Source organism: Cryptomeria japonica, chromosome 10 (assembly GCF_030272615.1).
Source record: "Cryptomeria japonica chromosome 10, Sugi_1.0, whole genome shotgun sequence".
Lineage (NCBI taxonomy): Eukaryota > Viridiplantae > Streptophyta > Pinopsida > Cupressales > Cupressaceae > Cryptomeria > Cryptomeria japonica.
Genome location: NC_081414.1, coordinates 295513313 through 295585401, shown reverse-complemented (window position 1 = coordinate 295585401; position 72089 = coordinate 295513313). Strand labels below are relative to the sequence as shown.

The window sequence follows — 72089 nt, the reverse complement described above, 5'->3', positions numbered from 1 at the left end:
TATATAGTGTTGGCTACAAAGCTCATGCTCAAGATTTTGGTGTATCTTTCATCCCTCCCAAATCCAAAATCCATTCTTATAAATCAAAATCACACCATCCCCCATCTTCCATGCCCATTTTGGCTCCTTATGTTCCAAAATCAAACCCTTCATCCCTTTCATCCATCTTGCATCCTTACATCCCTCCATCCATCACTCCATTACCTCAAATGATCCCTAAGTAAGATCAACAAAAACACACATCCTTGAATTCTTCCAACAATCTCCCTACATCTTATCATCCATAAAATATCTATGTCATTCATCCTCGTACACCCGTACTATTGATATTGGAAGCAATTTGGATGCCAAATCTAAAATGCATAAAGCTAAAAATCGACAAAAATCCAAGGATCAACATGTCTCATAAAAAATACATGCTCAAGAAACAAAAAATATGATCCAAAAGGAAGAAAAATCCAAAAGGCCACAAGGCCCCAAAAGAAAAAATTATTAAACTATGTCAATTCTAAAACTACTCATAGAAGCAATGCATCTCAAAGTAAAATCCAAATTGACATCCAAACTTGTTAATCCAAAAGCTCCCTCCACTCATAATTCCTCCAATTCCCCATCTAACAATCTTCCTTTTTAAAAACCCAGTTTGGGCCCTTACATGTCAAAATCCACTATCTTAAGTCCATCGTCCCCTTCATCTATTTTGGGTCCTCATGTCCTAAAGTCCACTTTTGTCACTCTATCCAATTCAAAATCCTCTCCTCCACAACTCCACCACCCTTCAAGGTTTTTGCCAATGTTGATCTTCCCAACATCCCCATCCATTTATCCACTAGCCTTTCATAACCCCCTCTCATTATCCAACATCCATTTTCCATAATCCCATCCCTTTAATTCAAGCTTTTGCATAAATCCTTACCCCCCTCCATCTTCCCTCCATTCCATCTCCTCATCTATTTCTACCAACATCTATGAACATAACTCCAATTCTCATGGTTCATTATAGCACATCTTTAAGGGGTACCATCAATGGACTAGATGCTTGAGTCCTTCCTCTATCCTAACGCACATACACTATCTTCCACATCCACTTATCCTTATCCTTATCCATCCAAACTATTCCAAAAAAATTTCAAAGAAAAAAAAAATTAAAGAGAAAAAATCCATCCAATGGTGAAAACCACTTCTAGTGGCGCCTTGGGTAAGTACCATGATGAAAAATTGGTAAACAAGCATCATGTGTAATCCCCTCATCCTCTTGCACTCTACACTTGGGGGAAAGCTTCATCCATGCCATCCTAACATCCACATCTTCCATATCCCTTATCCTCTATCCTCATCCTATCTATGTCCGTCCTCCTTTCCTATATTTGATCTTGACTATCCTATCCATATCCTCCATCTCCTATCCCTCATCCTATCAAAATCCATCCTCCATTCATACCTTTGATCTTGATTAAGATAGAGGCAAAATAATATCCATGCATGCTTTGGAAAATACAAGCCTTAATTCTCCCTCCATCCATATCCATTACACATTATCCTTCCATCTCATACATCTTTATCTACCAACCTTTCATTCTTAATTCCACTACATATAGTGTGGGGCATTTCACTCCTTTGCAATACATCTCTTGGATCTCCATTCTCTTATCCTCCATTCTTTAGTCCTCCATATCCTATCACTATCCATCTCCTAAATCCCTCCATCTCATATCCGGGCAATATCTCCATCTATTCCATCTTTTTACCAAGCTTTGGTTCTCCCTTGTCTTTGGTTCTCATTCATTCTCCTATCCTATCATCCTCCAATCCTATCTGATCCATTTATCCTCCTCCCATACTTTTACAAAGCCTTGGTTCTCCCTTGTCAATGGTCCCCATTCATTCTCCTATCCTATCATGTCAAATCCATTTATCCTCCTCACATCCTTTTACAAAGCCTTGGTTCTCCCTTGTCAATGGTCCCACTCCCTTTATGCTATATCCACAATCCAAAACTATCATATCCAATCATTTGTCCTCCTCTGATCCTATCCAATCCATTTAAGACCCCCCATCACACTGAGATTTTCCCATCTATATGTGCTTATATTGACTTATGCATAATCCAAACACTTATCCACGACATGTTAACTAAATCCAAGCGTAAATCCTCTCATCTGCATACCCCACACAACCAGCTTGTCCTTTGTCATCTATCAATCTATCCATATCCTTCCTATCGAGATGTATCCTTCCCATGTCTAGAAGTTTATCCAAATCCATCACTTGCCTATCGAGATGTATCCTTCCCATGTCTGGCAGTCTATCCCGATCCATGTCCTACTCTTGGCAAGAGACATCAGTTGGCTATATGCATGTTTTTTGCATGATTGAGCTTTTCGCTTTGATTTTTCTCTTGTGTCCCAAGACTATACCTACTCAAGGTTGCCATGATCATTTTATATCCTAGCATGTCTTGGTTGGTGTTTAATGGGGCATAGTTTTTGTGGTATGGTGTGGTTGATGGTTTCTCTTCTACGATTCAATAGTCTCGCATCTACACCATCATCAGTGTTTGTGAACCTGTATGCATTGAGATACATATTATCTCAGAGTCTAGTCCATGCATCAGATATTCACAACATCCTGACTTCTATAGTTAGTGGTGTAGATAGTTCGTTGCAAAATCAAAACTAGGTTTTCTCTCCACATCTACACAACAAGAAATCCTATCCACTTACTTCATTTTTTTCATTCATCTTTTTCATCCATTTATCTTGGAGACTCCAATTCATCCATTCCCCCTTCATCATCCTTATCCCTTTTACATCCTTTCATACTCAATCCTCTAGTCCTCTAATCCATTTTGAGAGTACGCTCGTGTTCTTGGAACTCGCATGTCCTCTTGAGGGGGCAAACCACTACCTCCTCATCATCCTTCATCATATCGCCTATGATTGGGACATCATTCTACTAGTCCTTATCCTTTCCATCACTATGTTTTATTCTTCTTTGATATAACATCACTCCATGATGTTATATCAAAGAGGAGAAAAATGTAGGCGTCTAAAAATAATTAAATTAATATTTAATTAATTTAACTCTTCCCACATAATTAATTAATTTAATTATGTTGATCTCCTTCCTCTTGAGGTTAATTAAATTGAATTTAATTAATCTTATAAATATAGTCCTATAATTAATTTATCAAAATTAAGTATTCCCCATTCTTGTAAAGTCACCTTCATTATTCCCCATTCTTGTAAAGTCACTTTCATCATTTTATTTCTTCTAAACCTCCATTGTTTAATTAATTTTAATTACTTAACCCAACTATTTGATTCCTACAAATCACTTTCTCTAATCTTCATCTATCCTAATTAATTATTCCTTAATCATGCTTATCATTATTCTCCAATTTTATATTCCTCCATTCATTCTCTCTACTCATGTCACATCCAGCTAACTTTCCCACTTGCATTATAATCCCTCATTAAGCCACCTAATCAATACTCTTAATCATTTGCACATTCCTAATAACCTTGATTAGGGATGAGTCAACTCTTTTCCATAAATTGCTTTCTCGTCACATCCTCCAACCTTAAATGCTACCCACTTTGGTCCTTTCAAGGAAATTCAATTTATGTGAATCTCCTGATACCCCCTCTTCCCAAGGAATTTTTAATTCCTTTTCTCATTTAGTCTTCTCGCACAATCTTCTATTTTGGAATTTTTAATTCCTCTTCCCTTCCCCCAAGGAATTTTATATTCCTTTTCTCTTCTCAATGTACTTGGGGAACTCTTCCCCATGTACCTTGAGAGGTGTGGAGACAAGAAATGCCTTTATGACAAATCTCTTGAATCTCCCACCTTTCAATCCTAGCCCTTCATTTGGACCTCCGTCGATCTATAAATTGGAGTCTCCTCCCCTAATTTCCATATTCATTACTCAAGCAAGTTTATGCTACCCATTTGAGGTCTAGAAGTCATCCAGAGCATCCTTATCATGCCCAAATTATCCCACACTTAGTCAAATCCAAATAATCTTATGAATCCACCCATCTCACACCCTTTTGTTGTGTAGTGAAGAGCAATCTACAAATCATCCTTGAAAAGCAAATCAAATAAAGTGGAGTTAGGGTGCATTCTCTAGTTCATCCCGCTCAATCGGAGGAAGAGTGAAGAACTAAGGTATAATGGTCGATTTATGCATTTGAATTGTTTTATTTATGATTTTTTTTTAATTTGTGCACTAACCATTAGGCCTTTAGATTTTCCCCTCTTCAGTAATTACCCTTTTTGGCATATTTTTGTAATATTCTTAATTTGTCATTAATGGTAATTTTGCATGCTTATCTATATGGCTACAAAAGTTACTAATTTATTAAAAGATAACTAAAGTGATACTAATTATCAAGTTACTAAATTAATTACATGAAGGTGTTCAAAATGAAATGGAAAAAATAAATTTGGAAAATCCTCCAAAATCACTAAAAGTCTATTTTGAAGCCTCAAATGAAGGATTTGGCCCCCAAAAAATATTGAGATATGTTCCAATTGAATAATTTTTATTGGCATCAAGTTCAACTCTTTAAAATTCTTCTCCACATAAAATTTTAGCTCAATCAAGCTCCCAAGAAAAAAATTATGATCTTCAAAAGTCCCTTCTTCACAAACAATGGATTACTCAAGTCAATTTCAACATAAAGATGAGCATAAGTTGTTAAATTTCTTTCTCATGTATGGTGAGAAGATCCCAAGGGTTTTCCAAGAAAAATTGCTATGGATTGTAGGTTATCCATTCTCTGAAACTCCATGGGAAGTCAAAGGAGGTGAACCCATACTATAATTTTAGTAAGGAACTTTTCCACTAGATCAAATCTCACATGGTAGGGTCTCATAAATAAACCTGTTTGATTGTGGAAATATGAAACCCCCTTAAATATTTTATTACAATTCACCACTCTTGTGAAGACAACAACAATCATTTATTTTAAATTTTAAATTTATCACCAAGATTGGTTGACCCACAATTTTCTCCAAGCATCCATTTGTTTTCGGCTAATTTTACAACTTTTGGTTTGATTAGGTATCATTGGTTGTATGCATCAAGAGATGAATTCCATTACAATGCCTAGAAGAGTAGGGACCATCAACATTAATGACTGTCTTTGAAGGACAAAGGAGGGGGATCTCTTAGACCCCCAATTGATTTCATGTAGTTGACAACCCCAACAAGACAAAACAAAAAACAAAAAACAAAAAGAAGAGAAAAGGAGTGTTGGCCTTGAACAATGAATAGATAACTGGGCATGACACCTCAACTCAGAGACATGATATATTTACTGAGTAACCACAATATTCCATCATTAAAGCTCATTTATCTTATCAAACCCAAGGATGTATGACTTGAAATGGGACAACACTATTTGTGCACTAAGAGCTTTTAGGAATTATGATATCCTAACTTTTAAATAACTGAAGTGTTGAAATGAACATTATAAGGAAAGTAAGTTCCTAATGTACTTTGACTACATTCTATTACAAAAGAACTCAACTAAGGCTTATTTTGAAATAACAATCCTTCTAACTAATAAAGACGACTACTTTTCTATGCTTTGGCTATAGGAATAGTCACAAAGCTATAGTTTTGTGATTGTAGGAACAATCAACTACTAAAACTACCAACAACAAAATGAAAGTAACTGGAAAGTAAATGTGCGAAAAGAAAATACACAAAATCCTCACCAATTGGGCTCCCGTGGATGGTTCTTCACAACTGTTAACTATAATCTCAAATGCTAAACAAACACATAATCATATCACCCTTCATGTTGATAATAAATAGAGCTAAACTTTATCTTTATTCAAATGCTTGAATAGTAAGTAGAAAAATTACACGCTTTCTCCAACCAACTCTTTAAGAAAGACTGAGAGAATTTATAGAAGACAAAGACTCAACTACCTAGCCACTACAGTTGCTCCACTCCTAACATTTAGGGGGAGGGCTTTTATTGAAAACATAGAATCTAGGAACAAGAATATTGAAACAAGGTAGGACTCTATTCCTACATTATTTCATCTACATCTTTCTCCTATATCTTCTCTACCAACATACATGGAAAATTAATGAAAGAATAACTATCTTCTAACTTATATGAGGAGTCTCCAAATAGTGACAACAGCTAGTTGGCTACACATAACAATTTTGACTTCTTTATTCGTTGTCCATGACCCCTTCAAAGTTCTACCACATCTTGGTGTCTGCATTTACTCCATCTCAGCAACTTAGACTTCTTCTATCACTTGCATCCACTGAGGTTATCATACAAAGAGAATAATATATTCATAATTACTTAAAATACAACATTTAACACCATTTATAAATTTAAAAATATTTATATTGCATTCATATGACATCTATAACATCATCACAAAGAACTAGGGTCATAACAAGGTTCTTCAACATTATGAATTTAAAAAGGATATTAATACAAGGTTCATGTCTTCAAAATATAAGATAAAGTCCCAAAACAACTTAAAACATTTGAAATAAAAGATCATAAAATGGGGTTCATCAAGGAGGGGGAATTATTACACCTACTCCAAAATAAATTGGATCACATAGTCAAAGCCCCTTGGATAAAAAATTGAGTTGTGGCCTCATGCAAGCCTCACAATTTTTCCATCGTAATACAATTACTCTTTTCATGTCATTGTTCTTAGGTGTTCATAATTTGCTTATATTTCAGTTAGAAAACACATGAATACTATGAAAATATGGGCCAATTTTTGGAATTGATTTTATTAGTTTAAGTTATATTTCAACTATTTCATTTCTAGATTTTTTTTATATTGACAATTGTAACTAGGAAATTCAGCATAAGCATCATAACATATAAGTTAGCTAACCACAAAAACTAGCAAGTTATGAAAATGAGTCCTAATACAATCAATAAAGGAAATGAAGATAAAATACTAAAATTAAAATGCAAACCAAAGCATGTATTCCCTTCATTGTTTCTCCATTGGCTTTATTTCTCCTCCAAATTGGGCTTGTGTGGATATCACCTACAAGTGCAAAAGCATAAAGCAAGATTGATTTTGACAACGTGAAAAATACTTGAAAATGTGGTTGATTCTGATGAGAAATGCATCCAATTTATAGAGAAAATTGGACAAAGGACAAAAATTAGAATGAAATTGATATTGAATGCAACTAGATTCAAAAATGGGAAAAATCAGATTGGAGAGAGGACAACAGTTAGCAAGAAATCAATATTAGATGCAATTGGATTCAAAAATGGGAAAAATCAGATTTAGAAAGAAATGTCATTGCACACTTTCCATGCAAAAGGATAAGACTAGCCATCAAATCTAATGTTAGCATAAGATGCCATATCTAAACTCATGATGAATAAGGAAACATGCTTCCAAATTAAAGCACAAAAATAGGAGCCACTTGAGAGAGATAATGAGTTGGAAATTAGGATTTAGCAATTAGGAAATTAGGTGGAAATGATTAATTAGAAATTAGAAAATAAGAAAGTGATGAAATTGGAAATTAGGAAATTAGTAAATTAGGTGAATTAATTAATAAGTTTTCATTCATTAATTAATTCACAAAAGAGGGGGAATTAATTAGCCAATTAAATAAATATTTAATTGTGACAAGAAGACTTAGGATAAATGAATAAATTATTTAACCTAGAGGAAAAATGACAAATAGGATTAAATGATTAAATCACAGAAACCTAGGAGATGAATTAGAAATGCAAGGACGATAATTAGGTCACGACAAAAGATTATTGATATAGAGTCAATTTGATCAATGATTTAATGATGAAAATTGGATAATTGATAAAGTGTCAATGTTGATTGATAAATATCAATGATAAAATTGATAGACGCCAATTGATGAGGACCAATGACTAATTGATCCAAATTGATGAGAAATGATGATTGATTGAGGTCAATGACAAATCAATCAAAGATTGATAAAAGGTCGACTTGATGAAGGTCGAATGACCAAAGACCAATGACAAATCGATCACAAATTAATAAGAGATTGATAAATTGATGATTGATCATGACAAAACCCTAATTCGACATTGAGAAGGATTGACGATGTCCAATTGACATGATAATATTGATAATGATCAAAGATCACAATTGATAATGATAATATTGACAAGACCTAATTGAAAATGTGACAAATGTAAGAAACACAGAAGAATGACAAAATATCAACAAATAATAAAGATCAAGTGTGCGACATAGAAGAAATGTTAATAGGATGTGGAAACCCTAAAATAAGGTCACGGGGACATGTTAAAGTATGACACCGCAAGCGTTGACCATTTTTAGATGCTTACAATAATCATTTACAAATAATCTAGATATACAAGCATCAACATGAGATCAATACAAGCTTTTACAAGCACAATAGTGAAAATAATACTAGCTCCTTTTGAGCAACCACACTAGAAATTGTTTATGAAAGACCAAGAGTCACAACTTACAAATTTGCTTGTTTGGAAAGCACCTCCACACTAGAAGCCAACTATGGATGACCAACCGTCGCAACTTAGAATTTTATATTACATGTCCATTTGAAATTTTGAACTTGGGTCTTCATTGTGAGAACTCGATGCCTTGACCAACTAAGCCATGTCCCTTGGACTTCATTTCTAGACTTTGCAAAATGCATATTTGTAATGAATTTTGATGACATTTTTTCTTATAGGTAAGTACTATCATGGTGGGGGTAGCTTACTTGATTGAAATACAAACAAGTTACATAACTAGTTACATTTCTAGTAGGCTCAAAGGTATAAATAACCTATGCCTGCCCCAATTTCTACTAGTCTATCTATAGTCTCCCTGGTCATCAACCCTTCATTAGCTTCAACAAGGCAATAAATTATTTGGTATTATTGAGTTCTTTCACTCCTTTCTTGAACAAAATCCTTTCTTTCTCCATCTTTACTTTCTTCTTTTATGCATTCATATCCAAGAGACCAAGCATTACCTTTCACATCGAAAAACACTTTAAGTTTGTCCACCTCTGCACAAACCACCAAATAATGCTATTTTGCTCTCCTACCATCTACTTCCTTCTTATTTAGCGAGTGGTTTACACTTATGGTTCTTTTTTGTTTAATAACCATTACATTTCAATTATCAATTAGTCCAATTGACTAGTTGTATAGACAAATTTAGACTCCATTCATTTTCATCATAACTTCATGTCCACTTTCATTCCATGTCTTTCTCTATATTTAAAGTTCATCCACTTTTAGATATGTGCATGCATCCAATCATTCATTATGCTATCATTTGATCTCTTTCGTCCTCAAAAGGCCTCCCCTATCTATCTTTTTCTTTGTCATGGAGGATATTTGAAACAAAAATTGGACAAACTCAGATCCAAAATAGATCCCTTTACTGAAAAAGAATCTCCTTGTATTTTCAAATTCCTTTTGATTCATCACTATGGATTAGTTTGGAACATTTCTATGCGTTGACACCTAAAATTGTCTTAGCTTGATTAAATAAATATTTTATCTATTTAATTATTTTATCTTAAGTCTTCTATTAATTAAATAAATTTTTATTTATTTAATAAATTCGTTATCATCTTCTCGCCATTTCTTATTTAAATAAATATCTTTATTTATTTAAATTATTTTTATTTATTTAATTGGTCTCACTTCCTCTATTAATTAAATAATTATTTATTTATTTAATTAATTCATTAGCTTTTTCACTCTATGACACATGTCATTTATCTCTTAATTTTCCTCTACCTACCCCCTTCATTATTTTATTATTTTTCTTACCTACCCTCTAATCCTAGCCGACCATTTATCTTTTCACCTCTTAATCTTATCTCTCCATTTTCTAAAAGGTCTTCTATATAAGAGGATTATTTCATCCTTATCAATCCTAATAAGCAATCTAGCAATTTGGCAATCTAGTATTGGAGCTTACTTTTTGCATTCTAGCATTCTTATCTTGCATCTCTCATATTTCAAATCTCCATTTCCTCATAGAATTTGTGCATGCTTCTAAGAGCAACATTATTAAAAAAAGACAAATCTTGAGGAATATGAGTGCAATGGAGTAGTTTTTAGAGCATGTGTGTGTGTTTCTAGTCTAGATTTTGGTTTGCATTTGTGTGTGTTTTGCAATTATTCTATTGAGGATGTTGAAATGAATCTAGATCTCATCCCATAAGATTTCAAATATACTTTCTTTCCATCCACACTATGATATCACATGTTCATATTTTCTAATACCCTAACAGATTTATCCTTCATTTATTTCACATGTAATTGCCTCTCCTTTGTCTTTACGTTGGCAATTTCGTAAAGTAGACTATCTGTTATGTGTGAAGCAGATAATAATCTTTTATACTATTATTTTTAATTTTTCCACTATGCCTTGTGGTTTGAAACAAATTGCTCTCTATTAACTTCATACTTTTATTTTGAAGGTTTGAATGATTGCTTAAATTTTATTTGATCTTTTAATATTAATTCTTCCAATCCATCCCATCTTTTTGGATTGGAATCAATTAAAAGTTCTTTCTCCTATTTGACTCCCAAGTTGGTCAATCTATCTGCTACTCCATGTGCTTCTCTATACACATGAAATTGAAAAATCTCTAGTTTCCTTGAGATACATCCATTCTTCCTAAGCCCATCTTTTGAGCTACCAATTTGGTGTATCACGCTTAGATATAGCTTGTATGCAAAATAAGGAATCACCTTCTATCTCTATATTTTTAATGCCCTTTTCTTTACACATCCATAAATCGAGTGCGAACTCTTCCATCTCAACTTCATTGTTTGAAGTGTAGTAAATATCTTTTGATAGTGCCAAACACACCGTCCTTCAATTTCTCTAATTATACACCCTACTCTTGTCGGTCATAGATTTCCCTTTGGTGATCCATCAAAATTAACATTGAGTCAACTTGTGAGTGGTGTTCTCTAGAAGGCATTCTATTGGAGTATCTTTTTGTCTCTTAATTGTCATTTGGGCCTTTTTAAGTACTCCCATTTCTTCTATAGATCTTCATCCTGTTTTGTGAAAATTGTTTCGGATTTTATCATACTCTTGGCATTCAATAATTCACATAGACTATCTTGTATAATCTGTAAATTGGCCTATTTTCATCCATATTCATTTTTTGAAAGATTATGTGATTCCTCTCTTTTCGTATGTTCCAAAATATCATGGAAGGTGTAGCCACTGACAAGCTACCCCATATTGTGTATTTCCTGCCTCTTGGCCAACTAATCAACCATTCTTTTAAATCCTTATGTCTAACACCTATCCACCCTAAGGTGTCTTGAATCCAATCCCAACATTTGCTTGCAAATGATTCATTGTTTCAATATATTTGTAGCATAAAGTACATATGTTAGAGCCTTGGATACCTATTGTATTAAGTCTATCTATGGTTAACACTTTTTTATACAATGTTGTCAATAGAAATTCCCCTACCTTCAGTAAGACCAAGGAATGCCAACATAATGTAGCTTTCCATGACTTATATGTTCTTTTAGTTGTTTGAATTTTATATCCCAACTTTACTTAGTATTCCCCAGATCATGCTCCACACCAAATAACTTCATCTTCTTCCTCTGACAAAATGATTCTTCTTTTTGCGAGTTCATTATTTAATACTATTTTGGCTCTATCTATTATTGGCAGTTTGTCCACATCCATCCATTTGTAATTCCCAAATTTCACATGTCAACATTGATATAATCATGAACCTTCAAGCCCACTAATTATGTTAGCTGATTTATACATGTTCTTTCATTTCCTCCAATTCTTGTAACGACCGGTTTCTATTACACAGCTTAGACTAGAAATCGACAAGTTTCCCATTGTTAATCTTCCATGATAGATGTTCAATAATTAAACTTCTACTTTCCCATGATGATTCCCAAATAATTGATCCTCCTACTATATTGGCCATTGTCAAAATCCTTTTTGGATCAGTGACATCTAGATATTTATGTTAAAATATTTTGCACCATAGTTGATTTGGATCTTGGTATTCTTTTGATTGCCATATCCAATTGTACCAATGGTATCTTCTTCTCATCCTTTGCTCCTTCCCATAATTTTTTTTAAGATACATCCAACTTTTTTTTGGCTAGAGATAACCATTTATTATTCTAAGCTTGTATTTTGTTTCTGCAATTTTCCAAAACACTTTCTAATGTTGTGAACAACATATCCCGAAAATGAGTCGTGCAATGTTTGTTATTGTGAATCTAAGCCTATTGGTGATCTTCTTTTGCAAATCTTTCTTGGTATTAATAAAGATAATTGTTGGTTTTTCCTTGTTTATTATTTATCTTGAAATCCTTGAGTAATTTTCTAATGCCTCTTTTATATTAGCCACTTCAAATAAGATTATGGCATATGCAAATTGAGTATGTGTAATTGGGCTCAATCCTCAAACCACTTTGATACATTTCCATAAGCCTTGTTCTTTTCTTAATTTTAATGTTCTTCCCATAACCTCTGCCTTTAATATAAATAGGAATGTTGATATGGGATCTCCTTGTCTTAACCCATTTGTAGTTGAGAAAAAAATGAACATTGTTTCATTAATATTTAATAAATATATAGCTATGGTTATGCCGTGATTTTATCATATTTGTCCATGAATCATTAAAACCAATGCTTTTGAGAACTTCAATGAGAAAATTCCATTTTACTTTGTCATATGCTTTACTAATGTCCAATTTAATCATCATACCTTTTATCTTTTCTGACTTCATTGTGTGAACAACCTCATTTGCCACTATGATACTGTCAACATCTCTTGACCAACATAATATTCATTTTGTTCTTCTGATATAATAGACTATATTCTTTTTCAATCTATTTGCCAATGCTTTTGTTGTGATTTTATACATTGTGTTGTAAAAAGAGATTGGATTATAATTGTTAAAAGCATTGCAATTTTACTTCTTTGGGATTAGAGTGACCACTGTTATGTTGAGATCTTTGACAAAAAAATTCTTCTTTTTGATTTTCTCAATATTTTTTCCATATGTCTTTGTCGATTAGATTCCAATATTTTTTATGAAATGTTGTGGGTTCTTTGTCTCGGTCTGGTGCTTTGTTTGGATGTAACTAGAAAGTAGATGCACAAACTTCCTCTAATATTAATGGCTCATTGAACATATCATTTCTTGGAAGTATGTGTTGATGTGTTGTTGTAGTTGTCATTGATGTCAAACTTGTTGTTCCATATTGGAATTGGATTGGAATGTTTGTGGTACAGAGATATCTTGTTGTGTTGATCTTGCAGGTGTTAATTGATTGTTTCAGTAGTGTTCGGGTTCGGAAAGTGTTGTTGATGTTGTTTATTATGGTTATATTTGATGATATAGTTTTGGTATCATGGATATGATTATATTGTGTTTCAAAAATATTTGTGTCCTTTGAGTTTTGTAGTAGTTTTCATTGCTAGTTGTGATGGTCTATGGTTGACCTATCCTTAGGTTTGGATATAAGTTGTGGGAGATTGTTTGATGTGTTATGGGTCTCACTGTAGCATGTGGAGGTTCGGATTTGAGTTGCTTGCATTGGAGATTATGTTTTGACCGTTCATTGCTTATATGGATGTGTAGCATGTGGATATGATGTTGGTTATGTTCTAGTGATTGTGGATCGGTGAGTTGATTTTTGGGAGATGTGTTTTGGTCCTCTTTTTCTCTTGGAGTGGACCAACATGTGAATTTTTGGTCCGAAAAATATATTTTGGTTCAGGATGACTTGGTTCAAGCTTTGATGATCTATTTTATATACAAGGAATGTGAACATGATTGAGTTATGTGTAAGAAAAGGGTGAAGTATAAGAGAGAAGAGTTTAGATGTGAAGATAATCATCAAGGTTCGGTGAAGTGCAGAGAATAAGAGTTGTGTTTGAATGACATGCAAGTTGTGTTAAGACTATGTTAGATATATGAGACAAAGTGTTGATAGTTTAAGTCTAAGTTGTGTGTGTTTAGATGTTGGTTGCTTGATGCAGAGTTCAAGAATAGCTTCATGATCAGGAGATCCTTCTTTTCATATCATTTTTGTATCTTTCCTTGAGTGCAGTTTGCTTCCAGTTTTGCAATTCCTCTTTTGTATCTTGTGCCATGATCAATTAGCCTTGGTTTGCAAGTTTGGAGCAATTACTTATTTTCTTTGTAGTCTAATATACATAGTGGATATATTCTTGTTGGGAGAGGTGCTCACCGTCATTTTTGCCTGTTTGGATTTTCCACGTAGAAAATCTTGGTGTTCATGTGTTGGATGTGTGTTGATGTTTAACTGTCTATATGTTGCATTAATTTTTGTTTCAGATCTGATTCACCCCCCATCTCAATTCTGCCTTGGGTTCAACAATTGGTATTAGAGAAAAGTTCCTCTTGAGTAAGCTTAACCGCTTGAGGTAGTTCCAATATGGTGCAGGATGTGCATTGCAAAGTTTTGATCTTTGATGGTACAAAATTTTGGTATTGCAAGGAGAGAATGGAGTCTCATTTGAAGACACTACAAAATGGAACTTGGGGAATCATTCAGAATGGATATACATCTCCACATAGTGGTGATAAAACTCTAGATGAGATAAAGTTGAAGGAGACTAATGTGAAGGCTAGAGCTATAATTTTTTGTCATATAACTGATTCAGTGTTTGGAAGGGTAAAAGGATTGAAGGAAGCAAAAGTTGTATGGGACAAGCTGCGTTTGGCACATGAAGGAGATCCAAAGACAAAGCAAGCTAGGCTGATGAATCTAAAGCATAAGTATGAGTATCTAAGAATGTTGGAAGATGAAAGTGTTGAGAACTATATTCATAGAGTGACTGATCTTGCTGATGAAATTAGAGCTGCTGATGGACATTTGGAGGAATGTGATATTGTTCATAAGATCTTTCCAACTTTGGCTAAATATAGTTACAAGTCCAAAATATGTGCTATACAAGAGAGCAATGATTTGAATAAGTATACCATTGATCAACTTATTGGTACTTTAGCAACCTATAAGATTTCAGAAATGGAGGAAGAGAAAAGGGAAAAGAAAGAAGTGGCATTTAATGTTTCATGACATGATGATCTAGAAAGCAATGGAGATCTAGATGAAGCTAAAGCAAATTTTGTGAAAAGATTGCAGCAAAGCACTAGAAAATACAAAGGTAAGTTACCTTTGAAATATTTTTCTTGTGGCAGAATTGGACATTATGCTTCTAATTGTACTTATAGAGAAGGCTATAAGAGATCAAATGATGATGAGAATAAAAACAAGTTTAAAGACACAATTTTAATAGAAGAGAGGATAAGGGATTATGTTATATAGAGGAGCATACATCTGAAGATGAATTTGATGAAGATTCGAATGAAAAATCCCCGCTTTTGGCAATTGAAGATAAGGAGGATGCTTTGAAGAAACCAGAAGAAAAGAGAATTGTTAAGACTGCATTGCATGTTAAGATAGAATCAAGTACATGGATTATAGACTCTGGATGTTCAAATCATACATGTTCAATGACAAAGATAGATTTATTAATCTCAAGAAGTATGATGGAGGATCAATGAGGTTTGTCGAATAATATCGTGCAACTATTTGAGGTATTGGAATTGTTTCTATTGGTGGTAAGCATAAAACTGATGATGTTTACTATGTTGAAGGGTTAAGAGATAGTTTGTTAAGTGTTAGTTAGATTTGTAGAAAAGGATATGAAGTGTTGTTCAGTACCATCGGACGTGTGGTCAGAAAAGAGAAAACTGGTAAAAGAGTTGCAGAAGGAGTTAGAACATGTGGAAATGTATGCTATATCAAGTTCATAGACAAAGAAGACAAGTGATCTGGAAGAAATCAAAGAGAACAAAACAAATGATGAAGAAGAAGAAGAGGAAGACTTAGCAAAAGTTCCTTCTAAGTATGTCCAGAAGCATCATTCCAACAATTAGATAATTGGAGATAAGACAAAAGGTGTTCAGACAAGAAGGAAGATTGGAAAAGCTCAAGAACATGCCAACTACTAAATATTCTATCTATGACCGAGCCAAAGACTTATGAGGAAGCAATTAAAGATGAAAGTTGGGTAAAAGCAATGGAAGAAGAATTAAATTAGATCCCAAAGAACAAGACTTGGGAGCTAGTACCTAGACTCGTGGAAAAAAAATGTTATAAGAACTAAGTGGGTATTCAAGAATAAGTTAAATGAGCAAGGACAGGTGACAAGGAATAAAGAAATTCTAGTATGTAAAGGATATTCTCATGTAGAAGGCATATGCTTTGAAGAAACTTTTGCTCTGGTAGCAAGGATGGAAGATATACACATGTTTCTTGCATTTTCTACATACAAGAACTTTAGAGTTTATCAAATGGATTTCAAATTAGCATTTTTGAATGGAGATCTAGAAGAAGTTTACATTGAGCAACTGGATGGTTTCAGACAAACAAAGGATCCAGATATGGTGTGCAAACTAAAGAAACTATTGTATTAAATTAAACAGGCACCGAGGCCCTAGTATGCAAGATTGGACGAGTATTTGATTCAACGAAAGTTCAGGAAATGTATAGCAGATAGTAATCTTTATTTTAGGATTGATGAAGACAAGTTGTCAATTGCTATAGTTTATGTTGATGACATTATATTTGGAGGAGATGATAGTTTATGTAAAGAGTTTGCTAAAGAGATGCAAAAATAATTTGAAATGTCAATGATTGGTGAGTTATCTTTCTTTCTTGGGTTGCAAGTCATTCAATCAAAAACTGGAATTTTTATCTCTCAGAGTAAGTATGTGAAGGAAATGTTGAAGAAGTTTGGTTTTGATGATTTCAAATCAGTTACAACTCCTTTAACCGTTGGATACAAGTTGAGAAAAGATGACGAGTCTTTGGAGGTTGAACATAAGAAGTACAAGTTAATGATTGGTGGATTGTTGTATTTGACTATGCCTAGACCAGATACCATGTAGGCTGTTTGTCTGGTAGCTAGATTTTAGGCAAATTCAAAGGTGACACATGAGCAAGCTGTGAAGAGAAATTTTAGATATTTGAAAGGTACTGTGGATTATGGACTTTGGTACAAAAAAGGTGAAGATTTTATTTTAAAAGCCTATACTGATGCAGATTGGGCTGGAAGTGTTGATGATCAAAAGAGTACTAGTGGTGGTGCATTCTTTTTAAGGGTTAGATTGGTCTCCTAGTTCAGTAAGAAAGAAGATTCAATTTCCCTATCTACTGCTGAAGTAGAGTATATTGTAGTGGCATCTTGTTGTACTCAAGTAATATGGATGAGGTAGACTCTTAAGGATATCAAGGTAACATATGATGAAGTAATTCCTATTATGTGTGACAATACAAGTGCAATAAACATTTTGAAGAATTCAGTTATGCATTCATGAACAAAGCATATTTCAATCAAATATCACTACACAAGGGAGAAAGTTGTTGAGAAGGAAGTTAGATTGGAATACATTTCTATGAAAGAGCAAGTTGTAGATATTTTCGCAAAAGCATTGGCAAAGGATACATTTTAGTTTCTTCAGGAGAAGAATGGGATTACTGTCCCTCCTTCTTCTAGCTAGGTGCATGATGGAGATGCATCCTTCTAGTGGGAGATTTCATGATTATTTTATGTCCTGGATTGATGTCGTGGCTGCGCTCAGGGGGAGAAGTGGTGTATGTAGTGTTGTTGTGACCTTTCTCCATGATGGAAAAGGGGGAGAGATTGAGCAAGTTTGATCTTTAGGGAGAGATTAAGTTCTGTCAAAGGAGAGAGATTGAGTAGTTGTAGGGGAGAGATTGTGCAAAGATTGAGTAGCAGATTTTGATATGGGGAGAATTTGTGCAGATTTAGTTAGTGGAGAGATATAGAGTAATATCTAACCGTGGTCAAGTGTTGCCATCAATGAAAAAGGGGGAGATTGTTGGAAGTATGTGTTGATCTATTGTTGTGGTTGTCATTGATGTCAAACTTGTTGTTCTAGATTGGCATTGGTTCAAAATATCTGTGGTGTAGAGATATCTTTTTGTGTTGGTGTTGTAGGTGTTCATTGGTTGTTCTAGAAGTGTTCAGGTCCGATAAGTGTTGCTGATGTTTATTATGGTTATCTTTGGTGGATGTAGTTTTGGTATCATGGATATGGTTGTTTTGTGGTCCGAAAATATCTTTGTGTTATCCAGGTTTTGTAGCACTGTTCACTGATAGTTGTGATAGTTTATGGTTGACCTATCCTTAGGTTTGAATATGAGTTGTGGGGGATTGTTTGATGTGTTATGGGTGTCACCGTAGCATGTGGAGATCTAGACTTGAGTTGATTGCATTAGAGAATATGTTTTGACCGTTAATTGCTTATATAGATGTGCAGCATGTGGATATGTTTCGGTATTGTGGATCAGTGAATTGATCTTTGGGAGATGTGTTTTGGTCCCCTTTTTCTTCTGGAGTGGATCAACGTGTGTATTTTTGGTCTGAAAAGTATATTTTGGTTCAGGCCAACTTGGTTCAAGATTTGGGGATCTATCTTGTATATAAGGAATGTGTATGATTGATTTGTGTGTAACAAAAGGGTGAAGTGTAAGAGAGAAGAGCATAGATGTGAAGATAATCAACGAGGTTCTGTGAAGTGCAAAGAAGAAGAGTTGTGTTTGAATGATATGTAAGTCATGCTGACACTATGGCAGAGATATGAGATAGAGTGTTGATAGTTGAAGTTTGAGCTATGTGTGTTTTGATGTTGGTCGCTTGATGCAGAGTTCAAGGACAACTTCATGATTAGGAGATCCTTCTTTTCATATCATTTTTGTATCTTTCCTTGAGTACAGTTAGCTTCAGGTTTTGCAAGTCCTCTTTTGTATCTTGCGCCATGAGAAGTTAACCTTGGTTTGCAAGTCCAAAGTAGTTAGCTCTTTTCTTTGTAATCTAATATACATAGTGGATATATTCTTGTGGGCAGGTGCTCACCGTGGTTTTTCCCTATTTGGGTTTTCCACGTAGAAAATCTTGGTGTTCATGTGTTGGATGTGTGTTGATGTTTACTTGTATATTTGTTGCGTTAATTTTTGTGTTTGACTAATTCACCCCCTCTTAGTCCTACCTTGGGTTCAACATCATTATCCACTTAAGATACACATCTTGATATTTCATCCAATATTCCTGCATTGTCATTCAATACTTCAAAATAATCTCTCCCCAACAAGTTTTCAATGTGCTATATTGCCTCTTTTTCAATCACAAGTCTTACTCTAGAAATTAATCCTTCCTCTAATATAATACCATCGATTTTGTTATAAGTTTGCCTTACTTTGGATGAAGCATGGAATTTTTTTGAATTTGTGTCCCTTGATTTTAACCAAATCTCCCTTGCCCTGTCATGCCAATATACCTCTTCTCTTGCTGAAATTTTGTTATGCTATTTTTTAATTGTTTCTCCTTTTGGTAATCTTACAAGAACATTTCATACTTAATTACTTTGGTGTTTAGATCTTCTAGTTCTTGTTCTATTCTAACTTTTTCCTAAAAAAATGTTTCCAAAAACCTCTTTATTCCATTCGTCCAGTTTAAATTTAATAAACTAAAGTTTTTTCATAGAGGTATAGATGGGAGAACCTTTCTTTCTACATTTGTTCCACCATTTCTCTATCAATGGTATAAGGCTTTCATCTCTCCATCACATATTTTGAAATTTAGAGTAAGATTTGCTTAGTTTTTCTTCCTTGAGAATCTACATGAGTATCAGAAAATGGTCTGAAGTTGAAATGGGTAGGATGGTCATTTTCAACCTCATATCCTCATCTAACCAATTTGGCACAATTATGAATTTGTCTCCCTACAATTTTTCCATGTGTACATTCAATTGGATGTTGGGCAATCAATCCCTTGAATCTCATTAATAAATTCTCTAAAGTCCTCCATGTTCTATTTTACTCTTGTGATGCCTACACTCTTTTCTGATAAGTTTGTTATTGCATTGAAGTCACCCCCTAATACAAATGGTTGGTCCCCCAATTAATTTATGCAGTTACCAGTCTTTGTCCAAGTGTCCTTCTTATCCTCCATTTTTATGGGGCCACAAACATTGAACAACATAAAGTTTATAGATGAGTTAAAGTTTGAAATCCAACACTCCATCTAATTGGAATGCGATTGAATAAGTTCCATAGTAACGTTGGCCTTCTTCTATAATATTGCTATGCCCCTTGCCATACCATTTTCCTCTTTGAAATCATCCTTCCAAGCTTTGCAATAGTTTATAAATTTTTTCACTTCATCCTTATCAAGCTTAGTCTCCTAAAGTAAGACAATATTTGTAGAGACTTTTTTCAAATGACACTTGATTAAATGTCTCTTGTTAGGGACACTTAGGCCCCTGGCATCCCATGAAAAGATCTTCATTGTCTCCCAAGGGAGGTATTTTCTCCCTTGGTGTTCATGAATTTGGTTGTACTCAAAAATCCCTTCTCCATTGCTTCATCTTCCCTCTTTTGCCTATTGGACTTCCTTCCTTTACTTTTATGGGTCTTCTCCAATGCCTTGGTCATTGTCCGATTAATGTATCTAGATTCAATAATTCCTAACTCATCTACCTCCGTGAATTCTCCATCTATTTCTAATTCCTCAATCTCTATTTCTACTATTCTCTAGCTCTCTTCCTCTTCTTTATTTTATGTTATTCATTTTGTTTCTTTTATCTTTTTCCCTAAATTTACTTCTTGATGGCCTTCAATTTGAAATTGGGACCAATTTCGTTTGACAAAAGCAATCCTTCCTTTTGAGTGTCCGTGTTATTTATTTTCTTCTCTTTTGGCTTTAATTCATCTTCTTGTTGTACTTTCTTCTTTGGCTTGTCATTTTGCAATGGTGAAGAATTATTTATATTCTAGATCGCTAAATTCCTTTTTTCCTTTGGTCTCCACACCATTGCAACCTTCAATCCTCCTTAGGGTACTTGCTAGAGGCTTTTCTTATACAGTTCATGGGGCCTTCACTTAGTGAACCTAGGTTATGTCACGTGCATTCATGGCATACTAAAGAATCCCCCTATTTTCCATTTTTGTCACCCCCTCCCAATACATAGCCCAAATTAAAAACCCCCCTATTTTCATCAAATATTGTATTTTTTTCATAGCTCGAATTTAAAACCCCCCTATTTTCACCAAATAGGCAATATATTGAGCTCATTTTTCAGGATATTAAACCCCTCGATATGAACGCATGTGATATAATATTGCCTAGCCAGTGAAGCCCCCGTGATACAATTCAACTCTCTATGCACTCTACTTTTGCATATATGGCAAAAAATCTTGTTTTCCTCAATTTCCACCGATTGTATCTAGTGGTGTCATTCTACGCATAATTGGATTTCACTTGGAATTTTCCCAATTGCCACTATCTTCATCCTAGCATATAAGTATGAATCTTCTTCTATGATTTTTGTGTCTATATCTATGAGAGTGCCCAGAGAGTGGCCAATTTTCTCTAAGCTTTCCTTAGACTGGTACTCCAATGCAAGATTGTATAAATGGATCCACATCAGCTAATTTGATGGGTTCATTTTGATAGGGTTGATTTTTTTATGCCACTTTTGCATGTATAATGGGCAACTATTCATTTGCCATAACCCCCCTTGTAGAACCTTTTCTCTTGCCTCATTTGATATGAAAATTGCAATAAAAAAATCCTTTGGGAAGAAATTTGATAATTTTTTTGAGTTTTCCATGATTGTAAGACCCAAGCCCTAATTTTTTTCCTGTCACACTTTGGGCTGATGAACTTGCAAATAACTACAAAATATTCTAGTAGTCGTAGATCATTCTACATTTCTTCTATCAAGTCAATTGTTTGACATACTTTATGAGCACTTTGATTGCATTCTTGTGTTTCCTTTAAATCTTCTGTTGCAATTATTTTTGGAGTTTCAGTGAATTCCTTATCTTGCCTAAGATGCATCATTTATATCCTTCCTGGTTAATGTGATTTCGATTTGTAAGTCCTTCCTGCACAAATCATGTTAGTTTTAAAAGAAATTTCCCAAATACTTATAGGGGCCTGTGTCAATTTGGTTAGTTGAAAATAATTGAAAGAATTTTAAAGACTCGATTTAGTTGAAATCTACTACTATTTAGATTAAAACCTAATATTACAAAAAAAAATAGAGAACTAAAATAGATGTTAAAGTGAGGCCTTGAACCCAATTAAATTCACTTGTATCTCTTGACAGGAAAAATTGGTTTGAATTAACTATCGAAATTGCAGTTCATAAATCCCTTATCTAGATCAACAAGCTTCACAATGTATATGCAAAATAACGAAAACTTAGAGCAGAGCATTTCATTTTTTAATTTAAATGGACTTATGATGAATTTTGATGACATGATCAATATAGAAAATGTTTAATTATTTAAATCAACAATCAAATATTATTCATGAAAAATGTTTAAAATATTCATTTATCAAGAGGTTGTAAATACATATTTGAGACAACTCTTTGGAACATTTACACTCACCTAAGACAATATAAGTGGTTTTGTCTCTCTTTGCTATAACACACTTAGAGAGGAAACAATTCAATATAGAACACATGTAAAACATGTTTAACACAAAGCTATGACTAGGACAATCGTAGTTGTACTCTATACTCTATACCTTGAATTAGACACATCTTCTATGCTCCTTCTCCAATACCCATAACTTGTCAAGCCACCACCTTTCTTGAATGAATATTCATAGTTTGACCATTCCATTCTCAATAAATCTCATTAAAGATAGTTACTTATTTCTATTTTTTTTTTCAAAGATAATTACTTAGAATGATTTATTTTTTCTTTTCTCCCTTTCTAAACTTAAGAATTTTCAAATATGAATTTATTTTTATCTCTAGTTTAACCAAAGAAATAAACAACGATAATTTGTTTTCCCTTTTTAAATTTAAGGACGTTTCTTTGAAAAAAAATAACAATCTTTCTAGTAAGGCAAAAGTCCCAATATAATATAAGATAAACAAATAATATAATCATTCACAATCTACTCTAGACAATAAAGTTGCGGAGTGTAATAAATATAAATTAATTAAATGTCTTAAAATTGAACAAAATAATAAATACATTTATACAAAAAATTATGATAAAAAAAATGATGTGATATGTCAAGAAGGATAACATGTGAGTGAAGATCAAATGAATGTTGTAGGATTAGTTAATGCTCTCTTTTTTATTCTATGAACTTTTAAATTGTTATCTTTAGCTCATCTTTATGGTCTGAATCTATTTCTACATAAAAACCAGTTCTATTGTTTGATGTCTTGTATGTGAAAAGATAATTGCTTCTCTTGTATCAAATCATATAAGAATACCAATTTTATAATTATTTAAATCTTTGAAGATAATATTATTAACTATTCAAAATGTGGCATGTATTATTTTATAAACATTTTTAACAAACAAAAATTAAATTAAATATTTTTTGATTAAAATTAAGAACAATTTTATGACCATGATCTACCTAAACATTTTTAACAACAAAAATTAAACTAAATATTTTTTTATTAAAATTATGAACAATTTTATGACCAAGATCTACCTTGAAACAAAGGAAAACAAAATTCAAAATTAAGATCCATCCCTCACAATAAACCTAAAATTGAATGATTTTTTAAATGATGTCAATAAGACTAAACATCTAAAATTAACATTCCTATAAACTGTTTAACCTGGTGAACATTATTAAAAACATACATTAATTAATTCATCTATACTGAACTAAATGCTACATTTATTATTGTGCAGTCACTCTAATCTAAGGAAGAGAGGGGCATGGATATGCAGTCTTAACCATTACACAACAGTAGAGTACTATTTCTATATCTAAGAGAGACTGTAAAATCTATTTGAAATCTCTCAAGGTGGTTTTCTCCATGGGATGGGTTTTGCCAGATTTCCATTCCTTCTTTCTGGTATTATCTCTCTCACTTCACGATTTCATACCTCTGGACCATTCCTTTCCCTCTATCATACCACCTGCCTACCTTGTTACAGACTCAATCAATTTGAAGGGTTGGGTCCCAGGCTAAGCTCTGTCTTAAACAAAATTGACAAGAGTGAGAGGAATGATCTTGAAATAGGTACGGCGACTGGTTCTACCGGTTCTACAGAATGTGCACAGAGCGTGAAACAAGAAAATGATAAGAAAGGAGTATTGCGGAGGGAAGTGGAAGTGTATCATCCGTGGGCAGAGTGGATTGACCTTGTAGACCGCCTGGCGGAGGGAAATTATTTTAATGCCGCGGAAGGGGATGACAATGAGGATGATGTCGTTGACGATGTGCCTGATGGAAGTGAAGAGGATAAAAGGGTTTTGAAGGCTCTCAGAAGTGCCTGTCGACGATTTGGTCACGAGCGTTTTGATATTTTTAGGTAGAAATGACCAGAATTCACTAATCTAAGTATTTTTTTAAAAACGGTTTTTACTTGTAAATTCTCTCTGTTGGGATTCTTTTGGCTTAGATACTCCATCAATGGAATTGGTTATGGTGGTTGATCTGCTTTAGTATTTAGTATTTATATATTTTAAATATTTTTTCCATTTTTTCTGTCAAATCCATTTAGGACTTGTACCCGGCCTTATTGGATTGTGTACGCTATGGAATGTTGTAATTCATTTGATTCACTATTCATTATTTATAAATTTAAACAAAATGGCTATGGTAATTTACTTGACTTCGCATTCAATATTTCTACATTTTAGTGAATCAGATATACATTTAAACGTATTGGACAGACTGACTACCTTATTCAACATTCAAATTTGTATGCCTTGCATGATTATTTGCCTGATTCACCAGTCAATATTTGTATATTTAAACATTTCTCATGGAGATGTGAACAATTGTCTCCATATTAAAACCCCGATGATTTACAGCATTTGATGTGACATTTAAAAAAATATTTATTAAACTAAATGTGCACCTCGATGATTTGACGTTTATTCTAATTTGATGTGACATTAAAAAAAAACTCTATTGAATTGAAATAAGAATAAAGAACAACCAAATCAAGAATCTTCAAAAATTTCTTAACCAAACCAGAAGAAACAGTCTGCTTAAAGACACAACATTGTCCTAATTTTAAGCTTCTTTTGGTAGAGAGAACTGTAAATACCAGTGTTCCACAGGGACGTGCCCCTTCCCCCCCCCCCAAAAAAAAAAACCCACATTCTCTATAGGGGGACGTTTCTGAGACTTGGGGACTTGGGGGACATGCCCCCCTACAACACCGCCGCGGCTATTCTAGCTTTAAAACAGACCTTTCGTACAGCGTGTTAGTGACAGGTTAGTCAATCGCAGCCGTTAATTGCAAAATCGACGGTGTAAAACGTGCGACTAACACGCGCGTTAGTCAATCCGTACTCTCTTTTTGGAGCTAGAATAGACGCGTCCCCACAACACCACCACTTCTGTCACCTCTGCCAGGAATGCCGTCAGGTCACTTGCTATATGGTACATGCCACTACATACTAAGTGCAACCTTTAACTTCGTGGAAACTAGTTGGCATTTCATGGGGCACTCACAGAGATGTTATATTGCAGATTTTGCATTGGAAGATTTCAATTCACCTCTATTTTTATATCAGCACCACCTCCCCCCACCACCGATCCACCACCAACCCCTTACTATTCCAATATTTAGGCCCTTGGTCCCCCGGTCCCTGAAACCTGTCACCATGTCCCCCCATCCCCCATTAGGAAACTCCGTGGACCTATGGTAAATACTAATATTTATATGTTCTAGAGATAATTGGGTTCAATTGGAGTGATTTTTTAACTCTTATATTTAGGGCTTTGTGTTTGGCCTTCAGCATTTTGGGTATCAGGTTTGGAGTATGATATTTTAGCTTTAAGGTTTGATATTTTGAATCTGGAGTTTACCATTTGGTGGTTCAGTTCTTTTCAGATTTTTGAAACAAACAGATTCACTCACAAGCAAGTTGAACAAGTAATAAATAAAGTTTATGTATACAAATAAATGATAGGGATTCCAGACCATAAGGCTTCAATGGAAAAATCACATAACCTAGAATTTCGATGCAATAAATTGTATCTTCATCTATGCAGTGTGGAACAATATCAGGTCCCATTCATAATATTTGTGAGCACAGGTAAGGCACGGATTTCCTGTAACCATACATCACAACCTTGCTACATGTTCACATTTCAGTGAGAGGGGTTTGAATCTAGGTTACTGTCTCACAACTGCCTGCCATTACCATTACACCTCAATTTCTTGGATCCCTCTTAACAAAAATAAGAACATCGATTAATCTTGATACGATATAGTTTCTACTTATATAAACTTGAATTAATTTGTTTCCTTTTTTGTTACAATGGTAAGTTAATAATTTTTTATATTTGTATAAAATACCTCCAAAATGTTCCAAAATGCTAGACATAACTGCAATGCATCTTGCAAGCCATGCTGATTAATTGTCTGCTGTTTCAATTTCGTTTTCCATTTCTCAATTTGGGTAGCATAGGAACCTTATGGCGATCAATTAATCAGTGGGTTTTGTTTGGTGTATCTGGTAACATAGATTGAAATCGAAAAAGGATTCCTTGATTTTTATGTTGCAGCCCATCTTAGAAAGTCTCAAAGAAAAGAGCAAGGAGGGAATATTAGAGGAGGCATATGGAGTTTACCATTCACAATGCAGAGACAGGCATGCTACAAGAGATTGCCCCCTAAATTCAGTGAAATCTTAACGTGGGGTAAATAGAAAGATCATGAAGAGAACACTTGTCCATAGTTACATTTACATCAAGCTGTTGTAATGGGAACCAGTCATGTTTTTGCAGATTTTGTTTTATCCAGATACAGCAAAGAAGAATAGAATGAGCCAATGCTACATACTGAATCCCTTTGAACATGTTAGAGTCAATTACAAAGATGAATCTATCATTATTTTACAATTTGGAAATAGTGGCACCTTCTATGCTGCTTGTTTTGATTCTTCCTTTTCAATGAGAATTTATTACATTCTTATGATCAAATGGGCTACACTTTGCAATATATGCACACACAATGCAGATGCCACAAATATCTTTTTCTGTATCCAATTCTCCATTTACATTATCTTTTACAGTAATCTAACACTAGCACGCACTCAGTTCCTGCTGCAACTGGGTATAAAATGGGCTCTCCTAAGAGAAATTTAATGTTCTGGACAAATAGTTGAACTCTACTTTTCTGTTTCCACAAAATCAGCAAGATGCTAGGCCTTTTCAAAATATTGCACCCCTTCAAAAGATAACTCCTCCTCAACTGATGCAAAATGCAGGTCATAATTTGTTAAGGTTACGATTCAACTGTGAGTTTGGAAAGCAACGAACATAATGGATAGTGTAATGAACCTTTGCTGTACCTGCCTTGCCTTTCTGATAATTAGGGCCTGATCTATCCACCAAAGGTTGGATTTAGGGCCACAAAAGGAAATTACGGTTTCCTGCAACATTTAGATATTTTATTTTATGTGTCAGCAGTAATATTAGATCGGTGGCATAATTATTGCAGCACAAAATACATACACGACCCATTCTAGATTTTGAGTATTTTCTAGGTTGGCTGGGCTACCCATCCAAACCCATCCCGTCTCTTAGGGCTAATAGGGCCACCTGAGGATGGGCCCAGCATACCCCTGGCTTGCACTCATTATCTTGAATGTACTAACAAACAAAGGATATCAGGAAGATAACAAATGCATACATAAAACATAGATTCATGACTATACTAGTTGGTTATCATTTATCCATTATATATAAATTTGTAGGGATTAATTCATTATATTTGTGCCTAGTTGCAAAAACATGACTATCATTAATTAGTATTCCTTTTCTCTACATATTAGTTGTGTCTGAGAATGAATGAATTATTTTTATTCTTTTATCTATCACTAAAGTGTATTTTAATGCAGCATTCTAAACCTGATATTGCGGGTTACCTATCTAGCGTGAAGATTAAGTTCTTTTTACCCTTTTGTACATTACAGATGTGCTTAGTTCATTTGGTAAGACATTTTTAGGCATGGAACCGATTTAGCAATTAATCTGGGTCACTAGTTAAATTATATTAATTACTGTTATATGAGGAATGAAAGCAGATTTAATACAACTTGCACAAAACATACTTCAACATTTCGACATTTAAGCGGATTGGCCTGGGGACGTACCAGCCTACTGGTGATGGGAAGGAATGCTTACTAGGCACTGGTTCTTCATCGTTGGGAAGAACCAGCGACTAGCCCTTTTACATCGTCTGCTGACTGATGCATTCCCAGGGCAATCCTCATGGTTGTCTAGGCATCATAAATTATGAAAACTGAAATAAATATTATTACTGAGTAACGAAGTTACCTGTTGGATGCTTCTCCTTGTCATCCCCTCTCTTGTGTTTCCTTGGGGTGCGGTTTTATACCTCTTTGAAACCACGCGATTCCCTTTGAAACATGGTGTCTATTCCGGAGTTGGCTTGGGAATGGACGCATCCTTTCATTACTAGTTAAGATAAAACGTATTTTAAGTGGTAAAAATAATTTATGTATTGAATATATATATATATTTATGTACATGTATTGTTTAATGTTTCTAATCATTGCCTTTTGTCTACACGGGAATATGACAGATAGCATGGGGAGTCAAATTTGTTAGTTCACTGATTTCATTGTGATCTGCAAGGAAATGTAGCTTTGAAGGTGAAATTGAAGGAGCAGAGTGTAATCAATCAGGTTCAGAAGCAGCAGGAACAAAGTATTGTTCATGAAGAGAAAAAAAAAAAAAGAGATGTAGAAGACAAAGAAGAATAATAATCAGTAGAGTGGGTCAACACAGAGATTTTTGTTTCACTGCGATTGCAGCCTTTTTCACAAACAAAAGGAGCATGAAATTTGTTTTTAAAAAAAGACTTTGAACTTATTTTCGAAATATCTCTTGGACAGGCTATAAAATATACATCCATCTTTCTAAGTCATATTTCTGAATAGTAAATAATCTATGATGTAAGTGTTTGTAGTTTTGAAGTGTATTATATTGGGATTTCGCTAGTTAATAGTGCGCTAAAGTGATCCTCATCCTAAAAGTGCTTGTTCTTGGAGTGGTTATCAACATAGTGACAATAAAGACCATAAAGGGTTTGGGATTGCTGCAATATGGCAGCCAAATGTGCTTCATTGATCATCTTACATGTGATAGATTGGTACATATTGCAACAGGGAAGTATAACCAAGGGTGCTATGGTCAGTTTTGAAACATGTAAGTTGGCAACAGTTTTTGACATTTGTACTTCACCAGGAAAAAAATTGATGAGTATTCACTGATTTTGGGATTCTCTTGGATTATAAATCCATTGTAGCGATGTTCTTAACAAAGCAAGTTATTAGAGGTCTAAAAAAATGCAAGATATGCTTGAGAAAAAAAATTAGAGAAAAATAAAGAAAGAATGACAGAATCTTTTTCAAGAAAATATCCTGAAGCATGTAGTTTATAAATAGCTTCCATGGTACGGAAATTATGATTTAGAACAATAAAAGTAGAAAACAGAAGTTGGTTGACGTTAGAGATAGACTGGGTACAGGTTGATTTACTAAAAAATGAGGTTTTAAGAAACAGCTGAAAAAGAAATGAAGAAATATCTGTCTTTTTCAGTTTGGAGGTTTTCTACTACTCTGCCTAAAGCTTATGTTGTCCTTGCTTATAGATTTAGTAAGACGGCAACCATTAACTGTCCTGAACAAAGAATTCAACTTTATCTCAGCATGCTCTATTGGTCCATCGTCAACATACTTCAGTTGAGTGGTTGAAATTTGATGTCGATGCAGATAATATGGAATACCACAAACTTTGGATATCAAATGAGGATAAACATTATAAAGCAAATACATTTTGGATTTTTCTATTGATCGGTACAGAGGCTTCTATCTGCAGAATCTCTAATTATTCTTGCAAAGCTTGTCAACTTTATTATATATTTGCGCTTTGAAACATGATATTAGGTCCATTTGATAGCCACAATGAAGTATTAATCTTATAATGATGCTGGTTGTCAAAGGATGGATAAATCTGCTGAAGGCATTATTCATTCCATAGTTTGCAAGCTTGAACTTGGCAGGCCAAAAATTTCCAACTCAGCAAGAACTCGCAACTTAAAAAGCTCTTAAATCTATGGAAAAAACATAATTTTCATGCAAAATACAACTACAAAATATATCAAGGGAGTTTGGTGAGGGTTTGGGGGCAATACCCTTGCAGGGCTTCAGTGGCAGTGCCCCACGTAAGGTCTGAGGGCAATGCCCTTGGCACCTTCCTTGTCACAATAGAGGGGTCAAGGGGTGGAGCCCCCATCACCAAGCCCGATGAAAACTTTCAAAACCACATAAATTTTCATGGCACAAAACATTTTCATAACTTTTTAGAAGGCAAAAAACAATGCTTATAAAGCCAAAAAAACAACATTTTGGGAGTGCTTAATCCACATTTTTTGCTTGTGATGTGATTCATAGGCTTAGAGTTGCCAAAAATCTCACTGGATTTAGACAAAAACTTGGCAAGTAGTGAGTACTCACCAAGGTTGTGAATTTATTCAAAGGTTATTTCTTTTTCTTTTTTTAAATCAAAATCAAAATTTATATTTTTTATATTTTAATTTTGGTTTTTGTTGAGGGTGACTAGGAACATCTCAATGACTATGTTGATTGTGGGATGAACAGGCCACAGCCTTGGATGTGTTATATGTATGTCCCCAAAGTCATGGGTCATCTTATTGTGGTGTGGTGATTTAAACCTAGATCACTCTATTTGTGAATGCACAATTTTTACCTTTAGGATTTAACCTTTTAGCTTTGAGAAATGAACGGTTTCACATTTTGTGGGGATCCCAATGTAATTGGAAGGAGAAGCATCCACCTTATGTGTTATCTTTATTCACATCTCAAATTTCTGACTTTATTGGAAGAAAGGAGAAACTAACAATTTGCTGTGTCTCAATTGATATTTCCCAACCCTCATGCAGTCATACTTTTTTCAAATCTCAATTTATGACTTCATTAAAGAAAGGTCAAACTATGAACAAAGATTAGATATTTTTTGAATTGCTATTGGATAATCTTACTAATTAGAACGTTTAGGAGGAGAACCGTCATGTATTTATTGGATAATTAGCGATTACTCTTTGCACTATATTGAGTGATGTGTTGAGGAACTAGTAGAATGTGTGCCCATTGATGTCAATCCAATGTACAAAAGGAGTAATTTGAGATATATTATTGATTTTGATGTTGAGGATGATATTGAAGTCCACACATTTCAAAAATAAGCTTTTAATGGAGCACATGTCTACACATTTCAATGAGAACCAGATTGAATGTGCCTCATCAAAATGCTGGAATGGAATGAGAGGGATGGCAGTGAAGTTTTTGGCACAAAATGAAATAATACTAATGTTGAAGGCTTCATTTAAACTTGATAGTGATGATATTGAAGGCCAATTTATTCTCCCGATACATGTCTGGATATTCAGATGAAGAACAATGACGTGACTAAACAAGAGACTCAAAAATATTTGAAGATGGTTGTCAGTTATGCTGAGAAGAATTCTAAAGACAGGAATTGAATGAGCTTACGTTATTATTGAACTTAATTTTTTACAGTAAGTTGAGTGATAATCGTTAGAATTAGGTGTTGTTGTCATTATGAGGATCCAGTAACTACTGAGGGGGGAGGGGGGGGGGTGTGGTGGGCGGGTGAATCAGTAGTTAAACAACTCTGATAATACGTCAAAAACACTTCAAAAACCAGTACCGGTAACTACTCAAATAGTCCTTTAAACTGATTTATCAAACCATTCACTTAAGTGTTCATCAACGTGCAAATAAAGTAATGATATCAAATCTACACATCAACAATGCATCACCACATGAACATAGAGATTTTTCACATGGAAACCCAAATGGGAAAAACCACAGTGGGAATTAGCACCCACAAAATATTTGCACTCTTTCAGAATGCGCCCGGTTAAAGGCCTAGCCCGGTTAGGAGCTTGTTGACGTGTATTTTGTACACTATCAAACACAGAATAAAATACCCAAGGGTACCTTATCCTCTCTTGAGTAAAGCCTCTGATTGCTGAAGATATTGCGAAAAAGGATCAATCAGGATGACTCCAAGGTTCTTTGCTGTAGGATCTGTACGTGTGGATAAGCTCTCTATGGTATGATGTGATTTGCTGGAATCACAAGGGGACTTACATTTGATGATTGAACGTCTGATCTGCTTTGAATATTGCTGGAAGACAGGCTCTTACTAGCTTTGATTTGAAAAAAGGAAAAAAGATGAGGGCGAGGAAAGGATCTAATCCTAACACTAAGAATGTAAGAGCAATGAATGATCTTTGATGAAATTCTAACTAAGTCTTGTTTTGACATCACAGGAACATCTCCACAAGGTTAGTGCGATCTTCGAAGGAAAACTTTATGATGTTCAAATCATCACTGCAGGCATAGACACCATCAGGTTGATGCATATCAATGAAGAAGCGACGATTGAAGTTAAGCTTAAGCTGAATGATTCCAGTTGACTACACAAGGCAAGTCTGCAATCAACAAACTGCTAGTAGTATGGATATACGAATTTCACCATCAATCAAACACATTTCTTCCACTCACCTAATAACACGAAATCAAATACGAGAAGTATAGAGACCATGCAAATTGTCGAATCGACCCATAAATTTCACCATTTCTTCAATGAAGTTACAAGTCTTTTACAACAACATCTTGGCAACAATCTTTGCCTTCTCTCTCTACTCTACTCTAATTGCTATTCTATCAATTGCTAATCACCTTCTAACTACTCTCTATTCACTAACTCTATTCTATTAACTCCTTCCAACTATTTCTTTCTAACTACCTTTACAAATGAAATGCCAGGGCTTATATAGTGCCCTCAATACAATTCGATGGCTAAGATCAATTCGAGATCAATGGCCAAGATTTTACAATGAAAACCCTAATTAGGGTTTGTTACAACCATTACATAACATTTAATGCTTGACCAATGAAATAATTGTATTGCTTGGACACATGTCCTCTCTGGAAAATTCCACCAATGGATAGCCGGGGTAGGTACATCGAAGTTTGTGCCACCTTCCATGAGTTAGGTACATTGAATCTGGACATGCTGAGGTGGACCACACTGATTGGAGAAGTGATGACTAAGATGCCACCTCGTCTGACACTTGTAACTTGGTAGATATTCAACTTGATGTTGTTGAGAAGCTAGCTTTAATTAATTCATCTGGAACTATCTGCTTCTTCAACGAACCCTTTGCTCTGACTTCTTGTGTCCTTGATTTGCAGGATGATGATGTACCTCGCCTTGGAATGTTGGATTGGAAGAGGTCGCCCTTATCTTGATGATGTTGGATCGAAGAAGGTTGTCCTTGTCGATGCTAGACTGGAGGAAGTCACCCTTCTCCTTGCTTGATCATCTTGGAGGAGACCGTCCTTGATCCGGCTTGATTTTCCAACTCCGGGATCTCCATTTGATGCCTACACAAAATATTAAAGTTAGTCTTTTGAGCATCAAACCTTAAAGCATGAAATTTAAGACCTTTCAAAGGTAAAACTTAAGATATTAATTTGAAAAAAGCCATGATAAAGCAAGAATTACACATTTTCAAATTAATAATGAATGGAATTTGGATCTTCAAGACTTAGACTTTACAAAATTGCAATGGGATCACAATAAGTCTTGAATAAGAACTTCAAAAATGATTCTTCATACCTCCTCCTTTGATTGTTTAACTTACAAAACCTTGGCAAAAGAAGGAAGAGGACCGGATTTTGTTGGGCAAGATTTATAGCCATCCCTTGGATGAAGTACGCCTCCTTTAGCTTGGAAAAGAACTCCACCTTCCACTAGCTTCTTCAAAATCTGGAAATTCGCCTTCAAATGTCTTCAAAAATCTGACAATTATCCTCCAAACTAGCAAGAAATATGCCTCTCTGATAGCCTTCAAGATGAATTTCGCCCTCCTCAAATTGCTCTTCAAGTTCGCATGAGAGATAATGCAAGAATGATTTGAATTGTAAAAAAAAAAAACACCTCCAATATATAGAGCGCTCACCCCTTTGCCTCCAAGGCCGACTTGCCAACAAAAGGCTAAGAAAATAAATAAAATTGCAAAAAGGAGAGGCCGACTTGATAAAATAATAAGAATAAGCCCTCAAGCGCTCCATTTTTAATTTTAATTTCACAAAAATTAATTTAAAATGCCTTTATAATAAAAAATTCGTTTTAAGGCTCAAAATTAATTTATTAAATGCCATGCGCCTTTATTAAATGCCAATTTAATTTAAATTTTTCAAATATTTCGAAGTTAATGATTTTGGCATTTCATGCAATTTGGAGGATGTCAACATTGGGATATGGCAAAAATAAAGAATGCACATGTTAAGCGCCCTGGTCCCTTGGAGAGGGATAGGAGCACTTTTTCATTTTTAGGCTAGGATTCTCAATTTTTGAAGTCAAACCTTTGTTCACCATGCTTTAGAAGATTCTTCCCATCTCATACAACGTTGCCTTAGCATAATCTCGGAGGGAATTTGTTGTTTTCAAAAAAAAGTGGGACGGTCCTTCAGTGAGGGACGGGAGCACTTTTGAGTCCGTTGCATGAATTCTTGATCATATTAATCTTCAATTTACCCTCAAGGCGTAGAATATCACATTTCACACCATCTTGAGCCTTGGTAATAAAAATATCATTTCAAAATGCAAGGTAAATGGTCATATTTGGAAAAAGTGGCACGGTCCTTCAGTGAGGGACGGGAGCACTTTTGCCAGTTGTCGTCAAAATTTGCAACTCTTGCATCTCAATTCAACTTCAAGGCATTTTAAACACTTTTTCAAACTTGCGCCTTGGTCTCAATTCGTCCAAAATTGGTGAGAAAGGCAAGATAACATGTTAAGTGCTCTGGTCCCTTGGTGAGGGACGGGAGCACTTTTGAAAAAGTGGCATGGTCCTTCAGTGAGGGACGGGAGCACTTTTTGTGTTGGTCCCTTGGTGAGGGACGGGAGCACTTTTTGACATTTGGGTTGATTTACTCCTTTGTAGACTGCTTAAATTATATTCAATGAACAAAACATGCTTCCCTTAACCTCTTCAAATCATAAAATCACCTTAACCTTGCAAAGATAGTGCAAATTTGAAAAAAAGTGGCACGGTCCTTCAGTGAGGGACGGGAGCACTTTTTGTGTTCTAAGCCAAATTGCCTCACTTTCCACCTCGAAATTCCTTTGCTAGGGAAGATTTCATCTTACTCCATGCTATGAATAGAAGTTAATGTCCAAAAGAGGTCTAAAATTGTGCATATAAAGAAAAGTGCTCTGGTCCTTCAGTGAGGGACGGGAGCACTTTTGACCTTCTAGGCAAAAACTTCATCATTTCTTTGTTTTCAATCAAATCTGAATGCTCTATCATGTTCATTTCGTCCTTCACCATATCTTTGATGTCTCAATTTAACCAAACAAGGCCAGGAATGGCTCAAATAAATCTTTTCGCCCTGGTCCCTCAGTGAGGGACGGGAGCACTTTCGCCTTGGACCCTTGGTGAGGGACGGGAGTGCTTTTCGCTTTGGACCCTTGGAGAGGGACGGGAGCGCCCTTTGACTTTTTGAACTCTCTATCAGGATAATTTTTATGGAATATAACATTTAAGTATAAGTGCTTTAAGTTATATTCCATATATACTTTCAGGATGTTTGATAGTGGTTTCAGACCTCTAGGAGTTATATTCCAAAATCTAGTTTTTGGAGGTTTTTCAGTTTCCAGACTTAGTCAAATTCAGGATCAGGGCATTCCTGACTTAGCCAAATTTCAGGATCAGGACTTTCAGACTTAGCCAAATTTCAGGATCAGGACTTTCAGACTTAGCCAAATTTCAGGATCATGACTTTCAGACTTAGCCAAATTTCAAGATCAGGACATCACTCAAGCCGGACTTGCTATCCTATTGATCTCCCCGACAACACTCAAAATGCAAAGGCTAACTAACAAAACCCTAAAAGACCTAGAAAACAAACCCTAAAAAGCAAAAAGCAAGGGTCCCCATTTGCAATGGGGCGATGTGTGAAATGGTCACAACAGAGCTTTACAATATGCTCGGTTAAGAGCAGACCCTGTTAGGAGTCACCCGGCTAAGGGATTTCACCTTAGTCCTGTTAGGAGCTCTACCTTGTTAGAGGATTTTAAACTCAAGCTAATGAGCCACCCGATCAAGGGATTTACAAATAAGACCTGTTAGGATCTACCCGGTTAAGGGATTTCAATTGCTGTAACTGTTAGGGAACAACAGGGCAAACGATCTAATTACAACACTTCCTTGCTTGCTAGTACAGATCCTTTTCAGCTCAATCTCTGCTTCTCATAGCAGACTCTTTAATCTGGTTCGGCACACTCTTCTTCTCAAAACCACCAACACAAAATCCCTTCTCCAACTCGACCTAAATACACTTTTCAACTAGCTCGGTTACATAACCCTAAGTACATTCAAAATACAATGAATTTACAATAAGCGCGGCAAAATAATCCGCCAAAATACATTATAGATCATTACAACAAATTTCTAGACAATTTCCACCGTTGAATGATCACCGCACATTGATTTGATAAGCAATCAAACCCTTGTCACATTCTGCTAAGCACTTTGTTGTTTCCCAAGAAATCCGATCCTTGTACGCGCTTAAATGCAATCTTATCATCACACACAGTTTCTCACATGTCATCACTAAGTTATGAACATGATAAGATTCACCGTCAAACCATAAATCATTAACGGTTAAAGATCTGTTACCAGCATACATTCTTCTTCACAAAGTTTATGACAGTAAATTATAAGTCACTCAATATACTGAATTTGCTGATGCGGTTGCAATCACAGACTCATGCCAATGTCATAAACATATATTCCACACTGCAACATCTAACTCTTCACCAATCATCCGCACTGGTGTCATGATCATTGCACTGTTCCTGCTTACCTTACTGTAAACTGGTTTAACTACCGGTGAGGCTTTACCGATAGGCCTAGATGACTTAGATGACTCAACAAACATGGTTGCCATCAATGACAACACAAATAAAGTCATCAAACAACTTACAACTATATCATCATCATCTAGCCAACAATTTCCATCAACTTTACCAACTTTACCGGTTATGCTGTAATGTCCCCACTTTGAAATAGAATTTAATAATAAATGATAATAATAAAATTAAAACATAAAAAATTAAATTAAAATATAAAATGATATAATTAAACATGATTAATTAAAAATTAATTAAGTTAATGAAAAGTCAAAAGACATGAAAGGAAAAGTTGGGACTCCCTCAACAATGAGATATAAAAGGGAGAAGAGAACCTCATTTGAGAGGGGGGAATAATTTGGAAATGAGAAGTGCAAATCTGATTATGAAAGGCCGTGTCCCTTTCAAAAGGTAGAAATAATGAAGAGTTGCACTCTTTCAAAGGGTGCTAATGGTGAAAGGGTATGTCTCTTGCCAAAGGGCATACATGATGAAGAGGTGTGACCTCTCCCTCAAATTGAGAGATATAAAGGGAAGAAATCAAAAGCATCTAGTGACATCACCATTGATCAGATCAGATCAGAATTGTTATCAAGTTACAGGCAGTAACATTTGTGTTCTTGGTGGTATGCATGGGGATGTGCTTAATATGTATGCTTAGTATATGAAGCCTGATAAAGTTGTTATGCAGAATCTAGTAATAATATTGTTATAAACTGCAATATGTATGACAGTCATACTTAATTTCATATATATTTATAATACATGAGAAGTTAGTGTACTTATAATCTAAATCATATTATTACTGTCAATATTTAAGAAGATGGGGATGAGATGTTCCAAAGAGGGGCAGTCTAAATCCAAGCAATAGGTTGTGTCCCAAGATAGGGTGGGGATCAGCGACCCATAAGCCTTGAGGGTATAGACCCAAGATAGGTAAGGGTTTGGATTTGTAAACTTTGAGGGAACCTATTGTAGTTGGTCTCTAAGCACTTTGGTAACATACGTAAACCCTTCTCCCTTAAAACTGAAGTAGTAACAGGACCTGATATCTATATTAATAATGATATTTAATCATCTAATGAGGAAAATAGATAAGCACTTGTTAATAACTAACTGAAGAATATCAATCAATTTTAATATTTTGAAATAGATCAGGTAGGGGACATTACATATGCCAACAATAACTTTACCGGTTATCTTCTCATCTCATCAATATCTCCATATGCCAATAATCTCCTCATTATTATCTTCATCAATTATGCCAACAGTTGTAACACCTTGCAAAGTCCTAGGAATGATTATAAATATTTAATATTTCATATGTTGTATTGCTGGGCCTCTTTAAATGGACTGCTACATGTGGAGAGAATTTCAAGATTTAATGTAAGGCAGATTCCAACACTCAAAAATTGTGTTAGACAAGTGTCAAAGAGCATTAGATATGGGGGTTACAAAGTGAATTTGAAAATGTTTTTCAGATTGTCTATTTTGCGTAGTGCATAACTGCATTTTGGAAGAGGTTAATTTTTTCTTGGAGTGCCTAGTTTGACTAATTAACTATTCAAATATTAGAAGTTACACTTGCATGCATGAGCCGCCAAACATGGAGAGATTCTCAAGACTCCATGTAAGACATACTCCAACACTTGGCAATTGTGTTATGACAAGTTTCGAAGAGCATTAGGTATGGGATTACAAAGCGGACTTGAAAAAGAATGTTGGTCTATCTATTTGGGAGAGTGTGTAAAAGCATCTTAGACTGTCTCATTTGGACAATGTTTAAGAGCATCTTGGAAGAGGAGTTGCATTTTCTTTGGAGTGCCTAGCTTGATTAATTGACTCGTCAAATAGTACAAGTTACATTTGCATGCATGAAGGGTGGCACTTGGGTTTGAATGGTCATCTTGACCATGATTTGATTACCCACTCCTTCAGAAGCCCATGGTTTTGGTGAAACGACAAGTAGCTTCTCGAAAGGGAAAATCCTAAAAAATAGGCCTTAGCATTGTGCTTTGGCATTGGTTTGAATTGCATTGCAAGCTTTGTAGATTCTGGGTTTTGGGTTAGCTATCAACATGTTGTTGGGATATTGACATAGAAGCTACATTATTTGTGGGGTTTTCTCATTATATTGTAAGACTTGTTCAAAGCATAGTTCCACGAAGTTTCCTGCTGGGGGAACGGGTTTCGAGGATAGGGAGACCAAGGTCCTAAGTTTGGAGATAGTAGGGGTGACAACGGTGGGGAGGCCCATCAAAGAAGTAATCAAATGGCTAGAGAGGTAATCAAAGAAGTCGACCCATGCATAGTCCACCACAAAACTAGGTCCTCCTTTGTCATAGTTTCCCTATCCATCTTGGCCTTTGTAGAATAACCATGAGAGGCAAATTTTATCTGGTCAGTGTGAATGAATTTGGCCTCTATAGAATTATACCTTTTGGATGGCCTTTAGAACCCTTGCCTTAACCTTAGCATCTTGTATGGGTACAACTCTACTAGGCCTTTGCATGTATTACTTGGTGTTCAATGTATAGGCAACCATGTGCAAACCTTCATTTGGTCAATCATAGAATCAATGTACTCATACACCTCCTCAAAGGCTAACTGCTTTGGAATCCCCATATCTAATCACTTTGAAGACTAGAGGAATGGTGGAGACAATGTATTTTGCATCACCCCAAAAAACATCACCCTTCACCACATCCTTCACCCTCTTACCTTGCACTATCTTGGACTTAGGCCATATATTCCATTCTTCTATTATAACCATTAGTTACAGTGCCTCTTGCAACTCAAGCAGAATGACCTATGATGCAAAACTAGTTTCTACAAGTTTTGAGAATTTATTCTTAAAAGTCTAAAATAGTGCATGTGAAAATGCAGATAAACATCTATACATCTCTAGCATCATTGACAACTATTTTGATCCAATCAATCTTTCCCATGTCCTTGGGTGCATTATTCATGGCATGCATGCAAAGAGTACACCAAATATATCTATAAGCTGCCTCAATACACTTTTTGCAGCTTTGCATACATGGGCTGCATTTGTCAGTACTTGGGCCACATTTTGTGGCCCAGCCTTCTCAATATTATCTTTGAGGATCTGAAACTAAAAATCAACATCCTTGTGATGCCTTAAACAATCATCAACCCTAAGAAAATAGGTGCCCTCAGTACATGTAACCATGATATTGATGAGTGGATGATGTCTAATGTTTGTCCACCCATTCATGACTACACTGCATCCACTAGTGACCCAAGATCTCTTCATTTTCTCCATCAAAATATTTATCTTGGTACAGTTCTTATCCAAGATTGTGGTCCTCAATTTTTCTCCCTTGTTGGCACATATGATGCTCCTGCCATTGCTATCTTCGCCACCACTTCCTTATAATAAGGAAAATGAGCCACATGGAATGGAATGACATTGGAAAAGAAGAATTTGCCAATGGTTTCATCTACCTCATCCATCAATTGCACATTGGATAATTTTGCTAGTGGGTTTCGAGCATCACTTGTCATCTTGTGTTTCCCCTTAGCCCCTGCTGCCCTTGAAGTAGAAGAAATTGGCATATGTGCAATTGGCCTTTACAAAGTAGTAGAAGTAGAACCTGCTCCCTGATGTTCCTTCCACCTTTAAACAAAGAGGTAGTGCAATGCCTTCACTACCAAGACTGCTCCATAACTTACTTATCTCAGCCCCATAGTTCAATCTTTTGGTCAACTTCTCACTTACTTCTACACTTGTTTCATATATGAAGCAAATGGGAATAATTCTGGTAATACTACTTTGAAATTCAAGGTTATAAAAGTGACACTTCCACAATCTAGTGCCCCCAGATGCCTCAAGTATTGTTTGTAATTTTGTTGCAAATTGTCTTAGAGGAGACTTAGGATCAAAGGGGCCCTTAGCATATTTTGCTAGTACTATGGAAGGGCGATTAATATTTTGCTTGACAATGGAACTAGTACTTTGGGTTTCATGGTCACCCCTCTTTGGTTTTGCACTTTCATCAGGTGCATAATTGGATTCATTTTCACCTTCAGTTTCAGCTTCCTGTTGAGGCCCAACCTCATCCTCACTCATACCATGAGAATTCATAATGACATTGCAATGAACGATAAAAAAATTATAAGTTTATAGTTTGAAAATTAAAGTTTAAACCATGCATAATGCAAGGAACTAAGACACATAGATTTCTTTTTGTTTTTGTTACTTTTAGATTTCTTTTTGTTTTTCTTACTTAAGGTCACACAGTGAAAAAAAAAGAGGATACACACACAGAAATATTTGTATTGAATATTTGTCAAACAAGGGTTGCACTTTTATTTTTCTTACTTCAAGTTGCATGAAGCGCAAAAGCAGAGGTTACACAAAAGTTATAATCCTAGTTTGACAAATTAAAAAATTTGAACATCTAAAAGATTAAGACTTAAAAAATTAAAATATGACGGCTTGCTCGTATATAATTAAAAAAACCAAAATTTGACTATGACTTATTTATATAATTCATTGAATCATTTGCTAAATTGTTAACTAAACTAATAAGTTAATAACTATTGAATTTAAAATTTAAAATTGAAAGTTGCAACTTGGTATATGAATTTTATTATTGTTGATGACAGTATACAACCATGTATATGGATTCTGTCAACAAAAATGACAACATACAGCCATGCCTACGAATTCTATCAACATAAATCATGAAATTAATTAAACAAATTAAAAAAACCAATTGTAGAAGTCTACCTCTTGCTTGAAAAATGCCAGTTTCAATCCTTTGAGTTGGCAACTTGGCATCATTCCTCTTCTTGCTCCTCCTCAACCCTCTTGCTCTTCGCTCTCACTCTTTCACCTTGCACTTGCAGGCTTGATGCTCTCACTCTCACACTTATTACTATCAGCTTCTTTTTGATTTGTTTTTGTGAGTTGAAACGAGGTTAGGAGGCATATTTATAGAGTTTTTGGGGTTTGGGTGTGATCCATAGGCCATTAAGGTTTGGCCCTAGGCATGGAGTTCCAATTTTTCTTTTCTTTTTAAATAATTTATTTGGCCGACTGGCTGAGGGAGACCCCTGGGCATCCTTGAGGTGGTCAGGAGGCTTCTAGGAGTCATGCGAACATCCCGACGTCCCCTGGGTCCTGAAATGTTCCCTCTAAGAGGAAAACATCACAAGGATGACAATGCAAGTGGTGGGACAGGGAGGGATGTCCCCTCCAAGTCCCCATGTCTTGGAGACACCCCATCCTAGAAATGTGGGGATTTTTGCAGGGGAGGCATCCTTGTGGTACAGTAGTTCAAAGTTAATATATTGAGATCTGCATTTGAGGCTGAGTCTTTTTCTCAAAAGGATTTTCCCAAGAACAGTTCTGTTGTCATCTCTCTTTTAATCTATCTTCTCCTTTCTTCCCTTTTTTGCTCAATTTTCTTTAAGTCTGATTTAAGATTGAGTTTGGTGAGTTTCAATTTATTAAATTGTTCCTAAACAAAGAATCATATCAAAATCATAATATTGAGCACAAGAATGCACTATTTGCTTAAGCAGCAGTAGGTTTTGGGTTGAGGTGGATGCATTGACTGTGTCAGTTGCTGAGTTAGAGCAATGTGTGAAATATCACACATCTTGCTTTAGGGACTGTGTTTATAAAACTCATATTTTATTTCAAGAAGAAGAATATGGAAGTGCTTCCTTTAGATATAGATCTAGGAAACTTGTAGAAGAATGCAACACACTAAGGGCTGAAAATAAGTAATATCTATGCACAATTACAAAGTGCATTAAACAGAAAGAGAAAATGAGATGAGTTTCTGCCAAAATGTTTGTTAAATTCAAATATTGCAACTGTTCCATTGAGGCCCTTTTTGATTGAGGGACTAGTGGACAAAATGGGGATGTGACAATGTAGATGATCACAACTTCATGGAAAACCCCTATGTCCCACTAGCAATAGTACAAAAATGAACATACGGAAGTTAGAATGAGAGTCAACCCTTCTGCTAGATGTTCCTAGTCTTTTTATCAATTTTGGAGTGTTCCTTTTGCAGGAAAATCGGTTACAAAATGCTTGGAATGAGAAAAGACTACATTGAAATCCTTTAACTTCCTCACAATATGAAATTGCTGCTTGTCAACAATCTGGTGCTTATGAAACTGCCAGGAGGTACATGTAATCACCACCTAGTGAACTCAACACTTATGAAATCACCACCTGATGTGAACAGGATTTTTTTACAAACACAAATTGCAACTTATGTGCCCTTGCTCCTTTGTTCTGACTACTTTTAGATGTTTTGGACCACTCAAAGTTGTTTTCTGCACCAAGGACTAAATTTTTGGCTTTGAAATTGCCATTGCAAGGATTTGCAAGTAAGTGAAGTCTTATGCCCTTATTCATGTTTCTAAGATCCATTTTCGGATCACATGTAGACCATTTTTTATTTTGCTCAGTAGCTGACCCCTGAACCCAACTAACCAAGTTTCATTTACTTCCCTCCTTTTTATTCTATATTTCTTGTCGTGGACCACATCATTCCCTAGCTCCTCTTCTTTGTTGAGCATTGGAGATTTAAATAAATGCAGATGTTATATATTGATCATTGAGTACATTTTCATAAATGGTGGCAAATTCAAAGGAAAGCATTTGTGCCTGCTTGTTTTGGAATTTGGATTGGGCTATACCTTAAGGATTTAAGCTTCCTATTTTGTCTATGGAGCTTATCCTTAACTTATTTTGTCTTTGGAGCTTATCCTTACCTAAGTATGACTAATCACAATCACCAACTTTGAACTTGCGCTCGACTTGATGTTGATATTGTTGCCTTTTGTACTTAGCTTGTGACTTTCCAAAGTCTTCTGGACTCAGAGATGTATTTGCTGAATTTTATCAATTAACCTTTTGGCTTTGTAAATCTTGAAATTCACATTCGCTGATTCTGTGTGACTGTACCATGGCAACATCTAAGGGTGACATGTGGTACGAAACCAAAACATGTCTCAAACAGGGACAAACTATTCTGTGTGGACTGCCCTATTGCAAGAGTGCTAATATTTTATAAGTTCTCTTTCCATATCTTTGTAGGTTATCCAATGTCTTTGCAACACAAAAATGACCAGCAACTTTAGAGGGATGAGCTTCACGCAACAACCACCTCTTTTTCTTTGGTACATTTAAATTCCCCAACTTGTTTAGCAACCCCTCTTTGAGAAAATAATCCAAATAGACACATCATGGGAGATAATTTAACAATAAGGCACAATTTTTTGAGAAGCTGAGAATTGATAAAGCTAAGAAGATTATAGATCTAGATGTAAAGGTTGCTACATAATTTTCTCCAAAGAACTTGAAAAGTCTACTTCAATGGATTCTGAAAATCTAATGGTACTAATAGACACATTTCATGGGAGGGAATTAAACTATAAGGCACAATGTTTTGAGAAGCTGAGAATCAAGCAAGATAAGAAGATTGCAAGTCTGCATGTAAAAATGGTTACACTGTTTTTAATAAATTCAGGCAAACATTGAACAATGCATTATTAAAAAATAGAGCAATAAATTAAAATCAATATTTGGTTAATGCTAATCGACCAAGTACCAATTAACCACCTATTATGATATTAAAAATGAAATGTTGGTATTTGTTTACTATTGTGAATATGCCTATGATGTAATATGATCAAATTCTAACAATTTCCCCCTTATCCCTTATTTTCAAGATGTCCCATACCATTCCCAAACTTTCTTTAATAGGAAAAAGAATAGGGTATTAGATTCCACTAATATTGCACCTAATTACAGTAGCCCTTATATTTCTAATTATGAAGTCTCAAAAATCATTAAAAAATAAATAAAAAAATTCCTTAGATGCACACACTTCACATTATTAATCCCTTTGTAGTTGTTTCAGTACAAATTTCAACTAAAAGAAAAATCAGAAAAATTTCCCTTTGTAAACTTTGCACTGGCCAAAGTTATATGCCTTTCTCCTCATATTGAGATAAACCTCGTGAAATTTTTTTTATCCAAATTTAAAGGCACGTCCTACCAAACTTTGTGTATCAAAACACTAAATGAAGTTTTAAAGTGCTGTCCAACCTTTAAAAGTCAATTTTGTGCCATAGAGTGAAAATATTTACTTCATTCGCCCATAAATGGTTGGCAGCAACACACCAGTTGTATTTGCAAGATGTACATGCCACCACAAACTGTTCTGTTTCAAACCAATTAAAAAAGAAAATAATTTGGATCTTCTTATCTCACATCCATACTCATACAAATTCTGCCAGTGAATCCACTAGCACTTAATGATCAACAAACTTGTGGCCTCCACTATCCAATACAACCATTCCAAACTTCACTTTGATGCAGGGTTTAAAGACTTTATTCAAACCAGCAATGGAAAATAATAATATATGGATTTTATTCCAAAAATATTCCTAAACAAGTTAAAAAACTGTTCTACAAGATGGTATATATGCACTTCAACCTCACTGAAGTGAATGAATATAAATAACTGCGGTACGTGGTGTTGTATATGCACCTTTAGCTCTACTCACAATACTGCATAGTCAAAGCTGGATAAGGTTTGTCTAATGTTTGGTGGCCATTGCTGAAAGTGCTTTGCATTTATAAATCAATCGTTCCAACCCACATAGATATAAAAGAGTATTCAACGATTCTTCTAGAAAGATCATCAACCATGAAGCAGCAATCGCAGGGATTTTCTTTAACCTTCATCACCATTCTCACAGCCCATCATCATTGAGGCTTTGATACCATATTGAAATTGCAAGCAGATTGCAAAAGCTAAACCATATTGCAGACGATAAACAAAATGTTATATGGTTTATTTTGATGAATCACATTCATTGATTTTATTTTACATCAAATTGGCTTATAAAGCCTTGCTTTCTTGTACAAAGCTTCTATACCTTACTAACTACCACATAACTAACATTTGTTTTTTTTTTAGACTAACAATTATTTATCACATTTGATTATCTTACCTATATTTACTGTACTAAGTGTAATATTCCAACATTCCCCTTGTATTACATCAGAATCAAATAGAGCCACATACTTGTCAAAAGCTTCTCTTTGAAAACAATTCTTGGACTGGGTAGAATTCCCTCAAGCTGCCTTGTAACCCTTGTAAAGGTAGCTCCCTAGCTGAATTCTTGAGTTCCCGGGTTCTACCTCCCCAAACACCCGAGTTACAAATCTCCCAAATTATTGGGCAACCATCCATGTTAAGCTACATTCATCACACTCCAAGTTGTCTCATGACCCTCACAAGTGTATGATTCCCAAGATCCACAAACTCCTGAACCTTCTAGGCAGCCATCCTTACGGAGTTTAATCTACACTAGTTCTTTTCCCAGTCTTTGTTCCATACTCCAGTATCCATAGTTCCAAAACTACCAAGCTCCTCTTGCTCCAAGAAGGAAGACAAATGAAGAACTGGTACTTCTCATGCAAAGTACCATTTTTTAGCACAAAGCTAGCTTGCGATGGAGAAATTCCTCCAACCTTAGGTGTCCATCAAGCTCCTCTTTGTCTCTGTTACATTCTATCCACTTGATGTTGAATGTGAGTCTCCAAAAACCTTAAAGCCTTGTTAGGTGTAGCATGGATGGCTTTGAGAGTACAAGCATTATATGATGTATGTGGGGTCGTGAATAATAGGGAAAATAATAGTGTATTGGAATCGACTGGTATTGCACCTAATTACAGTAGCCTTTATATTTCCAATTACAAAGTCTCAAGAACCATAAAAAAACTAAAAAATAAATCCCTTTGATGCACACACTCCACATTATTAACCCCTTTTCTAGTTGTTTCAATACAAATTTCAATTCAAAAAAATTGTAAAATTTTTGCCTTATAACTTTGCATTCTCCAAAGTAATATGGCTTTTTCCTCATATTGAAATAAACTTTGTAAAGCAAAAGAAATACCCAAATTTATATGGACTTCATACCAAACTTTATATGTATTAAAGCATCAAAGAAAGTTTTAAAGTGCTGTCCAACCTTTAACAGTACAATTTGTGTTGCAAAGTGAAAAGATTCAGTTCATTTGCCTATAAATGTTTGGCAGTTCACTCCAGTTGTATTTGCAAGATGTAAATGCCACCACAAACTGTTCTATTTCAAACCAATTCAAACAAAAAACAAGTAGGATAAGCTTGCTTCACATCCATACTCATGCAAATTCTGCCAGCCAATCTACTAGCACTTAATGATAAATAAACTTGTGGCTTCCACAATCCAATATAAGCATTCCAAACTTCACTTCAATGCAGGCTGTAAAGACTTTTTCAAACCAGCAAAAAAATATACAGATTTTATTCCAAAAAATATTCCCTAATAAGTACAAACAACTGTTGTACGAGATGGTATATATGGACTTCAACCTTGCTGAAGCAAATGTATCTTTAAATGATCGTTGTACATGGCAATATATATCCACCTCAAGCTTTACTCAGAGTGCTGCATAGTCAAAGCTGGAGAAAGTTTGTCCACTGTTTGGTGGCCCTTGCCATAAGTGCTTTGCATGCTCAAATTATAGATATAAAAGAGAATTCGATGATTCTTCTAGGAAGATCATCTATAATGGCTCTGCTTTGACCTTCATCACCATTCTGACAGCCCGTCATCATTGAGGGCTTTGATATCATATACAAATTGCAGGTATAAATATTGCAAAAATTAAACCATATTCTAGACAATAAACAAATGTTATATGGTTTTATTTTCTTGGGATCATTTCATTGATTTTATATTACATTGGCTTATAAAGCCTTGCATTCCCATAGAAAATTTCTCCACCCAGCTAACTACCACATAATTAACTTTTGTTTTATTTTTTATACTAACTATTATTTTTTATTATAAAGCCCTGCTTTCCCATTAAAAATTTCTTCTCCCAAGTATCATATAATTAACCTTTGTTTTATTGTTATACTAACAATTATTTATTATATTATCTAGCCTATATTTACTATACTAAGATGTAAATATTCCAAGGCCGGAAGAGGGGTTAGACCCTCCAATGCCATTGCTTGATCACTTACGGTAGTTGAAAATGAAAATTGACCAGCAGTATTGGCATTAACGAGGAAGTTAGCTAGCTTGTTACATTCTCTAAATTAGTGTTGAAATATCACTACTTCAAATTGAGTCACCAGGTCTATCCTTTTTGAGACCATTATTTAATTTCCAATTTGGAGTAGCCCCCTTAATCATAGAGTTAAAACGTTAATAACCAGCATTGAATCTTTTTCCACCACGATCATCTTGATGAATTATTTGGTTACCAATTTAGGGTCTTTTATCAAAGCCAACACTTAAGCTTTTTATTGTTCACTACATTTGCTAGGAAAAACATCCCATCTCATGAAGTCGTTATTTGAGTTTCTCAAAAGACATTCAGCTGCATCCATCCTAGGGCCACCTCTTGCCACTCCATCAAAAATTCAAAATTCAATTTTGTGAAGCCCAATGGAAAAGATTACCAGTTAGTTGATAGCCTTCTCTTTTGGTTGTCAATTACCCCATCAACAGGAGGATTTTAAATTTAATATTATATAGAGAGATAAATTTTTAGTTTTTAGTTTATCTTTTCAATTTTCATTCTTGACATTTCTATCTTTTTAGATTTATGAATGAGATTTCTCCAAACCAGTTTGGGAATCTTGGATTTTCAAACCTCCCCCTTCCTTTAGTGAGAGTCATATTTCTGGATTTCTTGTCCCAGTAATTAACATCAACACGTCCTTGCGGTGATGTCTAGGAAACTCTGCCTATCTCTGCCCTCATGAGGGTGCATTGCTATGGAATCTTGGGAACCTTCTTTAGCCCTAATAGAGGGCCAGAGGTTGAGGCAAGAGAGGAAGTTTCAAATGAATGTCAGCTTAGATATATTTTGTGAGATGGAGAATTTAAAGTTTAAAATTTGATTCTACAAGTTTTATATGTGAGCTCTAGAAAAAAATTATGTTTCAAACTTGGATTCTAGGAAAAAGCAGGAGCATGTTGTCTTGTGCAGAAAACAAAGTTAATTTTTACAACTGGAGAAATATTATCTTAATAAGTTGCAAACGATTTGTCAATTAGTGAGGTAATTAAAGAAAAAACTAGAAGGAACTTCAAGTTTATGAAGCTTTTTGATGCCTTGAACTTTCTGATTTTTGTGTGATTCTATACCAAGCAATGCATTAGGGTGCTTGCTTTCAATTTGAATTATTAAATTAGAGTTTGGTGTCGTATTAAATCTGTTTTCAATAACATTAATTATTTATTGATATTGAATTATCAGTATTCTTACTTGAATGGTCCTGAGTCCCTGACAATTTAAACTCCACATTATGTGATTGCATAATATTTTTGAAATTTGAATGTAGTAGCTGAAATGCATCAGGCTCAAATTGATGAATGGTATTCTCGTAGATGTTAATGAAAAAGATTTGTCCATGTGCTGTCTTTTCACAGGATCAGACTCAAATTTGAATCATTTGGATTTTCCACAGTCCATAATGTTTTAACTATTGATTTTTCTGGATCCAAATTGTGTAGATATTTTTTATGTCCAACGTTTCAGATCAAACTCTATGATCCATCATCAGGGAATGAGAGCATGAGAAAAGAGAAGTCAATAGTTAGATCCGAAATGTTGGACATAAAAATATCTACACAGTTTGAATCCAGAAAAAACAATAGTTAGAATATTTGGATTTGTGTAGCAATGCTTCAACTTTATCTCCTATCAACCTTGATTATGTTTACATCCTTTGATTTCATGTATATATATATTAAAATCAGCAATTGATGCTCTTTCTGCAGGTCCTTGTCACGACGAGATATTCAGGTTATTGTTGGTTCTGGTTGCCCCAGTTTAGATGGAAAAGTTGTTAATTCTGGGAAGCGTCTGAGAGCATATGTTAATCTTAATGAAGGGGATGTAAGTGTACTTATTAGAGTTCCTAATACAGTAAATCAGCTTCCTTCAGTGAGACTCCATTGTTGTTTAGATTTTCTGTCGTCGTCATTTTTATTAAATGAGCTACAACTATTGGCCTTTTGTCTTGCATTATTGGTAGATCTTATCATTTTGTTCCCACATTGTCAGGTGTGTAGTGCATGCACTCTTAGAGCTTCTTGTGAGCGGGCTTATGTAATGCCACGCAGGGAGGACACTGCACGCACAGTAGATGTGATGCGGATTTTAATGACTTGTGCATATCATCCTCTAATCGGTCCTTCTAAACACAAGATACAAATGAGAAAAAATGTTAAAGCATCTGCTCGTAAATTATTGAAGCAGGTAGTTGAATTGAGTGCAACTCCACTTGATCCGAATCTCCCAAAGCCTACCTTTGTGGGCCCCCCACCGAAAGTGAAAAAGTCTCAACCTTTTCCTAGAAAAAAGTTGGGACGGGATGATATTGCAAAGATGAGAGGAGATTGGCAATGTCCGAGGTTAGTCTTCTTCTGGGCTTTGATTTTAGTGGTTCATGGAAGTCTCCCTTCGTGCCTTCTAACCGATTAGCTAATTCATTGCATAAAATCTATAGGTGTGATTTCATGAACTTTGCCAAAAATAATGAATGCCTACAATGTGATGAGATTCGGCCTAAACCAAAGCTGCATCAAGGGGAATGGGAATGCCCAGGGTAGGTTTCTCAACGCAGTTCCAATTTATGAATTATTTCATGTGTTATACAAGACATGCGGGCTAGATTTTTAAGCCTGTTATATGGCACTGAATCGACAATCTTTGCTTATTCTCAGCATAGTTAATTCTTATTAATATTGCAATATGAATACATGCTGATGTAAGCCCATTCATGTGCAGGTGTGGTTATGTAAACTATAAAAAAAATTTAGCTTGCCACAGGTGTGAATGCAACCACCCACGGGGTGGTTATTCAAATTCTTCCACAGAGAGTACTCAGCAGTTCACACTTAGAGAATGGAAGTGGAAGAAGCCAGTTGATTGAGGAAACTCTTCAATGCCCTTAGATGATTCTGTTGATGCTGGCTTTAATGGAACTGCTGGCTCTTAAATTTTGCAAATCGTTGTGCAACATGTGATGGCCCTTAAATAGAAAAGTAGAAAAGTGAGAATTATTTCCTTCAACATCAGGAAGTTATCATCATCCCAACTCAAATGGAGAACGTTGACGACTACGAATAATGAAAGTGTCAGTGACTAAAGTTGGAAGATATCAAATGGTGAGTATATATAATGCTGACTACAAGCAGTCTATTGTATCTAGAGGTAAAGGTGTAGCTTTCTATCATACTTTGATGGGTCCAAGACTCCAAACCTTCTGGCAGAAAATCTGTATGTGTTGGCAGTCGGAGCTGATAATAAGCTTACAATATACTGCTTTGCGTATCATCAATAATATAATAGTTATGCTTATCTGTCTTGATTTATTGATTCTGAAATGCTTTTATTTGTGCACTCAACTAGGTTCATATCAGTTCTAAGCATGCAAATGTGTTCTTGAGATTGTTCGTCTTTGAAATGATGAAAGAGTTTGTAACTGATTTGGCTACATGTTCTCTAATATCTTTATGTTCACTCCCATATTGTTCAAGCGTAGACTTAATTTAAAGAGATTGTCCTCTGACGGGTATAAACTATCCTATCTTATCAGTCCAATCTTGTTACTTCTAATGACTGAAAGAGCATCAAAGGAAGGAACGATATCGGTATCAAAATAGTGATTTGGCTTCATTTTACTGTTCTACACTTAGCAGGTCGAGGAGTAATATTTGAACACCATATTGACATTTGCTATGTGGAACGTGATCAAATGACTGACTTGAAAAACAGTAATCTTTTGCACTAGCTAGCAATCAGACAGAAGTTTATGTTTTACAATATTATTTGGTTTTCTGGAATAGAAACCAGTACATGAGATGTATCAGGAGTGGCCTGATGGTGAAAGTCACTAAGGAGAAGACAGTTAAAAACATCCTACTATAGATCGGAATGCTCATACACTGCCCCTTCCACAAAGATATGTAATTTTTATTTTGAAAGGGTGTTGTATGTGGTGTGTCTATGTGTAAGAATCTTCTGGATCTTACTGCATAATGAGATTCCAATTCGCGAGCCTGAAGACAGAAAATCCCATTGACTGATAAGTAAATAGTGCTGAGAGTCACCGCAGGAGAACTGATGATTTGAGATGACACTCAGAAGAACTGAAATAAGGGCAGGACATATTTTCTATCAAACAGGAGATAGGTCTAAGTAAAGAGAAAATGGAGATTCATCAAAAAATCTTTTCAACTTGACAGACAATCTAATAAGATCCATGCTTAAGAGCACTCAGCTATTATTCACAAATAAGATTTGTTGGAAAATAATGTTACATTAGTTTGGGCATGGTGTTCTGGTTCACAGAAAAATTAATTGTGACAAATAGTAAAATGCTATATAGGGGTTTGAGCAGCTCTCAACTTTATTATTTGTGAGGATGGCCATGCATTGAGTGGGTCTGTGTTGGTTCAGACACCTTGTACAAGATTCGCATTTTTCTCCATGGGTGATGATGACAGCGAAGTTGAAGAAGCCTGGGCCTTGTTAGTTATCATACAAATTTTCCTGATGCTGCTTTGGTAGTGGAAGGTGCAATTATACTTGATGGCAATCATTGTCAGTTATGATAGGGAGGCATATCTTGCCTTGAGCTGTTGAATCCCGTTTTGATGAGTTTGTCAAGGTGTGTGATATCATGGTGGAGACATTTGATAGTTGATACAACTGTAGGTTGCAGGGATAAGGTTTGCCATGCCTGAGCGTGCCTAGGTTTGTTTGGAACTAGATGCTGAACAGTTTTACCTTTTTATTTATGACCCAAGATTGAGTGGTTATTTTGCAGCGAGTGGGTACTGTTTTGGTGGTTGGAGTGGGGAACAACAATGACAACAAAGTTGGAGACACCGAGGCTTCATTAATCATGAGACAACTAATGCATCGCCCTATCATGGTGGCAGAGTTAGTAACGTGAGTTCCTTCTATTGTTTAGGTTCTGCTTTTCAATTCTGCTTCTGCTGTGGGCAAGAAGAAAAACAAAGCAAGCCCTTCAATATTGAATCTCCCTATTAAGTAGTTGTGATGTTTATATCCAACAAATTGCGATGATTATTGATGGACTGTGAGAGACTTGCCCAGCTCTCAGCTTTGCCTGAGCACTTACCATCTGCTATATTGCAGTTAATGTTGATTGGAGCAGGCCTGATGACCCAAAACATTCTTGGACATCATGATAAAGTTGTTGGCAGCTTGACGCAGGTTTGACAAAATATTGTCTGATCATTATAAATAAAATTTTGGGAGATTGGTTTCTATATTGGTATTTACAGTGTTCCACGGAAACGCGTCCCCCACCCTAGCCCAAGAAGCCCGTCCCCGAAACTTAGGCCCTTTGTCCCCCGTGCCCCCCGTCCCCAACGGCCGTGGAACATTGGATATTTATTTCCTTCATCTCAACTAGAGTGGGCACAATATGCTCATTTCTGGAGCAGGGTGGGGGGTGATATCTCTTTGTTCAATTTAGATGATGTTGGAGAAACAAGAATTGGAGTTGATGTCACCATTGACCTCAATGTTGTGCCTTAACTCAGGTCAAAAGAACACTTTACTTTGTTTGAGCAGGTGAAGGAACAAGTATCGGTGCTATATATGGGGATCATCAAAACCAGTCCCACCATAATTTATGTACATTTACTGTTTCCTAGGACCTTAGGTTCTTAAAAACTTCTACAAAATGAGGCACACTTCTACGAAAGTTCTTCATGAACAAGCGTTTGAAATCAACACATTCTTGGATTCAGGTTTCATGTGAAACTCCTTGTCATCGTGTCATGCCAAATGGAAGAAAATTTCTTGGATGCAGGTAAGAAATGACTCATCGGATGTTCCTACTTGCAGCTAATTGTGGATGATAAATATTTTGTCTAGCTATCATCACATGTTGGGTTTAAAATTCAAAACCCAAACTTATTTTAGAGTTAGTGAGAGCTCGTCTAGCAAAATTTTCTTATAAGCTTCTCCCTAGTTCATCATGCTGCTTGCAGGACTCTCACGGCCTCTACCTATTTATCCATCTTCCCTGAGAGAGCTATAAATATCTCTTTATAATAGCAATTAAATAAATGAAGCAAACTGACTATTGTACATAATCTTTGAGAACGTTTTAGATGTCATCATCTTCGCCTTTGTCTTCACAGCCCGAACAAGATTTGACAGCCCAAAAGAACACTACACAAGTGCATAGATGATAACTGCCAACTCTAGATCATTGGTAGGCTAGTTTATCTCTACTTCTTGAGCTTCTTTGACTCATAAGAAATTGCTTTATCGTTTTATATATCTTGTGTAATCTTGTGGAATGCCTTTGATCATTGCATTATGGTTAGTATTTACGTTTTTATGCATTATTTTATCTCATGGGGTTATGTAGGAAATGGTTTGATCAACCTAGTAATCTTCTTAACATAACGTGAAGCAAGTACTTCACCTCTAACTAGAAGAACTCACAATTTACCAAGTTACAAAAAAGTTAGTTTTCATGTGAACACTAAAGAACTTGATGCAATTTGTTCTCATGCTCTTCCATTGTCCTTGAATAGGTTAAAATATCATCTAAAAACATAAAACAAATTGATCAAGGTAAGTACAAAACTCGCCATTCATAAAACTCTTGAATATTGATGGAGCATTTATTAACTCAATTAGATCTACAATAAATTCATAATTTCATCATTTAGAAACATAAAACAAATTGATCAAGGTTAAAAATCTTGAATATTGACGTCGCATTCATTAAACCAATTAGAACTACAATAAATTCATGATGCTCATAAGGAGTATGAAATGTAGTCCAATGAATGTCTTCTTCCTAAATACAATGATGATGACACCTAGACTTCAAATCAATCTTAGAGAACACATTGGTTCCCTTCATCTAATTGAACATATGATCAGTCATCAAGGATTGTGAGTCCTTCACTATAACCTTATTCAACTAATAGTATATAGTACACAAATGAATAAATGTGCTCTTCTTTAATAAGATGACATGGACACCCCAAAATGATACACTAGGACAAAATGTGCCCCTTCTCCAACAAATACTTTAAATATAGCTAAAGCTCACTTAACTCATAAGTGGTGATAGGGTATATAACATGTGAGATGGGATATTTTGAAATAATATCAATGTACAAGTCCACACCCTACTTCGAAAAGCACCAAGATAACACCTAGAAATACGTCAATAAAGTCCCTCAAGAAAGGGTGATCATCAAGAGATGCCTCACAATATTCACTCTTAGAGAGATCTTTCACCATGATAAAAATAATTATTACCTTTTATATGCTCCATTTTAATTGCATAGTTAAAATCATGCATAGAGATATGAGTCTCTACATGCCAACTATCACAACATGATCACTGAGGTCATCTACACAAGTTCAACTACCTTATGGTAGTCCATACGAAGGACTATCTCATAAGATTCCAATGGTAGGACACACAGATCGAAAGTGGTGATGAAGGTTCCAAGATACGACACACAACCACACACAAGTGAGTCTACTACCACCTTAGCACATGTAGCTAACTCAAATTGCCATCTATCATCCTACCTTATCGCCACCAACCTATAGCACTCAAATGGAGATGGGAAATAAAGGAATTTGAAGCTCCAAAATTAAATAAATAGAAGATTGAAACCCACAAGCATACCTATAACCTTAATAGTTATACCCTAATGCTTTAACTAGTGGTTATCCATTGCTACAAAAACTCTAAGAGGCCTACCAATATATCTAATTATCAAATTTGACACTATGAAACTCAAACCACAATATGTCACTATCCTCTATTGGAAAGGCCCCACAAAATGGCCCTCCTAACCACAAGTAAAGCATCATCCAACTATACAAGATGAGCTTAGTTGTGGTGTACGCGACTGCTAAAATATTGACTACCACTTGAGAAAATCATTCATTTTGACAATTACTTTTATCCAAGTGAGGATGACCACCATAAGTATACCCACTTTGAGGTGCCTAATAAGGCTTCTACCTCTGTTGTTGTTAGGGAGTCTTGGGAGGTACTAAAAGTGTCTTAAAAGATCATTTAGGTTGGGGTTGAGATCCCCGAGCCCCAAAATTTGACTAATAATAAACCATGACATAAACCCCTACTTGACCCCCATGGCTTTTAGCCAAATTCTCCATGATCAACCTAGCCTTCTTAGTGATAACCTTTAAGGTCTCAAGTTCCAACACCCCAAGATCATCAATGCTAAGAAAGTTCAAACATCTTGTAATGTTCTAAACTAATATTCATGCAAATGTTTTTTAATATTCCTACAAATAGTTTTTGATTAAAATATTTGAACCAAATTTGGTATAAACTCAAATTTCTCTTAATTTATACAAGGAACTTAATATTCTAATGTCAACCTATAAGTTTTTGATTAAGCAAAAACAGGTTTTTAAGGGACCCGAAACCCTATACAAAATAGGTTTTAAAAGGGGCTCTTGCAACCCACCACATGAGATATTCAATCAAGTTCACAAAATGGAACATAACCAATACAAGACGGAACAAAACAAAGAAAGGGTAGAGACCCCAAAGAGAAAAGTTGCCTGAAAAGAAAAACCCAACTGCAGGCAAACCAAAACAAACAATGGGCAGCAAAGAGAATAAAGTAGCAAAAGTTCCAGCTGCCCACAGGGGTAAAGACAACCCCCCAAACTTAGGATTTTCCTATGGAACCCTTCTTGTGGGATCAAAGGGTCATGTCAAAAGAAGGCGATGACCACTTAGAATGTTTGCCTTTGACCTTGATCCAACCGTCTTCAACTTTAGCAGCCCCATCTTGCCACTCCAACGAATCTAGCACTGGAAACCCAACAACCATGGAGTGACCAACATACGACACAACTCCAGAAGGACCAGCAGGGCTAGAGCCAGAAACAACTCTGGTAATAGAACCAAGCAAAGGGACCGCACCAGCAATCTCCCCAGAGACAGGGACAACCCCAGCAGATCGGTCAGATCTAGCAATCGGGGTAGATCCAGTAACCAAAGAACCAACAACATCACCTTCCTTCCTAACAGCAACGGGAGGGACAACCTCAACAAAAGAAACACCAGTCGACAACCCACAACCCCCAACAACCACCTCAGACCGCGAGGAAACAGAGCCACCCACCATGGGGGAAGCCTTCCCAACCATCAACGGGACCTGGCCTATAAGTTGTTAAATGCTAAATTACATAAAAGTCTCAAAAATTTTACCCAAATTGTCCAAATCTAAAAATTCTCCTTAACATTTATATAGGTAAAATCAAACCCTATCATTGCAGGTTAGGCCATTAAAGATACATTATAGCTTAAAATACACTTTAGCAAACTTAGCAAAAACCAACTTTAGCCATGGATTTTAGCATTGCTTCATGATATTTCATGATAAATTATAACAATAATAAATTAGCATTGCTTCATGATATTTCATGGAAATAACATTACCCAAATTTACAACAATAGCCTATAGTTGAAACAAGATTCCAAAACTTCTGTTGTATAAAAGGGTTTGAAATCCCATACAAAGTAATGCTACAATAGTAAAAAAAAAAGGGGGGTAAAGCTTACTCCCACAACAACTGATGCAACTCGATATTGTTGATATCCACCACCACCATTAAAGTCTAAATGACCTTTAGGTGGGATTTCCCCTTTGGCCAAGAGGTTTTTAATCCTTAGATCAAGATGCCTGAACATGAGAGTTCACAACACATTTTTTTGTTGGGTTTTGTGTATTTTTTATAGGTTGTTTTCATTCTCAATCTTCTAACCCAAAATACCTTCCACAAATATGTCAAAACTAGCATGAAGATCCCTAGGCATTAGAGAAGTACACAAATGGGAGTGCTCATACCTACTAGTGCTATTTTCATTTGAATTACATCCAACTTGCATAGAAAGGTAATAGAGAGCTATGAGGGAAGATACTAAAAACCTACAATAACTATCAACATTAATGATGTGAAGAGCTATGACCAAAAACCCTAACTACCATATTAATGCTAGTTAAGGCAATATGCTCTATTCCCACAATATAAAATATACATAGAGGTACATCCTCCAAGTAAATGATGTAATTGGTGATACAATACCATATTTGGAATTGTGTGTTGAGAAAAACCATTATGATGCATTGATGTGTTAGATGGTAGGTAGAATGAATAGTGGGAAATGGTGGGAGTAGTTGGAGTTGGGGTGTCAGGGATACCTTGTGACTCATACCACAAGTCAAGGAGTGGAGTTTGGAAGGGAGCCATGCTATTCAAAGGAAGTTTAACTCTTTGAAAAAGGCTTGTGAAGGAGCATAATATGGCATAGGTATGATAGGATGGACAAGTTTGATAGCACAACAAGAGAAGGGAATGAAGGTGGGATTGGGTCATGAGGTATTCTTAAATGGGGAAATTTAAAACCCCACAAAGTATAATTTTAAAAAACTTGGGAGGAGAGTTATGTCGAGAAGGTAAACTCTACAACTTTGATGATTTACATTTACTTAGAATATTGGCCGCACTTCCATACTTCATTTTTTTTTAGGACCTTAAGAAAATATAGGGGGGATTAAGGGCAACAGATGATACAAAAATTTGGATCAAGGAGAAATGATGGTGATAGCAAATGGGAATTTTGGACCACAACATAGATTATAAGAAAAGAGTACATGACAAAGAAAAAGAGGACATGACAAGTTTGCCTTTCTCAAAATTTATTTCTCTCAAGCAATTATACATTCAAGTCTTTGTCTTCTCCTATTTGAAATTATCTACAAATATCAATATTTCATAATTCCTCCCAAGTAGCTTTCTTTGCAGGCAAGTTCTTATTGAAATCCAAGAACACTGAGAGAGGGGGGTGACTCGGTGTTCTACCGGTAAAAGAATTTTTTAACTTATTGTTGATTAACCGGATGACAAAATATGAAATTAAAGTGCATAAATAAATCAACACACAAAGCAATACCATAACACCAATATTTGTTTACATGGAAAACCTTGTAAAGGGAAAAACCACAATGGGGCTGATACCCACAATATCTATATATTTGATCAAGGTATACAAATATTACATAGAGGGGTATGCACATGCATACAGGCTCACCGCCTAGAGCTCACTGCTCAAATGAAAGTCTCATTGACTTACACAACATTTTATAATGATTTGAAACAAAACTGAACTAAAATAATGCATCTGACCATGTTGGATAAGTTATGGTTATAGCTCTGAGATCCCCCACTGAACCGATGATACTGATACTCTGTTTTGCTTCTGGTTCGGATTGTGCATGTGCAATTGCGCACAAATGCTATCAATCACACACCAATTCGCACACTACCATTCTCTGACTTATTCATATCAAAAATTGCATCACAACCATTATTAAACATAATCAAATCCATCGCTAAGTGATCTCCCTTATACACCCTTGTAACTTGTTCACCATGTCGGCCTTCACAAAGAAAATAAACATAAACCTGTCGGCTACCTCCTGGATCATAAAGTGTATTATGAATTATCCCAATGATCTAATTTGAAGTCGGCCTTACACGCTACCTTTAATTCTTGCAATGACTTTACTAGGTCCTATAATATCTTAACCGGGTCCCAAATATGAATTATCGGTACCAAAGATAACTGATTAACAAGAGTAAACCATAGGGTGTATACCGGTTGGCCCAAACCAGACAAAATGATAAAGCAATGAATCCTAATGAAGAAATACCATCACCTAAAGATGAGTTGTCGTCAATGACAACCCGAAATGCAATTTACCTCAGAAGGTGACTACCGGATGAGTGTCAATTGCCAACAATCTCCCCCTTTGGCATTGATGGCAACACTCATGTGAAAAATGATATTACCTCTGACTATGCTCCCCCTTTCATGTACATCCAAGTAGCTACTTACATTTGTGCTCCCCCCCTATGATATACATTCATTTTTCACTGTACTCCTCCCCCTTTGACATCAATGACAAAGCAAGTGTCCACCAAAATTGTTGTACACATATATACATATCGGTGCCTATACATGTTTCAAAATGTCTGCATACAAAGTCTTTAAGAATGAAAAATAAGTATCCCATCCCTGCTTAAGTGAATCCAAAATGTAGTTGAATCCATTCAAGAGACTGGCATAATATTCAATAGCTTGGGATTCAGTCGGATCCTCCTGTTGCATATTAGCTATACATTCTATTTTGTGACATAGCAGGTTATCTAACCGGGGACCTATAAAGTTTCGAAGCTCTGTGGCTCTCCTTATCATACAATCCCTTTCCTTTTCCACCTTTAAAATCTGATCCATGATTGCCAAAACCGGACCTTCAACAAAACTTGTTAAATTTGTTGCCGGATTATATGAATTTGAAATCTAGAGCAAGTGGTCTTTACAATCCAAAACCTGCTTGTTTATGTGTGCAGTAAGCTTGGAAAAATCTAGACAAGTCTTATATACTTTACCTCCTTCCGCTAATGCTTCATCAATAGACTATAAACAAATTTGAAGTTTAGCTTTTTCTGATGCTATCATCTACAAAAATGTTTGCTTCCTAGCCTCCACAAATTTATCCTTAGCCTCAAGTGCTAAAATCTTTACCAAAGAATCTTACTGCTTAGGGATGTATTCAATGATTTCCTGCAATTTACCAGAAGAGCTTGAAGTCTCCTTAGCCTAAAATTCTGGTACAAGCTGGTTCAAAACATCAAAATTAGTCTGTATCAACTCCCTGTCTTTATATTCTTCCTGCGCCAATTCCTAAGTTGCTTGAGCTTGAAGTGCTGCTATAGCCAAAACCTTCTCAGTCGGTGACATCAAATGATAGGATTTGTCAAAACTGATTGAAAATTCCGAGAATTTCCCTTTAGCTTTAGATAGAGAAGTGTCAATTGCCAATCTAGAGGGAAAAACTAACTCTGTCTTTTTATCTTTGTCAGTCGGTTCCCTATCTGTTGAAATATATACCTCGTGTGCACCGGTGGCTTCGCCACTTGGTGCTTCACTCTCTTTTGGTGCTTCTCCTGAAACCTTTTCATATGTACCTTTATCTTTTTCAACCTCTATCTCAAAATCTTGTACATTAGATTTTGGAGGATTTTGAGTATCCTCAGCTTCAAAATTTGACTCATGAGTAACCGATGGAGTACTAACCGGTGGGTCAGTTTCCACATTTTGTTCATCTTTCTTTACTAGTTCCTTATCCTTAGGTAACTGAATGTTCTGTGATTGTACAAAACTGGGACTAAGCTCATAACCATGACTCAAAAGAATCCTCACCCATATATCAATTGTTTCTTTCTGGATCTCTTCATATTTTTCTAACATTAAGTTATTAATCCGGTGTTTGGGTTTAAATTGTGTCACACCTGTCTTATTTATTAAATTTGTAACCTTTGTCGGAGTGATTGATGGACAAAGATTAACTAATTTTGATTCCTTCATCTATCTATTTAAGTTTTGTGCATGTAATTTCCTTATTTCCAATCCATCATACATTTCTTTGGGCAAAATCTTCTCCAACCCTATAAATGTCCTACTCAAAGAATCAAGCTACAAAACAATTGCTTCTTCTAACTGCTTCTTATCCTTATCATCAAAATCATCATAAAATGTAGAAATATTGTCCAGATTCCCATCATTAATAATTTGATCTATAATATCCTGAGCATCTAACTTTTTTCTGCTTACCGGTTCTCTTCTTGGCTTCCAGTTTAGATTGCTCATCTCTTTTAGGTTTTCTCTTATGTACAATTGTAATCTTGGGAGTCCTCCGAGGGGTGGCTCCTTCTTTGGTTCCTTCTTTTGATCTTCCTTTTTATCTCTAACAACTCTTGCAAAGATACCTTTCTTCTTCGGAGCTTGTATGATTTCTTCTTCTAATTCGGTCTCCTCTGAAGATACTGTCATATATTGCCTTGTTGGTTTCTGCTTTCTTTTCACTGACCCTTTCAACTTAGGGCTGGCAACCTTGCCGGATGGTCCTTCCGGTTGTTTAGGTGGGTCAGTGGTAACTAGGACAAAATTAGGAGTGGCCTAAGCTGCCTTCTTCGCCTCTCTTTCCTCCTTTATTTTTTGTTTCTTCTCTTCCTTCCTCCGAGCTTCAAGGATTTTGACCTTCTATTCAATTTTTGCCCTGTCATGACCTTGACAGATTAATTGCTCAGTTGCAACCCTTGTCATTTTCTTTCTGATGGCAGGTGCAACTTTTTCCTGATGAACTTTTAGACCCTTCTCCTGAGCAATGCCATTTTTTTCTTCTTTTTCATCAATTGGAGCCTTGAGTAGATGTTGTGCATATGCATCCAGTGTAGCCTCATCTACCTCATAGCCCATAGGCATAATCCAAACAGTCCTGGGCTGGACTGCCTCCATCATGCATTCATCCTTGTTAACCATAAAACAAATTGTGTCCTTATATTTGTCAACAATTAATTTTGGAATTCCAACCCTATTTTTCATCTCTTCTTGAAATTTTTTGAAAAAGGCCCACGGATTAGCCTTATGTTGTTTGTCACCCTGTCGGTCCAATATTTGTGCTATTTGAGTTGCAACCGGTCTATCCAAAGCCCATTGAATCTTTCCATAACCGGGTACCATATTCAAAAAGTAAAAGGTTAAACATATAATCAGAGAACCATATCGGAATGTGTTCTTCTTGTCTTGCTTGATCTTCCAGAGTTGGTCATCAACTCCTTGAGCATTACACTGCATAAATCATAATGTGCATCTTCCTTCACCATTTGATAAGCAATGTGAATGGCGATTCTAGAAACTAAGTTTAATCGGTTAGATTGATAAACCTTATAGCCAATCACCATCGCTGCAAATTTCACATCAATATCTCTAATAATATCATCAACTCGCATAGATTTGCCATCGTATGTTTCGCCGGTGAGTTTGCATAGATCTATGTTTGAAATTGACCGAAGCCCTGACAAACCTCCGACCTTGTAGAGGCATGTGATATTCTTGATCACTTCTTCTGTAATTTTGTACAGTCGGTCCAACCATAAGAATTCCCAATGAATACGACTGAGAATGTATCTCACCCATTCATCTTCGTCAAAAGATGGAAATTCCATGAACTGGGTAAAACCCTTCCTCCTCAATTGCGCATATTCTAGTTTCAGTTGATTATCAGTGATAAGATGATCAGTGAACACATAGGACATCTCATAACTCTTGATCTCCTTGATATCGCAATGAATATATGCCCTAATGTCTTCAGTGTGAAGAACACCATGACAAACACTTGAAAATGCTCCCAAAGGATCATCCAAAAGTGATTTGTAAGGATGTTTCTTGAATTCCGGACGAGGGCAGTTCTTAATTTCAACTACCAAAGGAGTATCAACATTTGATGAAGATGCCATGATATTTCGAGGGTTTTAGCAAATGATAAATACCTTGATAACTTGTTGGATGATTAAATGCTCTTCAAATTCAGATGCTCGCACAAATCGCCTTAGGACTCTTGATTGCCTTTGAAATCACTCTTTAGAATACTCGATCGTTGTGTGAAAAAATAATTTAACTTTTACTCTTTTTATTGACATTAAGCCTAATTTTCCACAGTCATATATAAATGCTACCGAAGAATCTGATCGAATCACATAATTTGCATGTAGGTTCCGGTAAACACTTGAATCTGCTTGAGTGTCCATTCCCAATTAGAACTCCCTAACTACAGACCTAATCCGGGTGTTTGCATGATCTTCAATGATTTGCCTACCCCTAAGGCAAAGTGCCTTAGTTACTGGTTGAAGTTCCTGCTTTCGGTGCAGGACCTGTTGATTCTATCGATTGATCTGGCGGTTGTGTATCTGTTTTCCGAACCCATCTTTGCTCATGTTGTTTTCTAATATCTTCAACCCTAGCATTTCCTTTCTCATTTGAATTTCCATTAGCTACCGGTGGATTCTCTCTTGCAATATTTAGCAATATGTCCAATCTTGTTGCATGCATAATAGACAACATTGTTCTTTTGAATTGCTTTGTTATACACTTGATTTTGATTTCCTTTTGATTTGCATTGGTTAGCCATATGTCCAAATCTACTACATGCATGACATTTGACATTTCCAAGACCGGTGAATGATGCATTATATCTAGATTATTCCTATTTCTGCACTGACTTGCTATGTGACCATATTTATTTCAAACAAAACATATACCATTGAATTTATGAGCATTATGTTGTCTTACCGGTGATTTATGGTTCCAGTTGTCATGATTCTGCTTCTGATCAGATGATTGATCTTGCTGTGCAGTTCTGAAGCTTTCTCCTACTTCATATCCAAGACCTCTCTTGTCATTAACATCTCTCTAGCTTTTCATTAGTTCATCAAGTTTTGCAGAGCTGGCTTTGAACTTGTCTTTGTAGTCATTTGCAATGGCCAAATCATCTCTCATGATTATGATATGTCTTTCAAGTTACTGTTCATTATTCCTAGACTGAATCAATTCAAGTCTCAACATATCATTCTCATGTGTCAGTCTGTTGCATTCATCTGATCTGTCCTTCAAAGCTTGGGCTAGATATTCTTCATTCTTCTTCCTATCTTTAATCTCCTTGCACATTCTCATAGTTAGCGCTTGCATCTCATTCTATTCTCCAGAGTGAGTTTTTGACATTGATCTTTCAAAGCATCTTCTTCATCACTTCTTTGAATTTGCAGTTGATCACAGAGTTCTTTCCTCTTATCTTGAGCCGCTGAAAGCTTTCCTTGTAATGAAATGATGTATTCTTTGGCTTGCCTTAGTTCATTCTTCAATTTGTTGCTTTTCTCCTTCTCATCATCAAGATCCTCAAGAGCAAGTTGAAGCTATTGCTGCAAACTGGTTTCCATTGATTCCAAGTTCTGGATCTTCCTCAAGTTGTTAAACTTCTTCCAAGGAACTAGGCTCTGATACCAATTGTTGGAATCCAAGAACACTGAGAAGGGGGGGGCGGTGAATCAGTGTTCTACAGGTAAAAGAATTTCTGAACTTATTGTTGATTAACCAGATGACATAATATGAGATTAAAGTGCATAAAAAAATCAACACACAAAGCAATACCATAACACCAATATTTGTTATGTGGAAAACCCTGTAAAGGGAAAAACCATGGTGGGGCTAATACCCACAATATCTATATACTTGATCAAGGAATACAAATATTACAAATATTACATAGAGGGGTATGCACATGCTTATAGGCTCACCGCCTAGAGCTCATTTCTCAAATGGAAGTCTCATTGACTTACACAATATTACATAATGATTTGAAACAAAACTGAACTTAAATAATGCATCTGACCATGCTGGATAAGTTCCTCTTATAGCTCTGAGATCCCCCACTGAACCGGTGATACCGATAGTCTATTCTACTACCGGTTTGGATTGCGTACGTGCAATTGCGCACAAACGCTATCAATCACACACCAATTCACATTATCGCTAGTTGGTAACCACCTTCATTTTTTTCATTGGATCATGTTTTTGGTAGTCAACTCTTATCCCTACCTTGTATGGCTGGTGACTTTTGAAAGATGTTGCAAAAGTCATTTTTTCATTGTTTACTCTTAGCACTTGATATCTAGAACAAGAATTTATTTATTTCTACTCCCATGGGTTTGACAACTTCATTTTTAGGTTCTCTTTCTTTTTCTTGTTTGCACTCAAGCAAACTAGGGCCTAAGATTAAATTGCAACACATCAAGTCTAAAAGCTATGGACTCATTGACACTTACATCTTGTGTCATGTAAAATCCTTTACGTCTTGTGATTTTTTCCCATCGTTCTCTTTCTTTCACCACATCGACCAACTTACCTTCTAACCAGTGTGGAACTAGATATAGGAGGAGTTGAGGATGAAATGTGAGTAGGAGCCATGTAACCACATTGTCCAATGAAGCTTTAATGTATTTGATTACTCTTAATTCTCCTCTGAACTTGTTATAATCCTTTGTCTTGTATTGACTAATTTTATCAGCCACCTTTGATTTGTTGATAAATTCAACCTATTCATCCACAATCTTTTTTGACTTAGATTCTACTCTAATTTGCAAAGGATGTGATTTCTCCCTTTCCTACTATGCTTGAGACAACTATCCTCTTTCTTGTTCATTATTTAGGTAAGATGCAAGGACTTTTAGCTGAACATCTCCCACATGTATTAAGGAATTTCAATTAGCATTATAAGGGACAAACAGGCTGTGAAGGTAGAATTCACACATTTGGTCTTACATATCTAGTGTGGCTTTTGAATAAGAAATTAAAAATAATCTAGGTGTAATAATGATAATAGGTGCATCACTAATAAATTGATTTATCTGAAAACATTAAAAAAAATCTTGTAAATACAAGGTATACACCCGAACAAGTGACCTACAACATATGAGCTAGTTTTCTAGATCAACCATCTTGTCCGGATTGACTCTCAACTTTTTCACTTTTAGAATCCTTTTCTTCCAACTCTACCTCATAAGTGGCCTTGATTGCATCTTTTTCTTTTTCCCATTGTTTCTTATACCATTCAAATGTGCAAGCCATAAAAAAAGCCCAAGGATTAGTGTTGTGAGTGGTGGGGGTGTCACAAGAGCATCTTTAAAAATATAAAACTAAAATTGATTTTTATCAAATATATTTATTTCTTTATATATTGTTTGGTTATTCAATGTCTTTGTAATTTTTTATATACTTAAAAAGAAACACAAATATTTGATGTCACAATATTTATATTATTAATTTTTTTTAAATAATTATAAAATTTGAAGTTTAGTATTTAAATAAATGTATTCAATAATAAAATCATAATATTTTGTTCATATCAAATCTAATCTCTTTTGTTTAATAAGAATAATAAAATTTAAAGATTCATATAATCTAATTTATTTTATTTAACTATTTCTAAAGAAATATCACAATTTCTAATGATCAATTAAATATATATAAATAAATTGAATATAAACTTTTAAATCTCATTTTACTCACATCAATATTTAGAAAATATTTCCTCAAAAAAATATAATTAAATTCTAAAATAATTTAATGAAATACAAAATCAAGAATAAATTTTAAATTAAAATAATTTCAAATTTCAAATCCAAATACATAATTTTTTTATATTAAAGATAGTATAAAAACATTTGATAGTTACAAGTATTGAGAGTTGGGTCAACATGTAGCTAACACCAAAATATCAAGTATCTAAAGTATGACCAAATAGACTACATAGGGTCACATACTAAGCTATAGATCAAAAATTAAGGATCGACTCTAGAGTCTAAAAATTACACCAGTGTACTACTTCTATACGTAGAGATAGTCTTTGAGCGAACCAATGCAAAAGTTACAAATTATATAGATCCACTACATATACAAAATACATAATATTGATATGTTGTCCTTAGAAGTTGACACTCTCATTGAATTGGTCAAGACTTCCCTAGCCAATGGGGGGATTAATATCTAACATTTCCCAGTTGGATCTCACTATTTGTCTCATTGACATGATGTCGAACCTTGCTCCTCTTTTATGTGTCCTTTAGTTCTTCATTATGCACATCATGATTGTAACTTCTTAAGAACTCTATCATACCTTATAGGAACATTTTGTTCTCCTCTTTGTTAAATGTTCATGTCTCACCATAGAGCACTTCAAAAGCATAATCCTCATTGTTCCATCTTCAAGCAGTTTCATGAATTTGTGCCTTAAAATATCCAAAGTAATTGTGACATGCCCAATAAAGTTATAATATATGAGTCTTTTGTGTGACTCAGTAAGTGCCTTCCTTACCCCTTGGAATGTTTCCTCATTTCTCATAATCCAACTATGCCAAACAATTTCAATGGAAAAAACTAGCCAAAACATGTTACATTCTTTATGTAATTTATTCACATTATCAAAAAGAATTTTAGCTCAAAAAATGTTACCTTCCACCCTTTAAGATCAAAGAAAAAAAGGTTCCAAACCTCTTTAGCAAAGAAACATTCAAAGAATATATGTTTAATCGTTTCTAGTTGTCTAAAAATGTTGCATAAATGAATGTCAGTGTGATGCATTTTATTAGGAAATCTTTTCAATACCAGTAACCATTTAAAATGTGTTTCCTTTCGTTCAAAAACATTATTCCAATAATTATTTAAAATAACTTGCCATTTCTTATTTGACAAAGAAAGATTCCAAATTTGATTAATATAATCAATCAAAGAAGCATTACTACACAAAGTTTTACACATCGCCAAGTTGTATTAACTTTCTGAAGAGTAGTGCCATTAGACCACTTATATTGTTTGAAGTATTCAAATGTTACCTTGTACGTAGGTTTTAGGCAAATGAAAAAATATTACAAGCATCTTTAAGAATGGAGTATGTACACCAATTGGATGGTGGAAAATTAATTCATCATTTAAGGAAGCCCAAGATTTGAGTTGCCCCTCAAGATGTCATTAAAGCAACTAACACCTTTGAATGACCAGTTCTTGATAGAAAAGACCTGAAGTAAAGCTAGGGGATTGTTTTTATGTTTAAGGTTCCATTAGATTGACCTCTATAAATGAATCAAATTGTTACCAACTGTAATGTCCTTGTTAATGACATTAGCCTTGACAAGTTCCCAAGCCTCCCATATGCTTTTAAACATAGTGGACCCTACAAAAACCACAGGGAAAATGTCAACTAATATGTCACTAAAAGGAAGCAACTTCTAGGATTTGGCTTGTTTAGGAACAAGTTTAATGTTATTCCTTAGTAATATCTTCCATGGCTTTCGGAATACATTTAACAGTGAGAGCCACTCCTTGAAGATTGAAATCTTTCAAGCCCAACCTAACTAAATGTTGCTTACTCTTACCTTTACCATCCTCCCAAAGAGATTTCTTGATCTTTTTTTGGATATCATTGACTTGTTAGCTATTAAATAGCCAAACAAAGGAATAATCAAGATTGTAGGAGAGAAATATCTTTTGACAAACCTAGATCCTTCCAACTTGGGATAGAAGTTGTTTATTCCTCACCTAATTTTCAATGTATTTCCCCTTTCATACAAAGTTAAATATCATTTTAGTAGGGACTAAGAGAAAGTGGAATACCAAGATACCTTACTTGCTTGGTGGGTCCTCCCCATTGAAACTCATACTTTCCAAACCATTGTGAGGGTGCATCTTGCCACCCCAGCATAACATATTTTACATTAGAGAGTTTAGCACTAGAGTCCTTCCAAAACAGATTGAGCTTCTACATAAGAGAGTCCATATTTCTTTCATTTAAATCAACAAATAGAGTTGTATCATTAAAAAGGTGAATTTTAAGTAGATCCTCCTTATTTGGGAGAGAATTGCCTTGATCTTAGGGGATAGTGAAGGTTTTCTAAGTATATAATACAGTGCATCTGATGCAATAATAAACAATGTAGGGGCAAGGAGCAACCTTGCCTAATGGACATTCCCAACTTAAAAGTCTCTAGTAAGGATCCATTGACATCAATTTGTGCCATTGCATATTTCATTAGAATCTTCACCATATGATAAAATCTGGCTGGGAAACCATAATCTTAGGAGTCATGGTTAAGTAGGACCATTCCACTTTGTTGTAGGCCTTCTAAAAATCTAACAGAAACATACCTGCATTCTAATTAGATGTTCTAGCCCAATTCATGGCTTCACAACTTGTAAGAAGATTTTCCAAAATGTATCTTCCCTTAATGAACCCAATTTGGGTGTTGCTAATGAATTTTATTAGAATATCAACAAGTCTTAATGCAAGAACTTTTGTAAAAACCTTATAGGAAACATTAATAAAAGTAATGGGGCACCAATCCTAATGAGAGATTTGCCCCCCTCGGTGCGAATAATTTTGATCACTCCTTTGTTAAACTTGGTACCTAAGGACTCCTTATCAATAGCTTCCTTGTATACTTGCATTAGGTCTTCATAGATCCATTCAATATTTTTCTTGTAGAATTTCATTGTTAAGCCATCCGTTCCAAGGGATTTGTCATTATTCAAGGCATTAATGGCCTTTTTCACCTCCTCAATTGTAATCTCCTTGCTTAAGCTGCTAATATCATCTTTTGATAGTTTTAAGGGGATGAGCTCGTTACATAAGCTTATTGCATCTTGACAGCTAGGGTTGTTGCCTTCTGCAGTAAAAAGATTTTTGTAGAATCCCAAGAAAAGGCTCTTAGTTCCCTCTTGGTCACAAACTATCTTGCCCTCAACCCACACTTAATCAATTTTCTCCTTAATATCTTTTTTTTAAGAATCTAAAGAATAATTTAGATCTTGTATTTACATTTTTTTAGCTAGTTCATTTTTGTGCTTACTCTAAGGCCTTGGATTTTCCTAACTTGCATTATTTTCAAAGCATTTTTTTGTCATAACCAACTCCTCATTCAAAGTCAAATTGGTGGAGTCATTCTACAAACTCAATTATGTACCTAGTATCTTTTCATTTAGGTTATTTGCTACTCTCTTGCTATCCATAACTCTTTTTTTCCCTTGTTTGGTAGATTTTTCTTCACCAACTAACATTGAGATTCCATCTCTCAATAAATTTTTTATCTTTTGACATCTTTTTTTCTTTTTTTCATAAGCATTAAAATAGAATTGTGTTGGTTAACAGATTTTGTTCCCTTTCAAAATATAACAATATGACTCTATGCCCACACAAGAGAACAAACTATCAAGAAACAGTTGGATAATTGCAACTATCTCTGCAACTTTCCTCTGAATTTTAGAGGTACAACTCCCTTGTATGATATGAATTCAGGTTTTTCAGGGGTATGTTTTTTACCAGAAAGCAAGAAAGGCAAAAAATTCCTATCTTAAGGTTCCAGAAAACGAAAAAGAAAATGTACAAATGACAAAGCATTTTCCCAATCAAACACCAACTTAGTTCAAGTTGTATAATATCATTCAAAGATAAATATCATACCATAGTGAACAGTAGAGGAAAAACAAACATTTAATGTTTCAAAACATGGGAATTGAATAGAAAGCTTCACATAAGAAAAATGCAAATTTATCCAACGTAGCACAAAGTCTAATCTATGAGATAAATTGTTTCATAAACCCAAACAAAAACACATCATATTTGTTGTTAGAAAACAACACCAAATCTATATTCCAAAAATTGCTCTCCCTCCTTTTTCCTATCTCTTATCTATTTATACCTAAAAACCCTATTTTCCGTTTTAAAGAAATGGTTCTTTCTAGAGTAACGATCTTGAAAATGACCATTTTTTAACTTAATTTAAATAAAATAAAATTATCATAAAACCCTATCATTAGCACTAATCCCTGCATTATAAACAGCTACCAACTTCATATTTCTTCTTCATTAGGTGTTGGGTCTCGACCTACATTCTGATTATCAGTCATCTTTGTTTTTGTTTCCTCTTCGATAAGCACCTAGAGAACTACCGAAAATCCATCTTCATCCAGTATAAGTTCTTGAGCAAGGTCAGTAAGGTCAAAGAGGATATCATCTTGTATGTGTTCAACATCTGGTTGAATCATTAGTCCCTTTCCTTTGAGTACCATGTCTGAAAAACTAGTTACCAGGATCTCTTCTTGCAACGATTTCCTCTTCCAAACGTTGTTCGTGATTTCTGGCTTTCTCTGCAATCTTTTCCAATAGAGTGATAACCCTTCTATATCTAGCGAAGTCAGTTTGTTGTTTCCATGCCAGAGACTGTAATCCTAGGATAATATTCCCCTGTTCGATGTCTAGCCAATTTAGGTTTGGATTATCAAATGTTAGCTGACCATCATGAGGAAGAACCATCTGGGAAAAGAAAACTCATAATGGCATACGTTACTTGAACAGTTTCTAAAGGTG

At 35.2% G+C, this 72089-nt stretch overlaps 1 protein-coding gene across 1 annotated transcript; it reads left to right on the top strand.

Moving 5' to 3' along the window:
• The first annotated feature begins 23797 nt into the window (after positions 1–23797).
• On the top strand, positions 23798–51573 carry LOC131029355 (zinc finger protein VAR3, chloroplastic). The gene is made up of 5 exons (XM_057959819.2): positions 23798–24429; positions 49989–50106; positions 50275–50624; positions 50720–50818; positions 51001–51573. Exons 1-5 carry the CDS (start codon positions 23936–23938, stop codon positions 51143–51145), a joined length of 1206 nt encoding a protein of 401 aa, XP_057815802.1. The 5' UTR covers positions 23798–23935; the 3' UTR covers positions 51146–51573.
• Positions 51574–72089: the final 20516 nt, after the last annotated feature.

Coding starts and splice junctions, on each gene's coding strand:
- LOC131029355 (XM_057959819.2), top strand. CDS start 23,936: ATGGGTTTTGCCAGATTTCCATTCCTTCTTTCTGGTATTATCTCTCTC. Junction 50,107..50,274: donor TTAATCTTAATGAAGGGGAT/GTAAGTGTACTT, acceptor CCACATTGTCAG/GTGTGTAGTGCATGCACTCT. Junction 50,625..50,719: donor GGAGATTGGCAATGTCCGAG/GTTAGTCTTCTT, acceptor TAAAATCTATAG/GTGTGATTTCATGAACTTTG.